The sequence below is a fragment of the Pteropus medius genome, unplaced genomic scaffold, assembly GCF_902729225.1.
Source record: "Pteropus medius unplaced genomic scaffold, Ma_sr-lr_union100, whole genome shotgun sequence".
NCBI lineage: Eukaryota > Metazoa > Chordata > Mammalia > Chiroptera > Pteropodidae > Pteropus > Pteropus medius.
In genome coordinates this window covers 4,288,965-4,350,605 of record NW_024355205.1, presented here as the reverse complement: position 1 = coordinate 4,350,605, position 61,641 = coordinate 4,288,965, and the positions used below count along the sequence as shown (strand labels likewise).

At 38.4% G+C, this 61,641-nt stretch overlaps 1 pseudogene; it reads left to right on the top strand.

Moving 5' to 3' along the window:
• Positions 1 to 23,928: 23,928 nt before the first annotated feature.
• LOC120599119 (uncharacterized) lies at positions 23,929 to 24,047 on the top strand (annotated as a pseudogene).
• The last annotated feature ends 37,594 nt before the right edge of the window (positions 24,048 to 61,641 follow it).

Here is a 61,641-nt window from a genome sequence, read left to right as displayed (position 1 = left end):
ACTAGATAGATACTGACTCTGACTTGCTGCTTATTCTAGGAGATCTAATGTACCACTATGCTCTACAGTTAGAAGTGGGCCTTATAGTGGTAAATGGAGTTTGTGAGCAGGTCCATCTCACTGTGGGCACTGTGGGTCCATGGACCAATCTTGTTGTTATTACTCTAGTTCTTGAATGTTTAATTCAGGGGGTGGTAAACCTGTAAATTCTTGGAGAGTAAATGTTTTAGGCTTTGCAGGCTATATGGTTTCTGTGGCAACTATTCAATTTTGTTGTATTATGAAAGCAGCCATAGACAGTATGTAAATGAATAAGCTTGGCTATGTTCCAATAAAACTACATCTACGGAAGCAGAGAGTTGGCCAGATTTGAATTACAACCACAGTTTGTAAACCCCTAGTTTAATTGATATAGACTTAATCGGCATCTGAAAAAAATTCTACTTTATCTCTGATCCATTAAATGAAGGCTTTTAGGATAGGAAGAACCAAGAGGAAAACCCTGGAATTTTTTCTTTCTGCTAGAATGGTAAATAGAAAAATTGTAAACAGTACTTCATCCTTGGGGAATGATGGTGATTAGTGCCAACATCAAAGATTCAAAAGATGCAGGGTCGATGACTCCTAATGCATTACCATTTAACTTGCCCAGCTGACCCGTATGGAAGGCAGATAGACCTGGGAGAATGATTGTTATTCATTAGAAATGTAATCAGGTGGTGACTCCTGATTATTGGAGTAATTCAACACTGAATATGCAGCTACTGTCTAGAAAATACTATTTTCTGATTACCAGAAAATCACAAAGACCTCCAGAAGCAGTTTGCTTTCACTTAGCAGGCATGATAGTATATTTCCACATTTTGTTATACCAAGGTCATGTCAATTCTCTCCTATGCTCCATAATCTAAGTTGCAGAGATCTTGACAGTCTTGATCTCCCAAAACATCACACTGTTCCACTACCTTAATAAAACATGCCAACTGATGAGCATAAGTGACAAGAATCTTAGATGCCCTAGAGACCTGAGTGCCATAAGGCGGGAGGCAAACCCTATAAAATCCAGTGCCAAACACCTTGAAGTTTCTGGAGGATCAGGATTTTTTGGTGTGTTAAAATATCTCCTCCAAAGTGAATGATAGCTACTGCTAAAAAAGAGAGGCATCACTTGGTGACATTACCAGCATAAGTATTAAGGAGGCTGCAGTGATTTGTCCTCATGAGAAGAGATGTACATTTAGTGATATAAATTTGCTTTTCATACTTACAATACTTCTTATAGCATTGCTCTCCTTGACTTAAAGAATAGTTTACTTACCATCATGGTATTCTTTATAGCTTTGCCTCTGATCAATAAATTAATTTAATAGCAAAAAAAAAAAAAGCAGCAATAGGTTCATACCTATGGAATTCACTGCTTTACCATCAGAAGCCTGATAAAATGGTGGAATGACCTACTAAAAACTCAGTTATGATGCCAGTTGGGAGGCACACACAAAATATAGTAATGGATTCATGCGCATGGAATTCACTGCTTTTATCTCAGAAGATGAGCCCAATGAAATGGTAGAATGGCCTACTGAAGACCTAGTTATGATGCCAGTTGGGAGACAATACATCAAAAAGATAGGGTTCTCTCTTACAGGATATAGTTTATGCTTTAAATTAACAGCCAATTTACGTGCTGTTTCTTCCATAGTCAGGATAAACAGGTTTAGTTATGAAGAAATGGAAGAGACGGCTACTTTGTCTGAGATATCTAATAACCCACTGACAGAAATTTTGTTTTCCACTTCCACAACTTTAGACTCTGCTGATTTGGAGGTCTTAGCTCCCAAGGAAGGAGTCTTCCACCATGGGACAGACAAGGTTCCATCTAATTGGAAATTGAGACTGCTATCTGGTCATTTGGGGCTCCTCATACCATTAAACCATCATAGAAAATAGGAGGTTATTTTACTGGCTGGAGATATTTATCCTGATCACCAAAAAGAAATTGGGTATTCTCACATAATAGCAGAGAGAAAGTCCTGGTTATCTCCAGCTGCACTCAAACTGCCCCCTAATTCGTGGAATAAAACAACCATTTACTTTGCTCACAGGTTCTGTGGGTCAGGAATTCAGAGAGGGCGGAATGGAGATGGTTCATCTCTGTTCTAAGATGTCTCGGGCCTCTGCTGGGAAGTCTTGAATGGCTAAGAATGACTTGAATGACTGGTCTGGGAGTCATCTGTAAGCTTCTTCACTCTGTGTCTGGTAACTGAGCTGGAATGACTCAAAGGCTGAACTCAGATGGGATGGTCAACCAGAGCTCTTATACGTGTTTTCAGTGTGGTTTGGGCTCCTTACGGAATGGTGGCAAATGTCAAGAGGGAGCATCCAAGAAACTAAGACAGAAGTTGTAAGAATAAATAAATAAATAAATAAATAAATAAATAAATAAATAAATAAATAAATAACCTAATGAATATCTTGCTTCTAGCCTAACCACAGAAAGTCACATAGAATTACTTCTGCCTATTTTATTGACTACAAGTGAGTTATTAAGCCCAGCCCAGATCAAGGGGAGGACATTAGACTTCCCCTCTTGGTAGAGGAGTGACAAGGCCACACCAAAGAAAAGAATGTAAGATAGGAGATGTAGCCATGTTTGGAAAATGCGATCTGCCACAGAGGACTGTGTCTAGAACTCAGGAGACTCTAGAATGCCTCTTCATAATTCCACGTCCAATAGAAAAAATTAATAAAAAACTACAGCAACCAAAAAAGGCTAGACCATCAAAGGTTCAAGAATAAATGTTTGAGTCACCCCACTAAACTTTACCAGCTGAGGTGATGGCTGAAGGCAAAGGAGATGTTGAATGACAATGGAAAAAAGATTAAAACTATCAGCTACAACCCATTACCAGTTATGGGGGCTGTAGGTACGTGTTTTGAAGCAGACACTGAGAGAGTTTGTCAAGCAGGATATTCATTAGGATATTTATTTACTTGGGGAAGAATGGGAAGGAAGTGGGATTGGACAGAAGAAGAAGTCAAAGTACTTTGCAGGTCTGAAAAAGCTTCGCCCAATCCCATGGGGAAATCTGGTTCTTACATGACCTTTCAGAGTTGTCTAAGATTTGGCCAAAGTGGTTGGGCTTTTCTGCTCAGGTAGCCATCAGCCACTGGAAGTGAGATGCGTCACAAAGGGCGTGACCTTGGTCAAGGCAGCTTTCTTCAGGAAAACCTGGAGGAGCTGGTGGTTGTGGGCTGTTTGCTCACAGCATTCCCAGTAGCTGAGACAACAAGTCGTTTCTTGAAGGGAATCTTCATGTTCACATCCACCACTGTGCTGCTCAAATCCACTTCTTCGTCTGTTTTTGGGGAGCAGCTATTTCAGTGCACCTCTCTTCCTGGGGAAAACTTAAAAGAAGAAGGTTTAGAAACATGAACTACAATCTCTGTGGCTGCAGGTGGCCTCAGAATCACAAATGATACTCATCATTTCCCTCCTCCACCATTTGTTCCCTTCTCACCTCTGTAGATCTCTGTGGCTTATCTAGTGGTGTGACCCTGATCCTCATTCTTGTGGAATCTGAACTCTGGTCACCATGTCCTTTCAGAAGCGTTGCTGCACTTGTCCGTGTCACATCACAACTGAGCAAGACAGTGCCACAAGTTGCCCAGGTGGATCACAGGTGCCACACATTTCTTTTTCCTGTCCTCATAGTGTAACTGCAATCTTTCTTCTTCTTATGATCAGGATCAATTACCCCCACAAGATGATGACTCCTCTTTTATTGCTGGTCCCTGGTTACAAGAAGCTCTGAGTGCCCAGGCAGCTATCATAGCTTGTAATTCAGTGGCATTCTTGCTGTGTTCCCTGACACAAGTGTGTCCCCTGACACAAATGTGTCCCCTTTTGGGACCAGAATCTCTAGCACTGCAGAAATTACAGTTAAAGGGACAAGAAACACAAAGTTCTCCAGGGGGTTATTAGGAGTGGTCGTAAGTAGAACACACTGGCTCCATTCCTTGCTTCACAGAACAATATATTCTTCCTTTTGGAGAGATAGCTCCATATAAAAGATATTTGATTCAATATAAACACTGCATCTGGGAGGATGGTGACCCATTCTCACAGGGTACTGCCTCTAAGTTGGTGCTTTAAGTGTGCCTTCTAAAAGCTATCCCAATGTCCTATAAGGCTGAATCTTCTGGGTGGTGCAATATATAATACAATCAATTGATATCATATTCATGGGGCCCACCGGTCTGACACGGTGCTGTGTAGAATCCCATACTGGTGAATCAAACACTCCTTTAGCTTCAATTAGTGGTTCTGGAAGAGGCTCTGTGGGCAAGAGATGCAAAGTCGTACTTGGAACATGGGTCTTGTTAGAACAAGTCTCTGCCCTTCCAGAATGGAAGCCAATATAGTTAACTTTCCATCACATCACCAATTAGTCTTCTTGAGGAATGAAGGCGTATCAACAAATCTGCACAGGTCTTCATTGCTGGAAGTTTTGACATTCCACAGAAGCAGTAGCTAAATCAGCACCGGAAGTAGTGTTTCTGCTCACTCATGTGGCTGCTTTCAGTCAGGAGCTCAGCTGGAGCACCTTGGTGCCTCACATGAATACTCTTTTCACAGGGTGCCTCATCCTCCAGGGCCACTACATGGCCTCCCTCTCCAGAATAGCTTTACAGCATAACGAGTAGGTTTGAAAAGAACAAGAGCAATGTGCGAACACTAATCAAGCCACTGCTTGAATAATGATCCTGGTGTCCTATTAGCCAAAGCAAGTCACATGAATAAGAACAAGCTTGTCCTCAAAGTATGAGATATTAACCAGACAAAGACATTACAAAAAAAGAGGAAAAAAGTATGAGATACTGAGCTGGCACAAATAACTGAAATATGCTAGACACTCTCTCTCTCTCTCTTTCTCTCTTTCTCTGTCTCTCTCAGAAATTCTTTCTATTTATTTATCTGATTGAATTATCTGCCAAAACATCAACACAAACAAAAATTTTTATGTTGTGATTTTAGTACATTTTACTTTATTATAAAATTATGAGTAATTCATTGTGTGTCATGCAGGGCTGCTTGGAGCATGGAGGGGGATGTTTCAGGAAATTAAGATTACAAATCCATGTACACTATCATCAGAAAGAATAAAATCTGTAGGAATTAACTTAATTAAGGAGGCAAAAGACTCATATACAAAAAACTATAAAGTGTTGCTGAAAGAAATTAAAGAAGACATAAATAATTGGAAAGACATCTCATGTGCATGGATTGGAAGACTTAATATAGTTAATATTACCCAAAGCCATCTACAGATTTAGTGTAATTTCTATTAAAATTCCAATGGTATTTTTTGCAGAAATAGAAAAATTTATCCTAAAATTCTTTTGGGCACCCAAGGGAACAAAAAGAGCCATGACAAACATGAGAAAGAACAAAATTGGAGGTCTCACACTCCTGATTTCAAAATTTCTTTTCTTTTTTTGAAAATAATTTTTCATTTTTCAATTATAGTTGGCATACAATACTACATTAGTTTCAGGTGTACAACATGGTGATTAGATATTTATATATCTTATGAAGTGATCACTCCGATAAATCTAGTACCCAGCTGACACCACACATGGTTATTACAATGTTATTGACCATATTCCTTATGCTATCCTTTATATTCTCATGACAATTTTGTAACTACCAATTTGTACTTTTTAATCCCTTTCCCCTTTTTATCCACTCCCTCAACCCCCGCTCCCATCTGGCAACCATCAGTTTGCTCTCTGTCTCTGTGAGTTTGTTTCTGTTTTGTTTATTTTGTTCTTTAGATTCACATGCAAGTGAAGTCATATGGTATTTGTCTGACTTACTCCACTCAACACAATACACTTTAGAGTCATCCATGTTGCTGCACATGGCAAGATTTCATTATTTTTTATGGCTGAGTAACATTTCATTGTATATAATGCTGCAATGAACATATGGATTCACATGGCCCTTTGAAGTAATGTTTTGGGTTTGTTTGGATACTCAAAAGTGTGATCACTGGGTCCTTCTTTTTCTCTTGTTATAGCACTTTGTTTTAAAGTCTATTTTGTCTGGTGTAAATATTGCTACCATAGCTTTTGTTTGTTAATTTCATTTTCATAAAATATCTTTTTCCATCCCTTTACTTTCATTCTGTGTGTCTTTCAATCTGAAGTGAGTCTCTTGTAGGCAGAATATGTAAGGGTTTTCTTATCCATTCGGCCACCCTATCTTTTGACAGGAGCATTTAATTCATTTACATTTAAAGTAATTATTGATAGATATGTAGTTATTGCCATTTTACTATTCATATTTTTGATCTTTTTATTTTCTTCTTAAAGAAGGTTCTCTAACATTTCTTGTAATACTGTTTTGATGTTAATGGACTTTTTTAGTTATTTCTTGTCTGGGAAAGTCTTTATCTTTCCTTCCATTCTAAGTGATAGCTTTTCTGGGTAGAGTTATCTTAGTTTTACGCCCTTGCTACCTATCACTTTGAATATTTCATGCCAATCTCTTCTGGCCTGCAAAGTTTCTGTTGAGAAATCAGCTTACAGTCTTATGGAAACTCCGTTGTAGGTAACTAGATGCTTTCCTCTCACTGTTTTTAAGATTCTCTCTGTCTTTAACTTTTGGCATTTTAATTACAATATGTCTTGGTGTGGGCCTCTTTAGGTTCATTTTGTTTGAGACTGTCTGAGCTTCCTGGGCTTGCATGTCTATTTCCTCTACCAGGTTAGGGAAGTTTTCCATCATTATTTCTTCAAATAGGTTTTCAATCCCTTTTTTTCTCTATTTTCCTCTGGTACCACTATGATACAAATGTTGGTATGCTTGATGTTGTCCCAGAAGCCCATTAAAATATTCTCATTTTTTTGGATTTTTTTTTCTTGTTGCTGTTTCTGATTGGGTGTTTTCTGCTATCTTATCTTTGAAGTTGTTGAGTCAATCCTCTGTTTCATCTAATTTAATGTTGATTTCCTCTAAGGTATTCTTTATTTCAATTATTGTATTCTTCATTTCTGACTGGTTATTTTTTATGTTTTCTATCTCTATTTTATGTTTTCTATCTCTTTGTTAAAGTTATCATTGAGTTCATCTATTCTTCTCCTAAGTTCACCGAGCATCCTTATAATCATTGTTTTGAACTCTGCATCTGGTAGATTGCTTTTCTTCATTTTTTTTTTAGTTCTTTTCCTGGAGCTTTGTTCTGTTCTTTTATTTGGCCATCATCAATAAATCAACAACAAGTGTTAGTGAGGATGTAGAGAAAAGGGAACACTTGTACACTGTTATTGGTGGGATTGCAAATTGGTACGGCTGCTCTGAAAACAGTATGGAGGTTTCTCAAAAAATTAAAAATATAACTACTTTATGACCCAGCAATTCCACTACTGCGTATTTATTCAAAGAAATCCAAAACACAAATTTGAAAAGATATGTGCACCCCTATGTTCATTGCAGCAGTATTTACAATAGCCAAAATATGAAGCAATCTAAGTGCCCATCAATAGACTAGTGGATGAAGATGAGAGATGGTACATATTTACAATGGAATATTACTCAACCATAAGAAAGAATGAACTACATGAATGGACCTGGAAGGTATTATGCTAAGTGAAATAAGTCAAACAGAGAAAGACAAATACCATATGACCTCACTGATATGTGGAATCTAAAAAACAAATGAACAAACAAAACAGAAGCAAACTCATAGGTACAGAGAACGTACTGATGTTTGCTGGATAGGAAGGGGGGTGAAAGCCAGGTGAAAAAGGTATGAGGATATAAAGTACAGCATAGGGAATTTAGTCAATAATATTGTAATAACTATGTATAGTTCCAGGTGGATGCTAGACTAATTGAGGGGATCACTTCATAAATGATATAAATGTCTAATTACTATGCTGTATACCTGAAACTAATATAAATAATACTGAATGTCAACTGTAATTGAAAATAAATTTTAAAAAACTGAAAATAGTTGTAATGTACAGCATCGTGACTATAGTTAATAATACTGTTGCATAGTTGAAAGTTGCTTAAAGTCCTCATCACAAGAAGAAAATATTTTTTGTAACTATGTATGGTGATGGATGTTAACTAGACTTAATGTAGTGATCATTTTGCAATCTATACAAATATTGAATCATGTTGTACACTTGAAACTAATATAATGTTATATGTCAATTATACCCCCCCAAAAAATCACCCAGAAAATAACAAATGTTGGTGAGGATGTGTAAAAACTGGAATACTTGTGCACTGCTGGTGAGAATGTAAAATGGTACAGCCATTATAGAAAATAGTATGGTGGCTTCTCAAAAAATTAAACACTGAATCACTAAATGATTCAGTAATTCCACTTCTGGGTATAGACCCAAAAGACTTGAAAGCAAGGTCTGAAATGATATTTCTACGCTGCGTTCATAGCAATATTATTCACAATAGACAAAAGGTGGAAGCAACGCAATCATCCATCGACAGAAGAATGAAAAAACAATGTAGTGTATACATACAATGGAATATCATTCAGCCTCAAAAAGGACAGAAATTCTTCAACGTGGATGAAACTTGAAGGCATTATGCTAACTGAAATAAACCATTTACAGAAAGACAAATACTACTTATATGAGGTACTTAGATGATTGAATTCATTGAAACAGAAAGAAGAATGGTAGTTGCCAGGGACTTAGGGAGAGGAGAATGAGAAGTTATTGTTGTTTAATGAATACATAGCTTTGGCTTTGCAAGATGAAAAAAGTTCCAGAGGTTGGTTACACCACAAAGTGAATGTGCTTAACACTACTGAACTGTACACTTAAAAATGGTTAAGATGGTAAGTTTTATATTATACTTATTTTGCCACAATTTTTAAAAGGACAAAAACTTATTTTAATTCTGTATACCAGCAAGCATAGAGCCTACCTTTCTAAGTTTGTTGTTTTATAAGGGTTGCCAGTTATTTTCATCCTATTCCTTCTCTTCCAGAAAAAAAATGACAAAATAAACCCTGGTCAGTTTAGTGGGTAAATATGTAAAATAGAAACCAAAGAGTCCACTTGAGATCTCATCAAATTCAAAATGTAGATAAGTTATGTCACATTAAACAAATCTAGTTTTAATAAATCATGGACAGTCTGGATTTGGCCATTAGGGCCAAGTAGATCCTAAAGCATAGCTACCCAAATTATGGATTGGATAGAAAAGTTTAGGGAAACACACCTTCCCCAGCCAAATAAACAAAAATCTAAACTTTGAAGATTCCTTCTTTCTCACATTTTCTTTTTTCTTTTCTTTCTGATCTTTATTCTGTTTTTTTTTTTTCCTCCTTAGACTGTACCTTAACTGATTCCTGGTAATGCTCTCTTCCAACGCACAACTAATTTAATGTTTGAAGTCTAGGAAGAAACACAAGTAGATGAAGAAACTTTAAAGGTTTGGCATCTAGGAAATAACTGGAAATGTGAACATAGTTGCAGAAGATTTTGGTAGCTGCATCATGTTTCTGGGCCTACCTTTGATTTCAGCTACAACTATGACAGATGGTTCCATGGCAGCTCAGATTCCTACTGACAGCAGGCTACCTGAAGAGCGTGTACTGGTTGGAAGGACCGTACCAGCTAGTACCATTCATTAGACATTTAAAAAAAACATGGGAGAGATCTCACACCCATTAGAATGGCTAGTGTAAAAAACAGAAACAAAATAACATATGTTGAAAAGGGAATGGAAACATTGGTGAGAAAGCAAAATCATACAACTGCTATGAAAAATAGAGTGGCAGTACCTGAAAAAACTAAAAATAGAATTACTGTGATCCAGCTTTTCTACGTCTGGGTATATATCCACAAGAATTGAAAACAGAGTTTTGAAGAGATATTTGCACACCCATGTATATTACAACATTATTTACAGTAGCTAAAATGTAGAAGCAACCCAAGTGTCCATCAACAGACAAGTAAAAAACAAAAAGTGGTAAATACATACAATGGAATATTATTCAGCCTTGAAAAGGGTGGAAATTCCGACATATGCTACAGCATGGATGAACTTTGAGGATATTATGCAGTCAAATAAGCCCATCACAGAAAGATACATATTGTATGATTCCACTTACATGAGTTATCTAGAGTTACCAAGTTCACATGACAAAAAGTATGGTAGTTAAGGAAGATGGGAATGGAGAATTGTTTGATATAGAGTTTCTGTTTTACAAGATGAAATGCTCTAGAGATCTATTGTACAACATTATGAATATTTTAATACCCCTGAATTATACACTTAAAGGTGGTTAAGATGATAAATCTTATGTTATATGTATTTTACCACAATTTTTTTAAAAGCATGGGAAAAATAATAACTATAAAGACAGTGGGATGGAATGGATATAATTAAGCTTCTTTTGCTCTAGAAAATGATAAAGTGATAACAAAAGGCTGAAAGCAATTACCAGATTGAGATCTAAGTGTGGAAGCCAGAGAGCCTAACAGAGAACGTCTCTTTTGTATTGGAGGCCAGAGAAAGCTGAAGACCAGATTTAGGAATAAATCATCTGAGCCCAAAGAAGATTAAACTCTGAACCAAGGCAGAATGACTGTGCCAAGGTCAAAGCCTTGGTTGGGAAAGCATGGGACTTTGACATATGGGACTGGATATCTGTGTTAATGTCCCCTCCCAATCTTGAATTACTAGTATCCTCTGAACCCTCCAAGCCCACAAAAGAAGCCTATTCCTCTATATTAAGAACTAACACTCCCCTTTCTTGCCTAAAGCTAAGGCAGAGGACCCTTTCCTTTGAGACGACTTGGGTCCCCCACCCCAGGATATGCCCACCTCCCCTTCCCAAGTATATGACTAGATTTTAGCTACCGCATAACCTAGCCAAGATTGTGCTGGGCCTTAGAAGGGAGGAAAGGGTTTAAACTCTCCCCAAACTGTACAACCCAACCAGCATGTACCAGCAGTGTCAGAGCAGTAGGTGAAGGATTGGATTCTGAGAGTGCTTGATCAAGGTGCCAGAACATAAATGTGGAAAAGAGAGAGTTTATTGACTTGAGACTTCTGCTCAGAGATACAGGATTTAACCATTTGTTAAGGATACCAAGAAATGGTGTAAACTCATGACTAGAATGATGTAGTGGGTTAATTGATGACCTGCAAAACATACATCTATGTCTTAATCCCCAGGATCAGTGAATGCGATCTTATTTGAAAAAGGGTCTTTGCAGAAGTAGTTTAATTAAAGACTTCGAGATGAGATCATCCTGGATTAGGTAGGCTAGCCATAAATTTAATGACAAATATCCTTATCAGAGACACATAGAGAAGAGAAGAAGACCTTGTGAAGACCAAGACAGAAATTACAACGATGCACCCACAAGTGAAGGAATGCCTGGAGCACCAGAATGTGGAAGAGGCAAGGAACAGATTCTCCCCTAGAACTTCTAGAGGGAATGTGGCCCTGTCGACACCCTATCTTCAGAATCTGGCCCCCGGAACTGTGAGAGAACAATTTTTGTTGTTTTTAAGCGACCTGGTTTGTGGTAATTTGTTGTAGCAGCCACAGAAAGCTAATACAGATGGCTTCCAGACCATGAAAAAAGGGATGTCCAAGCTAACCAGTGTCAAAATGCCAGCACTGCCACCCCAGACAGTGGACTAAGGAAATAAAAGACAGAAGTGTACATATTGGAGGGACTATGGATATACTATTTAAGGCCAGAAAACTGACCAGATCTTTATGGTCCACAGGAACGCTCAGAGAAAATCTCATTCACCAAGGCTACAGAGCACCATATCACCAGGAAGCCCATGGTGGCTCTCCTCTGCAGACAGTAGGAGAGGTTTTAACAGAACTGGGCTCACTGATAGCAAGAGGGATGATGGGTCTCTGGAACAAGAGTAGCTAGGTGGTGACACAACTTTCAGGAGTCAGGGGAGTGCGATGATCATAATTAGTGAAAAGCTCAGAGTGGCAGCTAAAGAAGGCCGGACCACAAAGAGCTATTGAGATGGTTAATAGAAGACCATGGACCTAGAGGCAAAATACATGTCAACAAAGTCATCAGGCAACTTGTACTACTGGAAGAAACTGAGGATGGATAATCAGGAGGCCGATGGCAGGTACCCCAACAAAAGTCAGGATCGCTTGCCCAATCTCCAAATGTGAGCCAGGGTTAGAAAACCCTGAATGCTCTGACTGGGAGGAGGGCTGGGTCTCCAAGAGGAAGAACCTCGCAAAGCCTGGAAAAATGGGCACAGCCATGATGCCCTGAGTCCTTCTACAAATGGACCTAAAAACTCAGAGACCTGCTCACCAGGGAAGGGAGACTACTCAAGTATTTAGACAGCTATTAGAACTGGCATTGATTCATGGAGACTGGAAGCATTGTCATAGGCTCCTCACTCTTTTGGTGAGGGGCATATGGCAGCCAAGTAGTAAATGGACTCCTCCCCGTGGTCTGGCAGTTCACAGTGGATTCAATACGTCTACAGATCCAATCAGTGGTCATTTCCTCGGTCTCCAAATGTGTATTTGGGTAGATATTTCCAGAAGTTGACATAACCCTCATATTGGGTCTTTGTTCTGTCAGATGAGAGAGTTCAATGGGGAAAAGCCAAGTGGCATTTTCTGAAACTGCCCCGTCCACCTAGTCAAGATAGCAGGCCCTTAAGGATCTGAAAAATGGCAAGTTGGTATTCCCCATTCTATCTCTATTTAATTAACTTGTCTGGCTCCTGTAGAATACAGGTGTGTCCTGGAGGAGAGCAGTAGAACACTGCACCTCAGGTAAATAGCACATCTAAACTGGGCCAGATCTGGTGTATGTTCTAGAGCAGATTCACATAACCTCAGGTATGTGGGATGCAGCTATGGGTTTGGCAAATGTGTCCTTTTCTATCCCTGTCAGAAAAGATCAGAAACAGTTTGCATTTGCATAATACATTTCTTTACAGTTAATGATACACATTCACATTTTTGCCCCAGGGCTATGTGAACTACGCCTGAAGAGATATGAACCCTGTGTGATGTCATACAGAACATCCCATTGAACCACTACACCAATAACCTTTCCTAGAGATCACTGACAGGTTACTGTCATACAATCCAGAGTAACAGCACCCTAGACCAAGAAATTCTCTCAATAATGACCAAAGTGAGCACAAACATGGGATATCCTGGTTCATATGCCACCCGAAATCTACTGTCCTGACTGAAGGTTGAGAAGGATTCCTGGGACTCCAGCGGCGAATGAGATCCTACAGGGGCTAGATATTGTCCTTCAACCTGTAGAATATACACTGGCCTTTCTAGTCTTATAAAGTTTCTCAAATATCTTAAAGCAGAAACAAAAGGCTAGGATTTTCCTCTAATATTTCCAGTTTGTTAGCTTTTGATGGTGATCTGAAATGACAATCCAGTAGAAACACAAAAGTAGAGAACAAATTTAAAACAAACTGTAATTCACAGTTTAACCAGCAGATGGTGTCCTATTACTGCTTTTCACTATTTTCCTTTGCTTTTCCTCATTTTTTTTTAATATTGCCCTGACCACTGTGAATCTATATCCATCTGGTTATTATAAACTTGATGAAGGCCACAGTCACTGATTCTCAAAATATTTGGAGTTGATTTTATATCAATACTGTTTGATGCACAACCTTCCTTCAAAAAAAAAAAATAGATGCTATTACTATGCTCTCACTAATAAAATTAAAACTGATGACAGAATGGTAGGCTGTAATGGAATTTAGGGAGATTTTTGTCTAATTCTATCATCTTCAGATGAGAAAGTTATTTTTCCCAAAATAATATAACCAGTAATTGTCAGAGCCAAGACTCTGCTTCTAACCTTCAGTCCCAAATTGAGTTAATCCCGTTATCCCATTACTGCCTTCTCATGGGTTAGGATAAATATGATTTCGAGAATTTGAAAACATCCTTACTGGAGATATTTTTAAAACCCAGGTTGGCAATAATTATTACTCTTGGATAGGCAGTAGGTTGTACAAACAACACACGGAAATGTCACTTGATTACAGGTGCAATTCTACAGACTCAGATTAAAAATGGAATGACAAATTTAGGAAACCAGAGAGTATATATGACTGAGAAGTGGGAAGGAGGACAATGGGATGTGTAAGGATGGAGGTGGTGGCATGATTCATGTATTTTTGCTTCCTGCAGAGTTGTACACATTTCTGGGAAAAATAACAGATACAATTAATCTCATCCATTGGCAGTGTGGACAGTGAAATAGGAAATGTGGTTTCAGGGCCACCGGGAAGTCTTCCTGAATCATCTGATCTTAAATTGAATTTAAGTTTTTATGCCCGTCATGGTATTGTTAAAGCTTATCAATATGTAGGTTCTTGGGGTACAAAGTGGGGGCTAGTGAGATATGAATCTTAGGCACAGATTCTCATACTTTTTGTTTATAAGAACATTTATGCTCCTAAAAATTATTAAGCATGTCCAAAGAGCTTTTGTTTATTTGGGTTATATTTATTGATATCAATCATATTAGACATTAAAACTGAGAAGTTTTGAAACACAAGAACACACAAGTACAGAAACTAATATAAAATAATATCAAATATCAACTATAACTGAAAAATCAAAAAAGAACACACAAGTACATACCGCCTTTGTTGTTGGACAATGATATCATGTCCAGTAGCTTTGGAGAAATTCCATCATATATACATGAGAGAATAAGAGTCTAATAGCAAATAAAGTCAAAGTATTATTATGAGAAAAGTTAGACCTCATGATCCTACTTAAGGATCTTGGAGACTCCCTGGGTGTCAGAAATTTCTTTAATGTTGTTTAAGCTAGCTGGTATGGAGCAAGTCTGACAGTCAAAAGGTGTTGGGTAGGCCTAAAAACTTATTAATTTTGTTTTAAATTATTACATTACAAACAAAAGAAAGCATCTTATAATGGATTGATCTGGGGATGATATGATCAGTTAGTTCATGTGAAAAAAATATAAACATCCCTTAAACATGTGAAAAAGATGATTGGTATCACCCATAAGAAGAGAAATGTAAATTAAAATGACGCAATCTCTGCATCTATTGATATAATCATATAATTCTTATTTTTTAATTTATTTATGTGGTTTATCACATTAATCGATTTGCATATGTTGAACTACCCCTGTGCCTCTGGGATGATGCCCACTCGACCGTGGTGTATAATCTTTTTAATATGCTGCTATATTCGGTTTGCTAATATCTTATTTAGGATTTTTGCATCTGTGTTCATGAGAGATATTGGTCTGTAGTTTTCTTTTTTGTGTTATCTTTACCAGGTTTTGGTATAAGGGTAATATTGGCCTCATAAAATGAGTTGGGAAGTACCGCCTCCTCTTTGATTTTTTTAAAGAGTTTCAAGAGAATAGATATTAAATCTTTGAATGTTTGGTAGAATTCACTGGTGAAGCCATCTGATCCTGGACTTTTACTTTTTGGTAGGTTTTTGATAATTGTTTTAATTTCCATACTGCTGATTGGTCTAGTTAGATTTTCTAGTTCTTCCAGATTCAGACTAGGAAGGTGGTGTTTTTCTAAGTACTGGTCCATTTCTTCTAGGTTATTAAATTTGACGTGATACACTTTTTCATAGTACTCTTGTATGATCCTTTGTATTTCTGCAATGTCTGTCATAATTTCCCCTCTTTCATCCCTGATTTCGTTTATTTGTGTCCTTTCTCTTTCTTCTTTAGTGAGTGTAGCCAGGGGTTTGTCAATTTTATTAACCTTCTCAAAGAACCAGCTCTTTGCTGCATTTATTTTTTTCTATTGTTTTTTTGTTTGTTTGTTTTCAGTTTTATTTATTTCTGTAAGACACAGCATCCATTTATGATCCAAACACTTAACAATATCAGTATAGAAGGTAAGTATCTTAACATAATAAAGGTCATCTATGACTAACCCTCAGCCAACATTATATTTAATGGTGAAAAACTAAAAACATTCCCTCTAAGATCAAGAACAAGGCGAGGCTTTCCACTATCACTACTGTTATTCAATATAACATTGGAAGTCCTAGCGAGTGCAATCAGGCAAGAGAAAAATATAAAAGGCATCCAAATAGGAAACGAAGAAGTCAAACTGTCACTATTTGCGGATGACATGATTCTCTCTATAGAAAACCCTGAAGACTCCACAAGAACACTACTAGAAACAATAAGCAAATACAGTAAAGTTTCTGGATACAAAATCAATGTTCAAAAATCCATAGTGTTCCTGTACTCTAATTATGAAGTGTCAGAAAAAGAAATGGAAAAAATGCCTTTTGCAATTACGACAAAAAGAATGAAATACCTAGGAATAAATTTAACGAAACAGGTGAAGGACCTATATAATGAAAACTATAAAACCCTATTAAAAAAAATCGAAGAAGGTACAAAGAAATGAAAAGAGATTCCGTGTTCTTGGATTGGAAGAACCAATATGGTTTAAATGACCATGTTACCTAAAGCATTATACAGATTTAATGCAATTCCCATCAAAATCCCATAGGCATGTTTTAAAGAAATGGAACAAAAAATCATCAGACTTGTATGGAAGCACAGAAGACCCCAAACTGCCAAAGCCACCCCAAGAAAAAAGAACGAGGCTGGAGGTATCACTCTGCCCGACTTCAAATTATACTACAAAGCAACAGTAATCAAAACGGCATGGTATTGGCAGCAAAACAGACACACGGACCAGTGGGACAGAATCGAGAGTCCAGAAGTAAACCCGTGTTTATACAGGCAAATAATTTTCAACAGTGGAGAAAGGAAAGCCTCTTCAATAAATGGTGCTGGGAAAGCTGGAAAGCCACTTGCAAAAGAATGAAACTAGACTGTTGTCTATCACCACACACCAAAATTAACTCGAAATGGATTAAGGACAGGAATATAAGACCTGAAACAATAAAATGCATAGAAGAAAACATAGGAACTAAACTCGAGGACCTTGGACTTGAAGAGGATTTTATGAATTTGACCTCAAAGGCAAGGGAAGTAAAAGCTAAAATAAATGAATGGGACTACATCAAACTAAAAGGCTTCTGCTCAGCAAAAGAAATCGTCAACAAGGTAAAGAGGCAACCATCCAAATGGGAAAATACATCTGCAAGCAACTCTTCCGATAAGGGCCTAATATCCAAAATATACAAAGAACTCGTACAACTCAATAACAACAAAAAAACTAATGATCCAATCAAAAAATGGACAGAGGACCTGAATAGACACTTCTCCCTAGAGGACATACAAATGGCCAACAAATATTTGAAAAATGCTCAACATTGCTAGTTATTAGGGAAATGCAAATCAAAACCACAGTGAGTTACCATCTCGCACCTGTTAGAAAAGCTATAATCAACAGGACAAATAATAACATGTTGGAGAAGATGTGGAGAAAAAGAACCCTCATACACTACTGGTGGGACTATAAATTGGTATAGCCATTATGAAAAACAGTATGGAGGTTCCTCAAAAAACTAAGAATTGATCTACCATATAATCCAGCAATCCCTCTACTAAGTATTTACCCCAAAGACTTGAAAACCGATATCCAAAAAGATATTTGCACATCGATGTTCATAGCAGCATTATTCACAGTGGCCAGGACATGGAAGCAACCGAAGTGTCTTATGATAGATGATTGGCTAAAGTAGCTGTGGTACATATATACAATGGAACATTACTCAGCCATAAGCAGAGATGAAATACTGCCATTTGCGACGACATGGATGGACCTCGAGATAATCATGCTAAGCGAAATAAGCCAGACAGTAAAAGTAGAAAATCACATGATATCACTTATATGTGGGACATAAACCTAAAAGCAACAAAGGAACAGGACAAACAAACAGAGACTCATGGACATGGACTATAGACTAGTGGTTACCAGAGGTAGGAGGGGGGTGAGGGGAGGTGGAGGGGAGGCAAAGGGGGTGAAATATGTGGGGACGGAAAGAAATCTAACTATGGGAAGTGAACACACAGTGTAAATATATATATGCCTTACTGTGAAAGTGTACAGCTGAAACTTATTGAATTTCGTTAACCATTGTCTCTATAAAAAATAAATAAATAAATTTAAAAACAAAGAAGAAAAAAAAGAAAAAACGGTCTTTCGAATGACTCATAATTGGTTTACTATACATTATCTTATAAAAAGAAATGTTATAAAACTTAAAGTAAGCATTGTAGCTAAAACCTAAGATGTTACTCATATATATATATTTTTTACTTTATAATTCAATATTATTTAATTGCATGCATCTATACCACCTGAAATTATAGCATATGTTACTGTGTCCTATATTTTGGGAACCACTGCATTAGTGAAATAGATTTATTGAAAGAACCATCTTTCCTGAACGTTAATTTTCTTTTATGAGCAGGGAAATCAGTTACTGTAATTCTTTTTCTCATCTGTTCCAGGAGAAGAAATCTGATTTATTTGATCAGTAATTAGATATAATAATCTAAGTGTACTTTGCTCAGCCCCTCTCTTTTTCCACTTGGAGGCAAATCTATTCTTAAAGTGCATTAGTTCTCTTCTGCTCCATTCCTTCAGGCTTCCTTGACTAAACCCCTTGCCCTGGTCAGACATTGTTTGTTCACTTAATTTAAGAATTCAGTTAGCAGGCTCATTTGGTTCTCACACAAAGCTAAATACTGTTAATAGATTTTTTTTAAAAAAAGGTAAACTTGTATAGATATAAAAATGAACACAAGTTAAAGATTTTATTTACTTCATTGAGGAACCTACTAAAGTATTGCAACCAATTCAAAAGAAAATGAAAAAAGAGACACATTTAGAGGTCAGGAATATTTCAATGAATGTGCAAATGGGAGTAAAACTGGTTTTCTACAAGGGGGCACTGGAAAAAATTTATTTTCATGTCTATAGGCAAGAGCAATAATTATTCTATTATTCTGTTTATAGAAGGAAATTATTTTGCTTTGCTATTAGTTAACTACAACTTAATAGAACTGTTAAATGGCTCCCATAAAATCCAGATCAGATAACTGGGAAGGAATTTTATCAATAAATAACCAGATCTGGTATTTTCATTAGACTTTTGTCCAGTTATTCAAATGGTTGATACTTCAGGTGAGAAAAAGAGTTACTTATTGAACCTCCTTAAATTCCCAACAAGATTTATTTGTTTCTCTTTGTTAAAAGCCCTTAGCCTTTAATTTTCTCATTCCTTAATCCTTTAGTTTAAAAAATTATCTATTTTTTTCTATGGTAAAATATACATAATATAAATTTACCATTTTAATCACTTTTTGGTATACATACAGTTCAGTGACACTAAGAACATTCACATTGTCATGCGACCATCACCACTATCCATCTTCAGGATTTTTTCATCATTTCACTAGAAACTCTGTGCCCATTAAATTATAACTCCTCTCGCTTTCTTCTCTCCCCAGCCTCTGGCCATCACAATTCTAGTTTCTGCCTTTATGAATTTGAAGCCTTTGCTTTTAACATCTCCCTGTCACATCCACCTCCTCCGGCCTGGATCACCTCCTTTATTCCTGAAATTCAATCCTACCCTTCCTTCTTGTCCATTTGAAGACCTACCTGCACCCTTACAACCTCCCCATCAACATGACCCCCAGGAAACTGCAGTGCCTTCTTCAGCTCCTAGTGACTCTACCTTGTGGGGTAGCTTTTCTCGGTTTTACTTCTGTTAATTATCTTTGTAAAGAGACTCGATATCCTCAAGTAGATTTGAGGCTTTTTTTTTTTTTAAATCAAACAAAACTGAATTTATTTTAAGTGCAGCAGCCATGATTTATATCCATTAGCCTTCTCCATTGCTTGGGAGAATAGAATCCATTGTTTTAACCTTTGAGAAATGCTTGCTGATATTCAGAATGACAATGAGGACAGAGATGATAAAGACTGTATTGTTGGCACACTTCAAAATGCTAAAGCGGAAAAGTTAATCAAGTAATCCTTGTGAAAAGATACATTGGACCAGGGCAAACCAAACGTTCTTCTTGAGAGAATCCCATTGTTTTTAAGCAACCCAATGTTAAATTAATTGGACGAACGCCGTTAGACTGAGGTGGTTCTTATACCTTAGCAGCCTGTGTAGCAACCCCAAACTCAAGCCTATAAATGCCTCAAGAAGTTGAAACCTAGAGACAACCTACCACAATCAGAAAACTAGCCTTTTCCAAATAAGGCAAACTTTTAAGCTACAGCCAATCAAATAATTTCCTTGCTTTGCTTCTGCTTCTTTTCTATAACCACTTCTAGTTTGGCACTGCCGGATTGCAATCGCTTTTTGTTCAAATAAACTTTAAAAGGTTTTATATGCCTCAGTTTATCTTTTAACATGAAGAATAAAATCAAGATAAGCAAAGGAAACATTGCATCAAGAATAGGCCATGGGATATCAGTTTAGAGCACTTAAAACTAACCAGGCACTTGTAAAAGGCATAGGGGTTAAAGACGTTGTCCAGAGAAAGGGCATGCATACCGTACAGGAGAAGGACATTTCAAAAAGCATCAGCAGTGCTTCTCTAAGTGCCAATGCAAAACTTTAACAATAGTATCAATCTTATCCTTGAGTTTTGGGTTTTCAGATGACTCATAAAAAAATTTGGATTACCCTGTCTCCCCCCGCACCGCACCTCTATTCTGTGTCTTTTAAAAGACCTCTATTTCAAGGTAACCAGGTAGTTAACTTCTCTTATTTGTCTGAAGAGAAGTGGGTTTTTTAGGGTAAAAGCAATAGCTGCATAAAGCACTCGGTTTGCTTTTTTGGTGTAATGACTTAGAAACATGAAAACTATTTTGTCCTTGTGGTATTTCAAAGTATTGGTGTGTATAAGGCCTTCTCTTGCTTAGTGATAAAGGTTTTCCAGTATTTTACCACCATCATGAAAAGAATAGTGATTGATTACATTTTATTTTCTAGACATGGACAAAGTGAAATGAAATTCTGAAGGCTTGGGAGAAAGCTGGACAAGCTTTTCTTCCCTGCTCTTTTATCTTTAAGAGATGCAAAATGTGAATTATATGCTCATAGCCATGATAATGATAACCCATCTGTATCACATTCATGAGCTTTTATAAAAACTGGATCCATTTCAAAGGCAATTTCTTGCAAAGTTATGAACTAGAAAAATTATGAAATTATGAAATTTCATAAATTCCAAAAATTATGAAAACTGACTTTTGGGTTCCCTCATTCAACTTTTATCCTTCGATTTTCTTTTTTTTTTTGTACCATGCCAAGTTTTATCATTCTTTTATTAAAAATTTGCTCTCTCTCACACACACAATCACTCACACACACACACACATCTGACAAACTCACATTTAGGAACAACTGGGTGATAATCTCCTATATTTTAACAGGAATCAAGTTATTCAAGCTTGTGTTTTTGTAAAGATCTGGCTAAATGGAGAGACGTACCATGCTCCACAGAGAGAATATTCAGCTTTCTTTCTGAATTAAATTATACATTCAATGTAATTCCAAATTTTAAAAGACCCACTTGAGATTTTTAAGGAACATGCAAGTTAATCACAAAGTTTATCTAGAAGAGCAAATGCATACAAAAGAAACAAGAAATATTCAAAAAAGAACAAGGAAGAAAGATTTTCCCTAGCAGATGTTAAAACATGCTACAAATTTACAACTCAAAAAAAAATTATATTAGCTCAAGAATATGAAAGAACAGATGACAGAGCTTAAGAACAGATCCATATCTATATGAGGTAATATAAGAAAGAATAAGCTGGTTAGTAAAAGGTAGAAATACACTTGTTAATTGATTTGGAGGGAAAAATATAAGACAGCTGTGGTTTTTACCCAGCATCCAGTTTCTCCCATTTTTATGGTACTAGCAGAAAAAAAGAGTGGAACGTTAAGGTGTGTCCCTGCCTTTCCCTGATCCTCTCCTTAGCCCAAAGGTTTTTGATGAGATGCTTTTCGCCTGGGGTCTGAGTCTTGAGCAAGGGACTAATTTAGCTGAGAGGTAGCCTCCCTCTTATTTCTGTTCTTTTCAAGCTCATTTCTTCTTTTTATCTGTATGAACTCCCTTCTGTCCTTCCAATGTCTTTTAAAAAATGATCAAGTTAAAAAGAGTAAGAACACTAACTGATACAGATTGCTACCTAACATTATAAAAAAAACTGAGTTCTAGGTAGTGACAGAGTTCAGAGCATGTTACCCCAAAGATGCCAGTTTGGCATACTGAATACTTTGAGTTAAAGGCACTTGAAAAACAGCAAATACAAGAGAAACACCGATTTTCCTTCTTTTTCTTAAAAGTAGATGAAATTCCTATATAAAAGATGTCTGTCCTGCCTATACCAGAAGGAAAGTCACATTCTTACCATCAAGGATGAGAAGTTGAGACAGAATTCTACACAAACGGACCTTGTTAAAATAATTTTTATCTTCCTTTAGCATACCCACGTAGTTTAGTCACTTCCATAATTGCCTTTCTTTGCTCAACCTGATATAAAAGCAACTAGGTTTTGTCATTTCTTTGGGTCTTCATTTTCTTATGAGAGCTTCTGTGTCACATAAAACTTATATTAAACACATTCATATGCTTTTCTTTTGTTAATCTTGTCAGTTCAATTTTCAGACTCAGTTAGGGACCCTAAAAGGGTGGAGGAAAACTTTTTCTCCTCTACGGTAGCTAAACACTTTCTTTTTAAAGTATTGAAACACTTTTAAAATCTTGGTTTGGATTAGGTTTTCCTAAGTAGAAAAGACTCACAATGGCCATAAGAGATTAACTTGACTCAAATAAAATCCTATACAATGAAAGGCACAATAAACAGTTTTGAGAGATGAGGGACTGATAAGATAGAATATTTGTGACACATAAAACAGATAAAAGATTAATACCCATAATATAAAAACACTCATACAAATCTGTAAGAAAACAACAACCCAATAGAAACACATACTTATAAGTAAGCTATTTTTTGAAGAAATGTAAATGTTGATAAACGCATAAACATGTGGAAAGATCCTCAAGTTCACTAGAACTAGGAAAATGCAAAAGTGACATAATAGTAAAGTAAATATTTTGCAAATAAAATTAAGATTATAAAGTCTGTTGATATCTGGGTTGGCTGATTTGGGGGGAAATGTGCTCATATACCATTGATGGGAATATAAATTAATGCAACATTTTTGGAGCAGTATGGCAATTTCTATCCAAATATTACAAGCTTATACTATTTGTCCAGTAAATCCACTTCTACAAATTTTTCCTATAGAAGTATTTTCAGGTGCACAAAGATATCCATGATCTAAACATTTCCCAAGTATATCACATTTATTAACTTACTGAATCCTGTTGTGGAAATAAGACCATGAAATTTTTTAAAATTCTACTTTTTACTAAAAAGTTTGTTAGCAGGAAGAAATGAGGCAAGTGCATATCAATTTATCTCAATTCTCAATATGTAAAACAAAAAGAATATGAACAATATTTTTGTATTCTCTTTGTTTTATATAAATGAATCCAAGATTGGGCCTTTGCTCCCATCTTCTAGAAATTGTTTTAAATCCACAGAAGAGGAGCCCATGCACTTATAGGTAAATAAATTTATAGGACACATTTTGTTCAGAGTTTCTAACTTTAAAAATATAGCTTTTTCCTATGGAGACATAATTGATAAATATTTACCAGAACACTAATGAATACATAAAAGTATTTTGACTATAGGTGGGCTGATTTTATTCATCCATTCTTACAACTCAGTGAAGAAGATACTTTTTATTTTGCCCATTTCACAGATGAGAAAACAAAGACTCAGAGAGTGACTTGTTCAAGGCCACACAACTAGCAGGAGATGGTATCATTATCACGATTTAAAGGTAGGCAGTCTCCTACAGCCATGCCACCCTGAACAAGCTTGATCTCATCTGATCTTGGAAGCTAAGCAGTGTCTGGCCTGGTTAATATTTGGATGGGAGACCACCTAGGAAGACCAGGTGCTGTAGGCGTAAAAAATAAAAAATAAGGGACTATAAACTGACAAGATTCTTGCAATCTGTGAGGTCAACCAAGGGTTGCCTCGCCTGAAAAAAAAAAAAAAGAGGTAGGCAATCTTGACTCCAACACTGTAGAGCTAACCATAACACTGCCACAGATAATCATTTGCAAAAGTAGAGATCAAAACAAAAGCCACAAACCTAAGTGTTCGTTGATAGGGCAAACATTAAATAAGTTATGGCATTTCCATTCTGTAGAATACCATGCAGCCAAATTAAAAAGAATAAGGTAGATTTATATACATTGACACAGAAGAGCTCAACAAGCAAGTTCTGAAAATTATCTATGTCTATACAGCTATATTTGTTTATATTTATATGTTTTGTTCGTAAAAACCTCTTTTCTTTCTTTTCTCCTTACGGTCAGTGTGTATGTGTTTGTAGCAGGACGGGTGGGAATTGGGGGTGCTGGTATCAACATCATTAGTCTGGAATCATACCCACCCAAACTACTCAGAGTAGTTCTCTATAACTTTATATATTTTGATACTTGAGGGTTTTTTTTCAAAGAGTATGTGTTAATTTTAAAATCATTTAAATTTTTTTGTAGGTAATACAGTCACATGTTTTTAAAAAAACAAATTAAAAGATATACCGTGAAAAAATTTCCTTCCATCTCTACTTCTCATCTATTCAACCTCCCTCACCATAAACATAGGTATCCTTTCTAAATTAGATATAAGCAAATATTTTTATAGAAGTAGCATATTACATACAGAATTCTGTACTTTGCCTTGTCCACTAACATTATCTCTTAAAGATATTTCTATATCAGTATAAAGAGAACATCTTTATTCCCATTTCTGTCATAAGAATGAATCTATCTTTGGATGTAGCAGACATTACATTACCAATGTACTATCCTGTTGATGGATGTTTGGGTTATTTCTAGTCTTTAGCTAATGCACATAATGATAAAATAAACTGCTTGTTACACATATCATTTTCCCAGTGTACAGACAATTTGAGGGTGTACACATCTGGAATTTTGATAGCCGTGGCCTAATTACACCCCCTTGGAGTCGCACCAACATGAATTTCCCCACCAAGGTTGAAGAGTGGCGATTCCCCACAGGGTCATGCAGCAGACATTACAATATCATCAAAAGTCATCACACTTTTGGATTTTTGTTAGTCTCATAAATGAGAAATGAGATCGTATAGTTTTCAAAAAAATTTTATTTATTTATGTATTTATTTTTAATTAACTATTGTTTATGGTGACATTAGTTAATGAAATCCAATAAGTTTCAGCTGTACACTTTCAAAGTAAGGCATATATATATTTACACTGTGTGTTCATCTCCCATAGTTAGATTTCTTTCTGTCACCGCATATTTCACCCCCTTTACCCCGTCTACCTCCCCCCTCCCCCCAATCCCTACCTCTGGTAATCACTAGTCTATAGTCCATGTCCATGAGTCTCTGTTTGTTTGTCCTGTTCCTTTGTTGCTTTTAGGTTTATGTCCCACATATAAGTGATATCATGTGATTTTCTACTTTTACTGTCTGGCTTATTTCGCTTAGCATGATTATCTCGAGGTCCATCCATGTCGTCGCAAATGGCAGTATTTCATCTCTGCTTATGGCTGAGTAATGTTCCATTGTATATATGTACCACAGCTACTTTAGCCAATCATCTATCATAAGACACTTCGGTTGCTTCCATGTCCTGGCCACTGTGAATAATGCTGCTATGAACATCGATGTGCAAATATCTTTTTGGATATCGGTTTTCAAGTCTTTGGGGTAAATACTTAGTAGAGGGATTGCTGGAATATATGGTAGATCAATTCTTAGTTTTTTGAGGAACCTCCATACTGTTTTTCATAATGGCTATACCAATTTATAGTCCCACCAGTAGTGTATGAGGGTTCTTTTTCTCCACATCTTCTCCAACATGCTATTATTTGTCCTGTTGATTATAGCTTTTCTAACAGGTGCGAGATGGTAACTCACTGTGGTTTTGATTTGCATTTCCCTAATAACTAGCAATGTTGAGCATTTTTCAAATATTTGTTGGCCATTTGTATGTCCGCTAGGGAGAAGTGTCTATTCAGGTCCTCTGTCCATTTTTTGATTGGATCATTAGTTTTTTTGTTGTTATTGAGTTGTACGAGTTCTTTGTATATTTTGGATATTAGGCCCTTATCGGAAGAGTTGCTTGCAGATGTATTTTCCCATTTGGATGGTTGCCTCTTTACCTTGTTGACGATTTCTTTTGCTGAGCAGAAGCCTTTTAGTTTGATGTAGTCCCATTCATTTATTTTAGCTTTTACTTCCCTTGCCTTTGAGGTCAAATTCATAAAATCCTCTTCAAGTCCAAGGTCCTCGAGTTTAGTTCCTATGTTTTCTTCTATGCATTTTATTGTTTCAGGTCTTATATTCCTGTCCTTAATCCATTTCGAGTTAATTTTGGTGTGTGGTGATAGACAACAGTCTAGTTTCATTCTTTTGCAAGTGGCTTTCCAGCTTTCCCAGCACCATTTATTGAAGAGGCTTTCCTTTCTCCACTGTTGAAAATTATTTGCCTGTATAAACACGGGTTTACTTCTGGACTCTCGATTCTGTCCCACTGGTCCGTGTGTCTGTTTTGCTGCCAATACCATGCCGTTTTGATTACTGTTGCTTTGTAGTATAATTTGAAGTCGGGCAGAGTGATACCTCCAGCCTCGTTCTTTTTTCTTGGGGTGGCTTTGGCAGTTTGGGGTCTTCTGTGCTTCCATACAAGTCTGATGATTTTTTGTTCCATTTCTTTAAAACATGCCTATGGGATTTTGATGGGAATTGCATTAAATCTGTATAATGCTTTAGGTAACATGGTCATTTAAACCATATTGGTTCTTCCAATCCAAGAACACGGAATCTCTTTTCATTTCTTTGTACCTTCTTCGATTTTTTTTAATAGGGTTTTATAGTTTTCATTATATAGGTCCTTCACCTGTTTCGTTAAATTTATTCCTAGGTATTTCATTCTTTTTGTCGTAATTGCAAAAGGCATTTTTTCCATTTCTTTTTCTGACACTTCATAATTAGAGTACAGGAACACTATGGATTTTTGAACATTGATTTTGTATCCAGAAACTTTACTGTATTTGCTTATTGTTTCTAGTAGTGTTCTTGTGGAGTCTTTAGGGTTTTCTATAGAGAGAATCATGTCATCCGCAAATAGTGACAGTTTGACTTCTTCGTTTTCTATTTGGATGCCTGTTATATCTTTCTCTTGCCTATTGCACTTGCTAGGACCTCCAATGTTGTAGTGATAGTGGAAAGCTTCGCCTTGTTCGTGATCTTAGAGGGAAGGTTTTTAGTTTTTCACCATTAAATATAATGTTGGCTGAGGGTTAGTCATAGATGACCTTTATTATGTTAAGATACTTACTTTCTATACTGATTTTGTTAAGTGTTTGGATCATAAATGGATGCTATACCTTGTCAAAGACTTTTTCTGCATCTATCAATATTTTCATACGATTCTTATTTTTTAATTTGTTTATGTGGTATATTATATTAATTGATTTGTGTATGTTGAACCATCTCTGTGTCTATGGGATGAAGCCCACTTGATTGTAATGTCTAATCCTTTTAATATGCTGCAGTATTTGGTTTGCTAGTATCTTATTTAGGATTTTTGCATCTGTGTTCATGAGAGATATTGGTCTGTAGTTTTCTTTTTCCATGTTATCTTTACCAGATTTTGGTATCAGAGTAATATTGCCCTCATAAAATGAGTTAGGAAGTATTGTCTCCTCTTCAATTTTTTGGAAGAGTTTGAGGAGAATAGGTATTAAATCTTTGAATGTTTGGTAGAATTCACTGGTGAAGCCATCCGGTCCTGAATTTTTACTTTTTGGTAGGTTTTTGATGATTGTTTCAATTTCCATACTGCTAATTGGTCTGTTTAGATTTTCTAGTTCTTCTTGATTCAGTCTAGGAAGATTGTGTTTTTCTAAGCACTGGCCCATTTCTTCTAGGTTATTAAATTTGTTATATACTTTTTCATAGTACTCTTGTATGATCCTTTGTATTTCTGTGGTGTCTGTCATAATTTCCCCCTTTCATCCCTGATTTTGTTTATTTTTGTCCTTTCTCTTTTTTCTTTAGTGAGTCTAGCCAAGGCTTTGTCAATTTTATTAAACTTCTCAAAGGACCATCTCTTTGCTATATTTTTTTTCTATTTATTTTGTTTTCAATTTCATCTATTTCTGCTCTAATTTTGATTGTGTCTTTCCTTCTGCCAACTTGAGGTTTCATTTGTTCTTCCTTTTCTAGTTTTTTAAGATGAAGCATTAGGATGTTTATTTGGGCTTGTTCTTGTTTTTGGAGATAGGCCTGTAATGATATAAACTTTCCTCTTATGACCACTTTTGCTGTGTCCCAAAAGTTTTGATATACTGTACTATCATTATCATTCTTTCTATGTATCTCTTGATCTCTCTTTTTTATTTCTTCTGTGACACAGTTATTCTTCAGTAGCATGTTGTTTAATCTCCATATATTTGTGGTTCTTCATGATTTCTTTTTGCAGCTGATCTCTAGTTTCAAAGCACCATTATCAGAGAATATGGTTGGTATGATTTCAACCCTTTTATATTTGTCGAGTCTATCTCTGTGTCACAGTATGTGGTCAATCCTTGAGAATGTTTCATGTGCACTAGAGAAGAATGTATAATCAGCTGTTTTGGGATGGAAGGCTCTGTAAATGTCAATTATGTCCAGTTGGTCTAATGTATCATTTAAGGATATTATTTCCTTATTGATTTTCTGTTTGGATGATCAGTCCATATCCAACAGTGGGGTATTTAGGTTCCCTATATGATAGTGTTTTGGTTTGTTTCCTCCTTTAGTTCTGTTAGTAATTGCTTTATATATTTCGGGGCTCCCTGATTGGGAGCATAGATATTAATAAGTGTTACATCTTCTTGGTGCATGGTTCCCTTTATTATTATGAAGTGTCCTTCAGTATCTTTCTTTACCTTTTTTATTTTGAAGTCTATTTCGTCTGATACTAGCACTGCTACTCCTGCTTTTCTCTGAATGCCACTTCTTTGAAAGTATCATTTTCTACCCTTTCACTTTGAGTCTATATTTGTCTTTCGAGCTAAGATGTGTCTCCTGGAGGCAGCATATGTGGCTTTTTATTGGTGAGTTCAGTCCATTAACATTTAGGGTGATTATTGAAGTATGAGGTCTTCGTATAGCCATTTTAGCTTTTGCTTTTTGGTAGCTCGGTGTTTCCATTGCTTCCCTGTTCTTGTGTTTCTGTTTTCTTTATTTTGATTGGCTTTTGTGGGTTTCCCCTCTGATCTCTCTTGTTTTATGTTATATACTTCAGTTCTGAATCTTTTGTGTGTGGTTATCTTTATGAATATGAAAAGGATAATGTGTATGTGTGTGTGTGTGTATATAAATATATATATATATATATTACAGTCATCCATTTTCTTCTACGCATGCCTTATCCCCATTCCTCTTTGTGAATTTGAATCTTTGAATCCTCTCCTTTTCAGTCATTGTTGTCTTGATTTATCCCTATGTATGCTGAATGTTCATCACTGTCTTGCTATAGCAATTCTCTCTTAATGTTTAAGCTTATAATGCCCTGTTCTTACTAAGGGTTGCACTCCTCTGCTTCTATTTGCCTGATAGTCACTTTACTCCTAATTATGTGAGGTGTTTTTTTTGTCATTTTGTTTTAGGTGAGCTGACCCCTTTCAGTATTTCCTGTAGTGCAGGTCTTGTAGTAGAGAATTCCCTCAATTTTTGTATGTCTGAAAAGATCTTAATTTCTCCTTCATATCTAAAGGAGAGTTTAGCTGGATACATTATTCTAGGCTGGTAGTTCCTTTCACTTAATAGTTTAAATATTTGATTCACTCCCTTCTGGTTTGTAAGATTTGTGCTGAGAAGTTGGATAATAATCTAATGGTTTTTCCTTTACAAGTTACCATTTTTTCTCCCTGGCTGCCCTGAATATTCTATCTTTGTCATTGATTTTTGATAACTTTAAAACAATGTGTCTTGGTGAAGGCCTTTTTTGGTTGAGATAACTGGCTGTTCTGTTGACTTCTTGAATTCCAAGCTCCAGCTCATTCCTTAGATTTGGGAAATTCTCGTCCACTATTTGTCTGAAAATGCTTTCTAGTCCCTGTTCCTCTTCCTCACCTTCGATAATGCCCATTATTCTTATGTTTCCTCTCATGTTTTTAGCTAATTCTTGTATTTGTCTTTCATTATTTTTTATTCTTCGGTTTCTCTCTTCTTCCTTCTGATTTATTTCTAGATTTCTATCTTCAATATCACTGATCCTTTTCTCCATTTGTTTCACTCTATTTCCCATCCTTGCTGTTTCATTTTTCAACTCTTGCAGTGTGTTTTTTATCTCCAGAAGTTCTATTTGGTTCTTTTTGAGGGTTTCAATCTCCTTGCTCTGCTCATCTAGTTGTTTTTTCAATTCCTGAAACTGTTGATATGACTCGTTTCAGAACTCACTGAGTTTTTTCAGAAGTACCATCCTGAATTCCATGTCATTTAAGTCACATATTTCTATGTGTCTGTAAGCTTATTTTCTAGAGATTTTTCTCTTTCTTTCTGAGCTGCCCCATCATCTTGGTTGTTCATGGTGTTTAATGAACTATTTATCCGCCTGGGCATTAATGGAAGTGTATTCGGCCTTTTTTCCAGAAAGCTGATTTATTTATTTATTTGTTTGTTTGTTTTCCAGAAAGAATGTCTCTTTTTAGCCTGTTGCAAAGAAGGCGCTTTTCTTTTGGTTTCCAGTAGGTGGTATCTAAGCCTCTTGGATCCCTGCTTTATATGAAGCCTTAATAGTGCCTTTTTTTCTTATAGATGTTTAAGCACACTCACTACTCTCAGTTTCAGTCCCTGTCAGTGTTAGCAACAGTTTCGGTAGCATTTGCTTAGATTTTCCTGGGGTTCTGCAGAAGATATGGGGGGAGGGGTCCTCTGGGTTGGGAGTTGAGGGCTGTGGCTCAGCCTTGGTTTTGCTACTGCAGCTGGTAAAAATCAACTATTGGTTCTCTGCTGTCCCGCTTCTCTGTCTTCTGCCCTGATCATTGGGCACTGCCGCTGGCCGCATGGAGCTCACAGCACTCCCAGGCAGAGCTGTTCAAGGAACTCTCTTCACCTTCACCCCTCCCCTTCCCCCTAAATGGAGCTCTGGCAGCTGTGAGAGGCAGCTTTGTTATTTCTCCCAGTCCACCACCTGACACCCGGGTTCTGACCTGTGTGGTAGCTCTTAGGCGCAGATCCCATGCTGGTGTGCAGTTTGGGTGTTTTTTTGTTGAGTTTTAGATGTTCAGCTTATTGTTGTTTCAAGGGGAGATATCTGGGGACGTCTCTCACTCCATCATGTTTCTCTGAACTCCGCAAGACATTTTTTTATTTATGAACTTATGGATTTTCTTTACAGCTTTATTGAAATATAATAGATAATTGGTCGCTCATATTTATAGTGTACAATTCAATGAGATTTTTTTCAATTATAGTTGGCATACAATAATATGTTACTTTCATTTGTACAGCATAGTGATTAGAGATCCATATAACTCACAGTGATCACCCCAATAAATCTAATACCCTTCTTCCTCCTTACATATTTATTACAATATTATTGACTATATTCCTTACGCTATACTTTATATCTCTATGACTATTTCATAACTATCCATTTGTACTTCTTAATCTCTTTGCCCTTTTTCACCTATCCTCTCCACCTCCCTCCCATCTAGTAGCCCTGAAAATATTCTCTGTATCTATGAGTTTGTTTCCATTGTTGTTGTTGTTATTTTGTTCTTTAAATTACACATGTATTTGAAATATTTTGGCATTTGTCTTTATCTGACTTATTCCATTCAGCACAATACACTTTATGTCCATCATGGAATATCTTTTTCCATCCCCTTACTTTTAGTCTGTATATGTCTTTAACTCTGTAATGAGTCTCTTTTAGGTAGCTTGTGTAGGGGTCTTGTTTTCTCATCCATTCAGCCACCCTTTCTTTTGGTTGGAGCACTTAATTCTTTTTTTATTTGAAGTACTTATTGATAGATATGTAGTTATTGCCATTCTTCGTTCATATTTTTGATACACATTTTTTCTTTTTCTTAAAGAAGTTCCTCCAACATTCCCTGTAATACTGGCTTGGTGGGGATGAACTCCTTTAGTTTTTTCTTGTCTGAGAAGCTCTTTATCTGTCCTTTGACACTAAATGATAGCTTTACTGGATAAAGTAATCATGGTTGTAGATCCTGGGTTTTCATCATTTTGAGCCAAGCCCTTCTGTCCTGCGGTTTCTTCTGAGAAATCAGCTGCTAGTCTTATGAGTGCTCCCTTGTTGGTAACTAACTGCTTTTCTCTTGTTGCTTTTAAGGCCCTCTCTTTGTATTTAACCTTTGGCATTTTAATTATAATGTTACTTGGTGTGGGCCTCTCTGGGTTCATCTTTTTGGGAGATTCTGAGCTTCCTGGGATTGTGTGTCTATTTCCTTTACCAGGTGAGGGAAGTTTTACATCATTATTTCTTCAGGTAGGTTTTCAACTTCTTGCTCTCTCTCTTCTTCTGTTACCCCTATGATGCAAATATTGTTATGCTTACTGTTGTCCCATAGGCTCCTTAGACTATCTTCATTTGGGGGGATTCTCTTTTCTTGTTGCTTTTTTGATTGGGTGTCCTCCACTGCTCCATCTTCTATATCAGTGATTCAATTCTCTGCTTCATCCACTCTGTTGATTCCCTCTAATGTCCTCTTCATCTCATATAACATGTTCTTTATTTATGACTGGTTCCCTTTTATAATTTCCATCTCCATCTTTATGTTTTTTTATCTCTTTGTTAAAGCTCTTGCTGAGTTCATCTACACTTCCCCTAAGATCACAGAGCATCCTTATAACCAGTGTTTTGAACTCTACATCTGGTAGATTTCTTGACTCCACTTTGTTGAGTTCTTTTTCTGGAGCTTTGTTCTGTTCTTTCATGTAGGACATGCTTCTTTGTCTCCCCATTTTGGCTGCCTTTCTGTGTCTATTTTCATGTACTAACCAAAGCTCCTAAGTCTCCTGGTCTTATTAGCATGGCTTTGTGTAGTAGGTGTCCAATGGCACAGACCTGAGAGGAGTTCAGCTGCAGGCCAAGTTTAGCTCCAGCCTGGGCCCCTTTGGGGGCACCTGGTAAGATTCAGCAAGTAATTTACAGACGGCTGACACCATGCTGTGCTATTAGTTGCCTCAAGAGGCCACGTCGGAAACCAATGCCAGCTGCCACCTGTGGAGGGCTTGGAGCTACTCACTAAGGGGCACGTGGCATGCCGAGGACACTACTCGATGTGGCTTGGGTAAGGCTGCGAGTTGAGAGGGGCAGAGTTTCAGGGAATTCTCTGGAGAGAGTGACCTCTGTTATCCAGTTTGATGATATCTCAGCTATGGTGCAGCCTGTGACCACAAGCTGAGAGTGGAGAGGGCTCAAAAGAGGAACAATGGATACTGCCAATACTTCCGTCCTGGAGAAAGCCTCGCTTCTGGCCCACACTCCAAAGCCCAACAACTCAGTGTCCCCCTGTATGTCCCTGGTGCTCCTTGAGCAGCCCACTTGTCACTGGAGCTCAGAGTAAATTTGGCACCTCAAAAGTCTGGTCACGGCTGTTATCCCTTTAAGAGGAACATCTGCACCTGTGGCTGCAGCTGCTGTTGTCTCTTTCTCGCTCAGCTGAGTGGGATTGGACAGCCTTGCTTCTCCACCTCCTCCTATCTTTACAGGGTGATTTCTTATTGCTCTCTCTAGTTGTAGTGCCTCTCTTCATCCCGACCCCAGGTGACTCTGCTTGCTATTTGCTTTGTGGTTTTATCACAACTCTGGTGTGGTTGCAAGAAGAGATGTACAACGCTTCTACCCTCTATGTCATCTTGCCCCCACCTGCTTCAATGCTTTTAAGTCTTCTTGTGTGAATTTCCTTTTTTTAACAAAGAGAAAGTTGGCCTCAGATTCAAAGCTTTTGGCAGGCAACCAAACCTAGCCTGAGTTGTAAAATATTTACTTTGTTTTTCTTGTGTTTATTTTTCATTGTCTGCTGTACTTGACAAATTATATTGAATTTTTCATTTTAGTCATAAATGTAAGGTTTCCTTTTGAATTCATTTACTTTAATATGTGAGTAAATGTTTTAAAAGTTATGAAGCCAGAAGCAGGTGGAATATAACTATGGCAAGAAAATATATGAAGGTAGCATGCGAATGGTAAGAACTATTGGACTGGAACCCATGATTAATGAGAGACAGTAATGGGGGATCCTCTCGTCAGCCAGAGGGATCTTGAGAACACAAATTATTGAGGACCATAAAAACCCAATAAAGAAGTTTGTTTTATCACAAGGCCATGAGGTTTTGTTGAAGATTTTCAAGCATGACCATGATATTGATGAATATTAATTTGGCTGCAGAACATAAGACAAGTCTTTATGCTGACAGTTCCCTCTAGTAGAAATGCTCTTCTCCACGTATTTGCATGGCTAACTCACTGCTCTCCTTTGTGACTTTGTTGAAATCTTGCCTTCTTAGGGAGGTCTACCTCAACCACCCTTTTAAAACTGTAGCCTCCTCCTTCTACCGGTAAGCCGTATCCTGCTCACATATTTCTTGTCCATAGCTTTTAGCATCTTTTAACATACTATAACTTATCTTGCTTATTATGTGTACTGCTTATGTTTTGTCTCTTTTCTCCTCACAAGGAAACTCCACGAAGACAAGAACCTACTATGTGCCCTGCACATAGTAGCTTTTTAATAAACATTTGCTGCATGAATAAGGAAACACATGACAAGAATAAAAAGAAGATGAGGGGGACTCTTGTTTGGGAAGCAGCAGTGGAAAGTGACAATAAGAGATAAATGTGAGCTAGCTGTGAAGGAAGCGTGCTTAGAACTTGGTGACTGACTAGAAGGGGATGTGGGTAGAACTATGGATGACTTCAAGGACTGGAGCCTCCAATAGCTGGTGAAAGATGCTACAAGTGAGAACTTGAGCCAGTCTGACAAGAGGGCTGACCCGAGGCAGATTGCAGTTTTACTCCTTTTAAGTTTGAAGGGGTAACTGGCAACCCCAGTGAAAACATCCTGTGTTGGGAAAATTTAATTAAAAACAAAATCTCCCAATCCAGAAAATGTTTTCACCAAGATAGTAGGAAAAGAAAACACTTTCATTACTGAATTAGCAATAAGTCAGAATGTGATGTGCATGAAAGGCAACCTACTAAGACGGGAGTCCCTGATGCCCAGACCATGGGCCAGTACCAGTCTGTAGCCTATTAGGACCAGGCTGCACAGCAAGAGGTGAGTGGCAGGCCAGAGAGTGAAGCTTCATCTGTATTTGCAGTGGCTCCCCAGTGTGAGCATCACTGCCTCAGCTCCACCTCAGATCATCAGGCAGTAGATTCTCATAAGAGCACTGGTCCTTAGCACCAAAAAGGTTGGAGACCACTGCACTAAGAGATTACGAAGACTGAAAGAAATTTTACCCTTTTACTGTATATAGCCAAGCAAATACATGTTCTCAAGGTAAATAATAATTCGCTCCCCAGTTAGAGGACGGAATAGCACCATTTGTTACACATGGTTTATTCTAAATTCACCTGGTAGTAAGGGTGGCCATCTGTTAGTTAACTGGCATTATACAAAGAGAAAACAAACTTCTCTTATCTTTATGACAGGAGGCAGTTTTGTAACTTGGAGCCAGGCATCTGCTGAAATTAGACTCCTAACATCCCACAGAAACTAGGAGGTAAAGAGTGGGGAAAAAAAAAAAAGGTGAGCCAAGGTCTCTACACTCCAGTACCTCTCTGCTTAGTTATGCTTCATGGATGAGTTACCATGACAGACTACTGTCATGGAAATTGGAGACCACAGGCTCAAACTTTTCAATTAAGTCTCTACCATCTACTGCTAATTTACATAGAGGAAGAAAAATTGGGAGAAGCACATATACAATGAGGTTTAACTTCCCAATTCTCTTAGTATCTTGATGTTGCAAATATTCATTATTTGGCTTTATGAGGACTAGCTTAGTCACTTGAGCAGGCTCTTATGATAACCGTCTTTCTTGGATCAGCGATCTGTGTTTCCAAGAGCTTCCTGCTCTATTTCATTTAGTGCCCAGGAGTTTCTTGTGACACTGGAAAGCTGTATGTGTGTCGAGGTGGAAAGGTGTTTTGGAGGAAGAGATATCTTTGTGACACGAGTACTGACAGAGAGTATCCGGTGACACAGGGAAGATTTGGATTGGGATATCTTGTGACAGAGGCAGGCTGCAGAGACACCTGGAAGGGACAGAAGTTGATAAAGCACAGCCAGCTGGATATCTTCCTAGAGTTCCAAACAGGATAGGGGCAAGACCCTTGGCCCTTGTTTACTGTTACTTATCATAGTAGCAGCCATAGTATCCAATGTACCTCTCACCCTCTATGCCCAAGGCCAGAGAAGGGAAGTCTGGGACACCCGCCAATCTGATTTGCTCACCTCCTCTCTCTTCTCTTTCTCATCATTCTGGAGCCAGAAGGGCAGGCTTCTGCCTGCATGAGGTCTTCCTCTTTCCTAATTCCAATGTCAAAGCTATTTTTGCTACACATTGAGAGTTTGTTACACTAAATGGGAACTAAAGGGATTTGGAAAATTTTTTCTCACATAAAACCTGACTTTCAAGTTTATCCCATTTTGCGTGTCAGAAGCTGGCAAATATCTCATTATTCCTTTTTCCAATTCCTCAATAACAAATGCTAGTCTAATTCCAAAAAATGAGTGCTTTGGGTTGACAAGAGGAAATCATCTACATGGAAAGACAAAAAACAAATCCATTTATTATTTTCTAAAGAATGTAAAATTCTTGTTTTAAGAATACAAGGATTATTAAATCAACTGGTTTTTCAGTGAATTGTTTTTAGAGAAATTAGCGTTATTCATGTTGACATAGGCTGTTCTGTCTTCCCTGCCTTTAATCTGGATTCTTTTTGTTATGTGTGTGTGTTGTGGGGGTGGGGAAGGTGGCGGGGAAATTTTAATGCCTCATTTTTAAAAGTATGAGTGGACAACCAAGAGTCACTAGACATTGAGGAAAACCTCTAATGCAAAGACTAATATGAAAGCAAATAAACCAACCCAGAGGATGAAGAGAAAAAAAAATAGGCAGCAGAATAATTAATATCCTTAGAAAATTGTGAAAAGAATAATGCATCCATGAAATAAGAATGAATGGCTCTAAAAGCAGAATGCCCTGAGAACAAAAAAAGAACTTTTGAAAATTAAAATGAAGAATTCAAGAATAAAAATTCAATAGACAGTTTAGAGGGTAAATTGAGAAAATATCTCAGAAATTAGAAGAGCAAATCAAGACTAATAACCAAAACCCCAATGAAATGGAGAATAAAAGAGAAAAAAAGAGAATCTGAAGGTAAGCAGAAAATAATAAGTATTCCAGAACGATAAAATAAAGAAAAAGAGACAGAAAATTGTCAAAGAACTAACAGAAGACATTTTCAGAACTAAACGATCTGAGTTTCTAGAATTAAAAAAAAAAAAATCATATCCCCAATATGTTGGATAAAATAACCAATCCTGGGCTGCATCATTATGAAATTTCAGAACCTCGAGGACAAAAAAAAAGATCATAAAATCTTCAAGAGAGAAATACAGCTCACTTACAAATACAGCCTGATGTGATCCATCCTCAGGTGTCAGGCTCATTAGAGAATTTCTGACTTAATCTAAGTGCTCCCAGACTTTCAAAGAGTGCAGTTGAAATTATCCAACTCATAATCCTTCCACACAGTCCCTGAATACCCTCAACTGTGAATTGTGCCCCTCCCCAAATTTATATGTTAAAGTCCTAACTCCCCATGTGACTGACTATATTTGGAGACAAGACCTTTAGGAGGTAAAGATTAAATGAGGTCATGTGGGTGGGGCCTTCATCCAGTAGAAGTAGTGGCCTTAAAAGAAGAGAATCCAAGATGATTATTGGGTACCAAAAACTCTTATTTCAGCAACCGACCTTGGGAGAGCTCTTGGAGAACCCCTTGTCCTTACTCTTTTTTCCAAAGATTTGTAGGACTGCCAATACTTTATTTGTTAGATGCATTCTTACTGACACTAGAAGTCAAGACTGTGACTGATATCCTCATCAAGGCCCCTTCCAGGGAGTGTGCTTTAACCACTTACGTTGACAACTACTGCCTTCCCCTCCTAGGGTTGCCAGACTTTTTTTTAGTATAAGTATATCCCCCGCACGCATTGCTTGGAATATACTTATGCTAAATGTTTTTAATTTAAAAACTAAAAATTAAAATAAAAAAATTAGTCTTTGTTTACTTGAAATTCAAATAAACTGGGATCCTATATTTTTATCTGCTAAATATGGCAACCATATCCTCTTTCCGACTTTGCCCAGCTTTAATAACTGAAAGACGTTGGGAATGTAAGCCTATGATTCCTTCCAAAACTGGGAATGAAGCTTTTTATTAGAGCAGCCCCAACTTAAATTTGATTGGTGTGATTTTTGTGTAGATTTCTATAACCCAATATCTTTCCAGCCACAGCTTTCTGAACTCGTGTTTTCAACATCAGCACAGGAGCACATTTTTTAGGTCCCTGTCTTCTGGTAAGTGTGTAGTGAATCAACTAGCTTTGCCATTGAACCCTTTACTATCTGGAAAAATAATATGCCCAATGGAAGTATTGAAGCCTTAAGGATGCTCAAACTTCAAGCAAGCAATAACTTGATTGGCTATGGATCAAAAGCCAACTCACTAGGTATTGTTTGTTATACTGCATCTCTTGAGAATACTCTTAACTGTTGACAAGTTTTCCTCAGTATTGTGAGAAATAATTTCCTCAACGAGTTCATCTTAGTGATGAGATTTGCTCTTCAAGATTTTTGACCCTGAGCATAGCTCCCAACTAAACTGGGTTGATCAGCCATGATCAGGTCATCTTTAAGAAGGAAAAAAGCCATTGTTTTTTCAAATAGCTTCATTATAAATGAAGAATTTATAGATCACTTTCCAGGATACATTCTCTTCTACTTCTGTGATGCGGGAAACTACCTTGTTGCAATAGCAGCCCCCAAGTACTCTTTAAAGACAAGCTGTCCCAGAGGTCTCCACAGAAAGGCTCACGAACAAATTAAAATGCTCAAATCATACTATTTATTATTAAACGTCACATGCACATCGGCATTCTCACTTGATTCTATATAGAATCATCTTGTCCTTCTTGTATTCTCACACAAAATATTCAGATATTTCTTCCTCTGCTCAGAAGCTTATGTTGTCCAGGATGGCTGAATGTGGCTTGTTCACCAGTGATGAATCAGAGAACTTAGCTAGCACTGCATCCACTCAACTCTACCTCTTGGTTCTAGCATAGAAATTTTCTTCCTGCACCTGACTGCCGAGGTTATTTCTTATTTCTTGTTTCTCCTGTCTATCCTTCTCCCTCAGGTTAAGTTTCTATATGGCTTACTAGCCTCCCTCTTTTCCGCTCAACTCATTTAATATCTGGGAGAGGAAAAGCTGGTGATAATAGAACAAATAAAATAAAATGGAATAACCATTTCTGAGAGTGATTTAAAATAGAGTCAGGAGGCTGTTAAAGAAGTGGCCCTAAGTACATCTCGTGCCTCAGGATTCAGAGCTATTAACTTGTTAAACCTCTTGCTAAACTCAACTCAAGGCCAAGCCATAAACATCCTGGGGCTATAAACATCCTGGAACAACTGCTGCATGGACATACATGGACCTTCCTCTCTTCCTTGTAGTTTTTGCCCCCCTTGTTCACGTAGTGGAACTAAGCAATCTCTGTTAATATAGCCAGCAATTCTTAAGTTCAGTTATTCTTTCTTCTAATTGGTCGGGTTTGTTGAATTCTTCAGTTCAGTCATTGTTTTCTTCAGCTCCAAAATGTTTGGTTCTTTTTTATGCTTTTTTTTACCTCTTTGCTGAACTTTTCATTTTGTTCTTGGATTGTTTCCTTGGTATTGTTAAATGGTTTATCTGTGTTCTCTTCTACCTCCCTGAGCTTCTTCAGAATGATTATTTTGAATTTGTTGTGAGGCAATTAATTCCTGGATCTCCATTTCTTTGAGGCCCGTTGGAGGTTTACTGTATTCCTTTGTAGAGTCTTGTTTCTCTAATTCTTTAGCTTTGAAGAAATTCTGTAGCTTTGAAGAAATAGTCACATCTTCCAGACTTTACAGACTGACTTCAGTAAGAGACAACTTTCACCTGCAAGTGGGTACACCTGCAGATGAAAATCTTGCTTGTTATTATCCAAGATCTAGTGGTACAAGAAGTCAAGTGCATAGGTGTGTAATGGGGCTGGGTCTAGTGGAGCATGATGTCTATTTAGTTCAGGTCACTGGGTCCACAGCATTGACAACTATGTGATATTTATCAAGAGCTGTGGGGTGGAGGACATCCACAGTGGCTTCAATGGCTGTTAAGATCCTCAGCAGTCCCTCCAGGTCCAGAAGCTAGGGACCAGGGTAGACGAAGATGGTAGCTGGAGCCAGTAATGTGCACATACTCAGCTGCAGGGGCCAATTGCAAATGCTTGTGTAGTGGGAGAAGCTGGTTTCAGACACACACACACACAGGAGTAGGTACCAGGGCAGGCAGGAAACAAGGGCTTAATCAACTGCAGGTACACTGGTAACTGTGGGGGCCCTGGCCACTTATTGTGGCTGCTGAGTCTTGCCACGGTTGCACAATAGTGGAGGCTAGTGACAGAGGTTGGGCTGATCACATGCTTAGCTGGAGGGCCTAGATGCATATGAGCACAGTGGGGCAGAAAAGAAACAAAAAACAGGGCCTGATTTGGGCCTACATATAGCTGCAGGGGCCCTGGGTGTCAGGCAGGCTCTCCCATAGCTGTACAATCTTTCTTGAGGAAAGTACATGCAGCTGCAGTCAGTGACAAATGTCAGTTTAGTGGCATGCAAGTGCCTAGCTGGAGGTGCTATCCCCAGTGTGAGGGGTTCAGCTATGGACATCTAGGCTGGCATCTCACACTCACACAGCCACAGAGGCCTGAGCTGGCTGCTAGATGGGGTTCCCAGGCTCCAGCGGGTTGGGGAGGGAGTGTGGAGGGACTCAGACAGCTGGCATCAGTGAATTTGAATACTGCAGGGAGGGGGATAAGGAAGCTGCTGAAATCTGCAGGAGGTCCACAGGCAGTTGTGCTGTCCTTTAGTTTCTTCTTCAGTGGTGAATGCTGCTGGGTTTGCCCGTGTAACAGGTAATCATGAACTGCAATTGATTCCACTTTGTGGCTGCCATTGGTAGCCCCTGCTTTTCTTCTTTGTTTCTAGCCATTTCTATATATCTCAGTTTTGCCATTCTGAATGGGATGAAATTGAGCGGGACCTTCACGTGGTACCCAAAAGGGCTGGAGAAGCTGTTTGTCACCCTGTTCTTCCTTTTCAGCAAGGAGAACTCTATTTGGCTGGGGAATTCCGTCTTGGTGCTGAGCAGTGCCAGCGATGTGGGTAGAATGATTCAGGCAAAATTAAGCTGTCTATCTTTCTGTGTGGTTATTTTCAGTTTTGTTGTCGTTGTTCTACTCTGTTGCTGACATTTCTTAAGTGGACTTAAATGGCCTCCAGAGTTCTCTGTTTTTGTTCATGGATAACTATCTCTGGCAGCTGGGAGCGTCTATGCTGCCATCTAGGTGACATCACTCTAAGGGACACATTAAATAAAACATGTCACTGGCTAAGCTCATAAGGCAATTAGAACCGAGTGGACCTTTTGGAATACTCTCTGAGGTAAGCACCTGGATCCATGAAATGAGTAGCCATGAGTTGTGCTGCAGCAATGCAAGGATGGACTGTATTTGGATATATTCCTCTTGCACCCTCTGAGTCACAAAATAACTACAAGAACTGTTCTGTCTGTCAACAAGAGAGACAGAGACCACAGATAGCTATGGGGAAAATTCCCAAGGTGGAAGGCCCTGCATATAGTTGGCAAGTGAATGACACTGGCCTAAAATCAGTAGCGGGGGCTGGGTTGCTGTAAATGGGTCCTAAGAGGAATAGACACTTACTGTAGACTGGGCTTTGCATACTCAGTGGTGGATGCAAATGCTCAAAATACTATTAAAGAATTGGAACAGAAAATACCTACTAATTTGGGGGCTGCCAAGTTACCTTTCTTCAGACCAAGAGCTATACTTCACAGTCCATAATATCCACCAGTGTTCATTATCAAATGGACAAATTATATTGCATATTCTCATTAGAGTAATGGTTTAATAGAGAAGTGGAACAAGTAGTTGACATGTTTACTGTTTAAGTGGGTACTAGACTTATGGGGGCATCACTTTTTTAGTATAGAAATGTCTAACTATTATGCTATATACCTAAAACTAATAAAATATTGAATGTCAACTGTAATTAAAATTTTTTTAATAATAAAAAATAAAAATTAAAAAAGTATTTTTTTAAAAAAGAAACACTTATTGTCTATAATGGGAGGAGATAAAGGTATGTGTGTGCTTATATTCAGTATGAAGAGAACTAAGGGAGGGTCACCATTGGATAGATTCCTCTGCTTTACTGGAGGATCTGGGAAAGAGGAACTGAGAGAGATGTTGGTGCAACTATATAATTCTTCCTCCCCTTTCACTTCAGTTTTCTTTTTTCCTACCTGATTAAGTGGTCCCAGGACTAGGGACGCAACTATAGGTGCTGGAAGCACGGATGATTCTTAAGCAAGAAACCATAACAATACCTTTAAATCTTTATATCCGAATTCCTAAGGACATGATAAAGTGAACTGTGCCTTCATCCCATCTGACAAAGTTGGGGCTGACAGTGAATGCTGCTGCGTTGCCTAGTGGTGGGGACAGCCCGTGATTTGGCATCTGTGTAACCCTACTCTATATCAATGGGCTTGGAGTGGAGGGGAGACACTTGCTAGATTAGTATTGCTGCCAGCAATCTGGACCAATACGGTGGCCAAACCTAATGTCTCTTCCAAAGGTGGAAAAGTTTGGGTAAAAGTAGATGACAAATGGAGAGAAGGAGAAATAATAGATGAGTGTAAAAGAATGAGTAAGTGGATTATGCAAAGAGGGGAATCCAACATTAATACCTCAAGAAAGGCTCAGAGCAAGAGAATAATATTACTTCTTAGCACAATTATAGCTGATGCCCAAAAGGATGAATTATGTTTGCCAAGTCTAGCCCTTTTTCTGGAACTTGACAAGATCTAACGAAAGCCTGAAATTTGAGTGGCATTACTCTGGGAGACACCCTGGTCATACAATATGATGGACTGGACCAAATGGTTAAGACTAAATGGAACTATAGCAATGTGCCACTATCTATTGATTCTGATTTTTCAGGCTACATTTACTACAAGGGATTTGGGAAGGAATTTGGGAGTACTGCTTCCTTCTGGGACATCAAACCATGTGGTATATGGCACTCAGCAGACTGATCACTTAGAAAATTTCCTGGTTATAGTGGAAAAAATATAATAGAAGCATGCTACAGTTTACTATGCACAAACACATATCACCCTTGTTTTCATGGATGGAAAACTATGAAGAAAAAAAGAGGAAAACGATAGATCTCTGATGAGATTAAAACAGTGGGCATCACGCGGTAGATCCAAGTTCCCCCTAAAAACAGCCCCACCCTGAGACTATGGGTCCACAAGACAGGAAGGGTCGTAAGGAAGACAGGTGCCAGTCTAGGTATTCTGGGTCAAGCAGAGTTTATTTTTTTAATAAGGTGCGGCATTGAGAGGAAAAAGATTTATTAGCTAAGATAGGCCAAGTTCTCTTCTAGAAGGAAGGTAAAAGATGACAGTCAGCTTGGAAAGATAATGAAGTGAAGAAGGTAGATTCAATACATAATGCTGGATAATGCTAGAATCCAGCTTTGGGAAAGGTTTTATACCCTGACCCAATAGGGCCTCTTGACTATTTCAATACAAATGGAGGCTATAGTGACAATGACTGTTGAACTTAACTACTGCAACACAAGAGGCACACCTGTGGGAATCTTATGGCCCTCCAAATTTATGGAAGTTCTCTGAGGGCACTTGTAATTTACATTGATGTACTGTGACTACCCTTACCCTCAGAACAGGTCAAAATAAAACATTTCTTTTTATACAGTTAGTAGGGATAGGAATTATTCTAAATACTACTCATGTCTTCCCCATAAGAAGGAGGTGGACCCTGCTATATAACAACACACAACGGAAACCAGTCTCAGCACAAGCCTGTGAGATGAGATGGGGTGACTGACTGTCCCCAGTTAAGCTGGAACCCAGAAGTAACTGAATTATGACCAATTGTAATGACACTTATCTTTAATAATATCTGGGTAGATTCTGTTGGGAAGCAAACACCTTTGTAACTCTTACTGATTTGTTCTGTACTGACACTGAATTGTACCATGACCACACTGAAATCTGGTATAATACTGGTATTCTTGGTAAGCTTTAACTATCTTATGTAAATAAGTCTTATGATGGTACTGATATCGATGATCAAATGTATCCACTGCAAATGTTGCTCTTTTACAGTGCTATTCTAGCTTTATTCTTTAAAAAACATTTTTATAAAAATTAAGTTGGGTAGGAAGAAAGGTGAGTACTTTTTTAAGACTTTATTTTCTTAGAGCAGTTTCAGGTTTACAATGCAACTGAGAGGAAGGTGCAGAGATTTCCCACATATCCCCCTGCTCCCACACAGGCATAGCTTCCCCCGTTATCAACATAGCTCACCAAAGTGATACATTTTTACCAAGGATGAATCTACTTTAACACATGATAATCACCAAAAGTTCATTGTTTACCTTGAGGATCACTCTTGGTGTATATTCTGTGGATTTGGACAAATGTATAATGACATATATCCAACATTATAACATCATAGACAGTCTTTTCATTGCCTTAAAAAGGTTGCTTATTCTTACCCAAACATTTTCATCCAAACTTATGCATCACCTAATAGTGAACTCCTCTTGGAATATGAATAATAGTATTCTATTTGTCCATGGAGCATTTAAATAAATAGATTTTATTCAGTAATATTTCTAAATAACATAATTATTATTTCTATATTCTTTGTAAAAATCCTAGAAATCTTATATCCGACCAACTGTTTTTTTTAGCTCTCTAAGTGAAACATATTTATTTACTAAAGAAACATTTAAATAAAGAAACATTTATTAAATGTTTCTACCTTTAACTATGTGCTTGACATTGTGCTAAAGGTATAACCCCTGAGGAGGTCATGTGATGGATGTTCTCTTGATTATTAGCTTAACAATAATGTAATAACATGTCATGTGTATAATAATGAGAGTTTAAAGTGCTTTTGGAAAAGAGTGTTGAGCAACTGACCACGGAGGAATCAGAAAAGGCTTCACAGAGGCCGAAACCATGCTGCCCTTCAAAGGTGTGTAGGAATAAAGATGAAGAGATGGAAGAGAGGGTAACTTAGGAGGAGCACAGAACAGGAGCCTGTTTGGCAAGTGACAAGACAAAGACAGAACAGTTAGCCTGTTAATAGCTGTGGAACAGCTCTGACAAACAGCTGCTCACATTCCTGTGTATCTGTAGGAATTTAGGATTAATTTCCATGTGCCTATTTCTGAGATTATCCAAAAGAGAGAAGAGCTAGGTGTCATCCAACCCCAGGAGCCTCTACTTCTTGTGAACTTTCCATGAACTTTCCAATCTGCTGCCCACAGGAGGGGATATTTCTTCCTTGTGTTCTCTGTGCCTATCCCAGAACTAGCTGCTTTCACCTTTTCCCATCCCCTTTGTCTATAGCTAATGCGAATCCTTTCAGAACAACTCACATGTTTCTCCCCTCTATCTGATGTACAAAAATGCTTGCAAAACTCTGGGATGATGGACATGTTGTCTTTTCTACCTAGCCATGCTGCTGGTCGTTTAGACCCCATACCCCAAGACTGGTCTTTCTCTTCCCTTCCTCCTTTCTTTTCCTTTCCTGTCCTTTCTCCTCTTCTTCTCCTCCCTCTTCTCCTTCTTTTTCTCCCTTCTTCTCCTTCTCCTTTTTTTTTTGCTAGTTATGGCCTAATTAACTCTTTGTTTTAAAAAGACTTTCGACCATGGAAGTTAAAATTTTTTTATTTAACAGCAGGTTTGGGGAACAATAAGAAATTTCAATGTGTCTGTACTTGGTGGTTTAAGTGCATTTGGGGAAGAGGGGGGCAGGGAGTGATTTTTAGTACATAGTTCCTTCCCTCAAAACTTGTGATCGTTTTCTAGAACTTCCAGTGGAGGAGAGAAATTCAGTCCACTTAAAAGATTCACTAGCATCATGAGTGTCAGCCAGGCAGACTCCTCAGGCCCCAGCCCCAGCCTTCTCTCCTTCTTGCCCCACAGGACTTCCAGTCCCGACACAAGGCCAACTGAATGTGCCACTCAGAAAAGGGTTGTTGTTGTCCTACGCTGGTCTCCTGATTGTGGGAGTAACTATTTCATGATCGCTGGTGGTTGCAAAAACTGGTTTTTCAGCTAAGACCTTTCCAGGCCTGAGGTGGTGTGAGGATGAGTTGGGCACTGGAATTGTGTAATAGGGATTGGGGGGTTGGTGAATTTCCCCAAGGTTTCTGGCTGACAAACCAGGGAGCCAGTCACTTCCTTCTGTAGTGCACTTAACTAGGTAAACGCTTTAACAAGTGTTTAAAGTGTGAAGTAATAGTCTAACTCTCACTTTAGAAATGAGGAAACTGAAACTCAGGTAGTAAATAACCCACTGAATACCTAAAAGCAAGAAAGTGGTACCACCACCTTATGCAGTCAGGTCTTCTGTGAATGCAGAGTGGAAGGGCAGCTCCAATAGGCGCCTAACTAGACTATTAAATGGTACATTATCAGTCGATAGTTCTAAGGAAGGACAAGTTCTGTCCTCTATTAGACACTCTGAAAACATGGTTATCGATACTACTGCGGGAGCTTAAAAAATGCATACTTTTCCTCCCATCTTTTAAGTTATTCAAGCGGGGCTAATAATCAAATTAACAGAGACAGATTAACAGGATAAAATCAAGTTTTTAATACATGCACATGGGGAACTCACAAAGGCATAAAAATTCTAAAGACGGTGAGGCAACATTGGGTGTATATGACACTTTTGGACAAAGGAGAAAGAGGGTGGGATAAGGTATTAGATTTCAGAAGTGAGAATGGGCAATTTACCAGTAGTTGAGGAAGAACCAACACACACGACAGGCAAATTCTTGCCGGGCAACTCAGAAACAATGGGACACAGTATCTGCCTAACAGGCTTGGAGTCTTCCTGACCAATGCTAGAGAGAAGATTCTTAAGGCGATTAAGCTAAGGCAATGGTCTGAAGGCAGGTTTTTCTGTCTGAATCTTTGGGGCAGGAAAGCAAGGAGGATAAAAGGTTTTTTTCTGAGTCTTTTTTTTTCCCCCTCTTAATAAAAAACTTAAAATCAATATTCCAAATGGCAGCTTCGGGATGGCAAAATTTTGGTTTTCTTCATACTTGTGGTAAAGATTGAGTGAATTAAGTGGGAATCACCTATGGAGAGGCAATTCTTCTCCAAACTTCTACGAAGTAGTTCCTTATTTCTATTTTGCCAAAAAGAAGGCTGAGGCTCAGAAAAGTTAAGGAACTTGTCTGAGGGCACAGAGCCAAGAAGCGTTAGAGTCTGAATTTTAACTCAGTCTATGGGACTCCAAGCCTTTAGTGCATAACCACTCTATAAGAATGCCAGTGTGGAAACTAGGTTCTCCTGCTACCAGCTGGCCAGGCACAGCTCCTGATAAATCAGGAGGTGAGCAGAGTGTGCTTTGTTTGCCCTCCTACCTTCTATTAATCTCCACACCCCTATTTCCATCCCCTGTTCCTGAGCACCCAGGACTCTTATGTCACTTTTCAGCTGGCCCAAGAAGGAAGCCTTGTTCCTGACTGAGTATATCAAACAGCCTATGATGTTTTGAAACGATCCTCTTCATCTTCCAATCAAAATTGCCAATCTCTGCTCTTGTACTCTGTAACCAATTCATCAGAAAATTCTCTTGTATCTATTTTAAAAATATATTCAGTTTCTTTTACCACCTTCATCTCTACCACTTTGGTACAAGCTGCCACCACCTCGCACCTGGATTAATGCAAGTGTCTCTAAATAGTCTCTCTGTCTCTTCTCTCACAATGTCCATGGTCAAGATTAGCAGTATTTCAAGTGCTCAATGGCCATGTGTGGCTAGTGGCTTTCTTATTATCTATTATCAATACAGCAGACAGACTGATTCTTTTAAAATCAAAATCAAAATCTGCTCAAGTTTTCTCATGTCTCATCTCAAAGTACAAGCAAAATTATTAAAATGATCTATAAATTTCTGCTGGTCTGGCCTTGGCTACCTCTCCTCATTGCTCTTCCCTCTCCTTTTCATCTCCTCTATTTCTTCTCTTCACTAACGTGGCTCCAAGTTGCTGTGTGCTGTTACTTTGCATGTGCTATTGTCTCTTCTGCACTGCTTTTGTGCCACAGATCTTCAGGGCTCACTTCTTTACCACATTTGACTCTTAGCTCAATGGTCACTTTAACTGAAAAGCCCCTCCAACCACTCATTTTAAATAGCATATGTTCCCCCAGTCCCCCCATTAAGCCCTCACTCTTCCCATTCCTCTACTCTGCTTTGGTTTTCTCCATAGCGACCAAAGTGTTACATACGTGTTTGTTTATGTGTGTTTTTAGCTCTATGAGTACATAAACTCTGTTTTAGATTCTGAAGTATCCCCAGGACAAAGAACAGGCTGCATTCTCAGCATCTTGGCATGCACTAGGTGCTCAACAATATTTGCTAAGTGAATAATAAAGTAGCCAATAAAACTAAGGTATTAATGACTGTACTGTACTGCTAAAATATTTGCATTTTAGTTGAGACTTACAAAGAGATGCACTTGCATCTGAAAAAGTGAATGATGAGTACTCAGAGAATTATCCTTGTGAGTAAGGGAAATATTTTTGGTGGAGAAGCCTCTCAAATGATAGCATTCTAGAGAAATCCTGCTCTTGCTGCCTGCCAGCTGGTCTCTGGGTGTGGATAGAGGATAGCACCCTAGAGATAAAGCACTGTCTGATAGAACTTTCTGCAGTGATGGCAACGTTTTATACTTGTAATTTTCAATAGGGTGGTCACAGCAATGTTTGTCTGTTGAGCACTTGAAATGCTGCTAGTGTGACCAAGAAAGTGAATTTTCAATTTTATTTAATTTTAGCAACTCAGGGGGCTGAGTCCAGATGACCAGGAGTGAACTCTGAAGAGGAGAGCTAGGGAGCTCCCTACAAGCTTTGTGACAACCCCCCAACCCCACCTTGTTGGTACAGACCAGGCCAATAACGTTTCACTTTGCAGCTTCCACCAAGGTCTAAGAGGATCTGAGACAACATGATTCCTTATCTGACTAGTTCCCTAATGTCCAAATCAATTTCTGTACACTCAGTATATACTGTCCTAGAGTCCCATGACTCCATGAGATAGCATCCCTGTTTCTTACTAAGAGGAAACTGATTCACAGTATGACAGTCATGAGCTGAAGCCGCAACATGATTCATAAAAGATGCAAAGCTAGGCTCAGCTAGATACCAACCCTCACTCCTTTCGCAAGTAGGTGAGTCTGAAACTCAATAACAAAGCTATTAGAACCTGGAGGTGATAATAATAGCACTGATGGTGTGCCAGATACTATTCTAAATAGTTTACATGATAGATACTGGCATTATCCTATTTCACAATTTAAGAAACTGAGATACAGAAAGCTCGAGTTTGCCAAGGATTATACAAATTTTGTGAAGTACTAAATGTTTTAAGCTGCTACATTTTGGAGAGGTTTGGTATGGAGAGGTTTGGTTATTTTACACAAAAAGCTAACTGATATCAACATTTCTAGGAGAAGACTTTGGCATCCTGGATACGGCAGGGTGGCACATTTGCTGAAGGAGGCACAGTAGGTAATTGGCAAAGTGAAGATTCAAACCTGACAGTCTGATGGTGGAGCCAGTGTGCCTAACCAGTGTGCTCTACTTTATCTGATGTGGCATGGTCTATGTGTACGTACGTGGTCTCCACTCCTCTGTCTTTTTGCCTACCACACACTGTTTCAACCACATTCTCATTCTCATTCCCAGTCCCATTATGTGTCACACACACAGAGCCCATCCTCTCTCCCTTCTCTGTCATCAATACTTGCCCCTCTTCTTGTCATTAACTGACCAAGAAGAAAGAGGAATCACAGAATGTCATAATGTGCCAGGGCCATGAAGATACAAAAAAAAAAAAAAAAAGCCCTGATTTTTCTCAATGGGAAAATCTCCACTAGACCAGGATGATGGGTATTGCAGGGAAGTTGGAAGCAGTGGAATCTGAAGGTCTATCAAATGGCCACTAGATCATGAGGTAGGAGATTCTTTGAGGACTGGGACCCTAACATTGGAGCCTATAATACGGGAGCTCCAGGCCAGGAACTTGCACTTGGGCTTTTGATTTTCAACAAACAAACAAACAAACAAACAAACAAACACCAGGAGGACCAGAGAAGCAGGACATGTCATTTATCACTCATAAGGCAGGGGAGCTCTGATGGCAGCTGGTCAGAGCTGAAAAAAAGCTGCACCTGGCTAAGAACAAGCAATGTTTTACACACACAAGAGGAAGGAGGGGTTATTGCATTGGGGCAGCAAGGCAGATGGGAGCAAGATGTGCTGCTTGGTTACAGGAGCAGATAACGTCCATGGGAACAGCAGAAAACATCCTTGGGTGCAGGCACTGCTGAGAGCTCTTTGCGCACTGCCTTCCTGATAGCTGCAGGCCAGGCAGCCATCTGTCTTGTGGTAAATGGTCAGGCGATGTTCTGAGTTAACCCCACAAAGCCAAAGTGTTGGAAGAGAAGCAGAATGCTAAAGAGTCCTCCTAGAAGGCTCCTCATTAAACCACCCCAAACTTAGCAGCTTTGTTATTTTACACAAAATAAGCTTTGTTATTTCTGTGGGTTGACTGGGTGGTTCTTGTCTAGGCCTGCATGGACTAGCATGATCTCACTCACATGTCCGGGGCCTCAACTAGGACAATTGAGAGCCTTTCTCCATGTGGTCTTACATCTTCAAGGAAGCTAGCCCAGACTCCTTCATATGGCAACAGAAGGGTTCTCAGCAACAAGAGAAGGCGAACCTCAGTGCACAAGCACTTTCTCAAACCTCTGCTTGGATCTCGTGTGCTAATGTCCCATTGGCCAAATCAAGTCACAAGGCCAAGGCCAGATTTCACGGGTGGAGAAATAGACTCTATTTCCTGATGGAAGGGTGGAACTGCAAAGCCACAGTGCAAATGGGCGTGCAATGTCCCCATAGGGAAGAATTTGCAGGCACCTTGCAACCTATCGACTTCTGAGCTATACAAACAGTCATTTCCAAATACTACCCAGAACTTATTGGCAACATTGTCACATTTTGATTTCTTAAGTGGAATCATTTTCATTTAAAGGGGAAAGTAGAAATCAAACCTCAAACCTAAAAATATAGCAACTCTAGAATGATAGCTCAACTTGATGAGAGGTGGTTTTAGTGGTAGTAGAGAGGGAGGTGCTACACAGTAGCAGCCTTAGGAAAAATCTCAAAGAATTCCAAATTTAGTAAATATGGTAGTACAGCCAGAAGTGTCTTTATGAATTACAAAAGTTCAGTCCTCCACGTCAAAAGAGAGCATGAAACCCCTGAGAGTGAGCCTGCTAATTGAGTTATTATGAAACAGTTAATTTGCCTTAGAGGCCAAACTCCCTCATCTTATTTATCTTCTCCTAACCACACAGCCCCTGTAAGGAGCAGCCCTGAGATATATGTGACCCTATCTACCTTTCCATAGCTGATTGGATCACAAGTAGATGCCTGACACACATCCTGGTCCATAAGCAGCTGAGCTGGACCAAAAGGAGTGACAAAGAATCTGAACCAAGACACACAAAAATTTTAGCAAATGACAGAGACATTTGAATGAAGATGGTGAAGAGTTTGGTCAGCACTATAGCAAGGAAAACTATAGGCAAACTCAAATGCCGTGGGACCAGAAACCATGATCAAGCATGGAATGTGGGTATTTAGAGAGGAAAATGCAGTGGATATGCTGTAACAAATGTGTTTGTTTTCTGTTATGCCGTATCTCCTAGCCATCTCCTCTTATCTTTACCTTGAACATGGTTTTAATAATTCTGGTTTCAGATCCATAAGTCCCCCCAACTCTAGTACCTGAGTTATTGATTTGGTGTCTCAATACTTCTGTTCCAAAATTTCAGAAGGCTTTGTTCCAGTTCATCTTTCAAGCCAGACCACACAACACCTACTTGTGCAGCCAGCGTGCCTCCTCTCAGCTATGATTGTGAGGGAGGCATGGCCCCGCCTCAGAGATACTGGGACTGAACAGACAATGGCGGCCTTGTCTGGTATCTAACCAATTCATAATTTTATAGTTATTTGTGTATTCACCCATATATTCATTTCTATAATACACATTTATTGAAAGCCTCCTCCAGATCCTTCTATAAATTTCCAAGACCCCCATAACTTCACAATCCACTTGAACTTTTGTATTACGAGGTATGAGTTATTTTCATGGAGGTAGTCTCCATGAAATGTCTCACTTTTCCACAAGCAAAGATAGAAGAGGGGCATTAATGCTTCCCCAAATTCTTAGTAGCTCTCTCTGACATACTTCCCTTCTGCAGGCAGGGAGTATGTTCTATAAGCTGGCTGCAGGTCTTGGTTTCCTCATTCTCCAAGTCATGGTGTCTTAGCCTGTGTCCCAGGCTCCTACATTAACAACCAACTAGCACACGTGCCCATGTGGTGGGGTTCCATGGTCCTTTCCCTCTGGCAGGCAGCCTTTGGGAGGGAACCTGCATCTGGCTTCCCTGAAGCTGGTAAGGAGGACCCAGAGACTTCAGCTGCTATGCTAAGTCTGTCTTCATCCAAACTATCAGCATCAGTGTTTTTGTAATCATTTCATGGGTGTCTGCTTTCCTTTGCTCATTAGTGTAACGATTTCCCCTACGAACTTTAGCGGTTAAAACAAGTCAAGAGGGGAAATAAGTTCGGTCCGGCTGGGATTGGAGCGCTGCACATCACATGATGTCACACTTTGTTACTCTGTTCTAAACATGCCCAGTCAGCACAGCTTGGAGCTAAAGCTTCCTGAGCACTCTGCGGGAGGTAGAATAATAATCCCCCTCAGAACATCCACATCCTGGAACCTCTGAATATGCTACCTTACGTGGCAAAAGGGACTTTTCAGCTATGGTTAAGTTAAAAAACTTCAGATAGGGAGATTATGGTGTCCGCTGTAATCAAAGGTTCTTACAAGAGGGAGGCAGGAGGGCCAGAGCCAGAAAAGAAATGTGATGATGGAAGCAGACATTGCAGTGATGCTCTTACAATACAGAGGAAGGAGCCATGAGCCAAGAAATACAGGCACCATTAGACATTAGAAAAGGCAAGGAAACGAATCCTCCTCTAGAGGCTCGGAAAAAAGCTGACACTGATTTTAACCTGTAAGACCCATTCCAGACATCTGAGCTCCAGATAGTAAAGTGGTGTGGGTTTAGGTCACTAAGGTTGTGGTGGCTGGTTACAGCAGCAACAGGAAATTAATTCAACAACATGACGTCTAGCCAAAGCATATATGTACAATCTTTTTTCTAGTTGTGTCAGCTGAAGTTCTTGGTGGCCAGCAACAGAAAACGATACTTGCGAATATACACAGAGAAGGAATTAATTGGTAGACTACTGAGAAGCTCAGATTTGATGGGAAATCCGACGATCCAAGCTTAAAAATGGACAGAACCCCAGGGAGACCAGGCAAAAGAGGTCATAGCCAAAGTCACACCAGAGAGATGAATAGGCAAGTGCTTTGGCTCAGGATGTTACCGCTGCTGCTGTGAATAATTTTAACTATCATTGTACCTTTTCATTCCTCCCTCAGGAGTGATCTGTTAATTAATGATCATGTCTCCATGCCGAAGGCAGGATTCTTGTGTGTATGACCAACCCCCTCTCCAACAAGGTTTGTTCTCTCCCCTGCACTACTTTCCGAGTCTCAAATCTATCTCTTTGAACTCTATGTTTTCTGTTTTCCCTTGGGAGAACAGCTACAAGGTTTAGGATTTATCCAGGTGGCCCCAGTGTTTGGTCTAAGACATTCCTTTCAGGCAGACATTCTGTTTATCTTCATGTCATTTTCTTTCTGTTATGGTAAAACTATGCGTGACACATAGTTTAGCATTTTAACTATTTTAAGTGCACAAGTCAGTCACATTAGGTACATTCATATTGTTCGGGAAATACTGTGCATCTCCAGATCCTATGTGACTATTCTCTTTCAGCTAGAACATGACAGAAATGAATATCTCCATAGACAGTAGTACCACACAGGGTATTCCACAACCACTGATATTCCTGTAGAAACCTCCAGTGGGAATTCGAAGCAAAGCCAATGACCATGCCAAGAAAATATCTCCCAAGGGATTTAGCAAGAGAGTCTGCTCCTGTGATCCAGAAGCTGCTGCTCAGAATCTAATTTGTTGAAAGTCAAGAACAAATCCGTCTCTCAGGAAATAGGCATTTATCAAACTTCAGAGACAGATATGAGATCAGAACACCATTTACATACACAAATGAGAACTGTAAATGTTTTCCTGGCCAGCGCATGTAGTCCGATGGCATGCCACATGGAAAATGAAATGTAATCAGAAGTGGTTGGATGAGACCGCAATCAGAACAAGAGGCATCATTTCATCAGAATATCTGAATATCTGATGTCTGAGTCTGCCCCTCAGTCTCCTCACACTGACTCCAGCCCTTGGCCAGAGCACCGGCTTTCTGGAACAATTTTCAGATGGACATGACAATGCCTTTTCCAAGACTCACCACCCTCTTCTCTCTCCTTGGGTATATTGCTATCAACAGTCACAGTCAGGTCCTGTCTCTTGCCATCTATTCTGAGTTGATTTCAGTCGATCTCTCTCAGGAAAATATTTTATTTCCAAATTCTTGGGAGAAGACTCACAGAAACTAACACCACCCCTGTTACTCGATGGCTTTTTTCCTTTTCATGGTTTTTCCTTTCCGTTCCTGGGTCCATTAGAGCCTCTGCTGCGGCTTTCATTATTAATGTACGTTTGCTATGAATGGATTTGCTGGGAGGTGCACTTTCAGCATCACTCAACCTTTGCTCTTTTGCACTGAGGCTGCTTTTTAGAGCTTTATAAATATCTCTGCCTCCCACACTAGAGTTTAGAGCAATCTTTGCCATAACCACTTATTCCTCAAGGCACTATGCTCGTTATTCCATGTTTATTGATTTTCAAGTGGGGTAACATTTTTCAAGTTTGGGTTCTGTTTCATGTTTTGTTTGACAGCGTTCTGCTGCCTCCTCCATCACAGACTTAGCTCATGTCCTTCACCTGGTCCTCAGAGTTCTTTCTCCTAATGCCCCAGCTCTCAGTTCTCGTTGCACCTGAGAAACACTGGTGGCGAGGTGGCAGGTCCAAATACCCAGACTGCACCCAGACCAATTTGTTTAGACTTTCTGGGGTGGGATCCAGCATCTGTTCTTTGCAAAGTTTCCAGATGATTCCAGTGTGCAACCAAGGTTGAGAAACACGGTGACTTAAGGGGCTTTCTCCTCCAGCTACCTCCAGTCTCATTCAAGCAGGGGTCCTTTTTTAAAAAAGTTGAAATATATTTAACAGATAACACTGTGTATGTTTAAGGTATACAACATGATGATTTGATACATTTACATACTGCAATGTGATTGCCATTGTAGCATTGGCCAGCACCTTATCCAGTCACATAATTATTATTTCTTTTTGTGTGGTGGGAATAAGAGCTTCTTAACCTGAGTGTCCACAGATAGACTATGACGGGTTTGTGAAACCCTAAATTTGTTACGGTTTGTATATTTTTCAAGAGAGGGCTTATAGCTTTCACCTGATTCTTAAAGGGGTCCATGTCTCAAAAAAAGGAGGACTTTACACCCTACACTCTTTATTCCCACACAAGATCTTACACCAGAGATTGTCATCTTTTCTACTGTGGAAGCCCCTTTTTTCTTTCCTTTAAGCATGGTATATAGCAAGTGGCAGGGCCAGTGATAGCAAACGCTCTTTCTACGTGTCCCCTTAATGCTTTTAATTCTTTAGAATTTGTCATTAGTAATTTGTTTATCTCATGTTTGCTGCTGAATGTCCCGGCATTTCTGAAACACTCACCGTAGCGTGTTCTTTGTTTATCTGATGGCTTGAACTTCCCCTTCAGTGTCAAAATACTTTCTTAGTTCTACCTGGATGGGTGGGGTTTTTTTTATTGTTATTATTTTCTATTCCTTATTATTTATAAATTTATCTTTCTAGGTTTGGTCCTTTTCATTGTTTCTGACATGTATATTTTATGGGGTGGATTTTTATAAGAGGCAATACCTTGAACTTTCTTACGAAAGAGGAAATTCCTCAGTGCTTTTTCTCTCTGTTGTCTTCCCAGAAGTAGAGGAAAGGAGGGTCAAGGATATTTACTGAGCGCTTAGATGTACCAGGAGCTGAGTTTCAACTACTTCATTATGTTTAATTCCTGAAACAACCCTCTGAAGCAGCCACTATAATCATCAGTGTGGAAGCTCTCCCTTTTAAAAATGTTTTCTTTATGTTGGTAAATTATTTTCAAGAGAAGGTAAACTCCATTCTCTCCTGCCCCCTAACACACACAATCACGTGCAGACTTTTCACCTGCTCTTCTATCAGAAAGTGATGCTATCTGAGCTAAGGCTCTCAGCCCACAGTATGTTGTTAAATATTACCCTCTTTCTTATTCAGCCTTTTCCCTGTAGTATCTGGTACAGAGCCTGTATGTCACAGGTGCTCAATATTTGTTGAATGAATATTAACTTCCAAGTATTTGTTGGATGAATGCTAACCCCTAAGTATTTGTCGAATGAATGCTAACCTCCAAGTATTACATCTTTAAAAACAAAAAAGATACACTCATGGAACAAGAACTCTGGGGTTTCAAGAGTCCTGGAAAACCAGAGCTTTGCTAGCACTGCTGGTACAGCCTCCTCATCTCCTTGCTTTTTTCTTCTCGACTCAGTTTCAAATGCCTCTAAGGTTCTGGATCTTTCTTTTACCTGTCCTAGACTTGGTGACCTCTTTGCTTATCCTCATTGCTTAATCTCAGAAAATCCCAGGGTTAGTTATCTTCTATAAAGAGATTATATCTCATAAAAACAAGAGTTAACCCAACACATCAGCTTAACGCTTCTGAACCCTTTTTCCTCTTTTGTAAAATAAAGAAAATAGAATTTACCAGGATGGGTTATTTTTAGGATTTAAGATTATAATCCATGTGAGATATATATGTCATATATCATATCATATATTCTTATATATCTCATATGCCCTTCTATATATTTATTTCCCCCAGGAGCAATGGTTCAGTATTACGTAATTCAGAGTTTGTGGAGACTTTATAGAAATAATTACTTCAAAAAATGAGCATCTATTGAACCTAGGAGTGGGACGGGTGAGTCATATGGAAGGTGTATATTTAACATTTTAAGAAACTACCAAACTATTTTCCAAAGTGGTTTATGGTTTTACATTTGCAGCAGTATACAGAAGTTCCATTTGATTCACATCCTCACCTTGGTGTGGTCAGTCTTCTTAATTTTAGCTGTTTTAGTAGGAACTTAATGCTAGCTCATCGTGATTTTAATTTGTATTAAGTTGCAATGAATAATAATTTTGAACATCTTTTTATGTAATATACCTTCTTTGGTAAATTGTTTAACTTTTTTGCCAGTTTTTAAATATCGGTCTGTCTAGAGGTTTATCAGTTTTATTGATCCTTTAAGAACATGTCTCTGACTTCATTGATTTTATTTTTTTATTTTCTGTTCTATCAATTTCTGCTCTTATCTTTATTTTGCATGTTTTGAGTTTAATATGACTCTTTTTCTTAGGTTGTTAAAGTTGAAGCTGAAGACATTGATTTTAGACCTTTCTTTATTTTTTTAAATGTCATTGTTTTATGCTATAAAATTTTCTCTAAGCACTTCTTTAGGTGAACCCCATAAATTTTTATGTGTTTTTATTTTCAGTAAGTTCAAAGTACCTTCTAATTTCCCATTTGATTTTTCTTTTAGACTATGCACTATTTAGAAATATGTTCTTAAATTCCAAATATTTTGATTTGTTTCTTTTTTTATTATTTTATTTTCAGGGTCTGATATCTTCCTTGTGAATGCCAAAAGTTTTGGGATTTTCCAAATATCTTTCTGTTACTGATTTCCAACTTAATTCAACATGGTCAGAGAACATTTGTTGTGGGACTTAAATCTATTATATTTATTGAGATCTATTTTATGGCCCGGAACATGACCTATTTTGGTAAATGATCTTTGTGCACATGAAAATATCTATTCTGATCATGTTGAGTGAAGTGTTCTTTCAATGCCAGTTAAATCAAGTATTGCTCAAGTCTTACTTGAACAAACCTTACAAATCTCTACTAATTTTGTGGCAGTCTTTAGTTTAATGTTGCTGTACTAATGAGGAAACCGTTTTCTGAGTACTCTTCCCGGTGTGCCTTAATTGACATAGTTCTACTCTGGCTAGTAGAACTATTGTCAGCCCTTTGTAAACTTTAATCCTTTAATCTTTTCAGGTCATTCTTTCCCTGGCATTGAATAGTTTCCTGACCAGCATTCAGCCGGAGACTTGAGAGGAACCCTCTGCATGTGTCCAGCGTTCTCTTTCTCTGTGCTCTCTCCTTTTCAGTACTGTCTCCTGTGAACCTCAGCTTCTTGGCCTCCTTACTGTCCCAAATCCCTCTGCTCAACTCAGAAACACAGTCAGGCTCTGCCTGGGTTCTCCCTCCCTACTATGTGGTTGGGAAACTCTCCCTACTCAGTAAGCTGGAGCAATCACAGGACTCGCTTCTGTATTTCTCCTCTCCCAAGGTTTGCTGTCCTGCACTGTCTGATGGCCTAAGTTTGAAAATTGTTGCCAATAGTAATAATAAATGGTAAGTGTGTCCTGATTACTGAATTGCTATCTAATTGAGATTCCATTTTGGTTTAATAACTTATTTGAATTATTTCTGATATGACATAACTAGAGTATTTCTTGATTCTGAACTTAGACATTTTAATAGTGTGAGAAAGGAAGTCTACGGTGAATTGTAACCTCAGTAGAACTACATTGTGTGGGAGACAATAAAAAAAACCACAACCTCCTCCTCCAGGGGATATTGTAAATGACTCAATAGCTTCTTCTGAGAATAATGGGTTTTCATTTTTTTTTTGTCTTTATTGAAATATAGTAGACAATTAGTTACTTGTATTTACTTTGTACAATTCAATGAGGTTTTTTTTTTTCACTTATAGTTGGGATACAATAATATACCAGTTTCAGTTGTATAACATAGTAATCAGAGATCCACATAACTCGCAAAGTGATCGCCCCACAAAATCTAGTATCCCTCTTCCCCCTTACATATTTATTATATTATTAACCATCTTCCCCATGCTACACTCTACATCTCCATGTCTATTCTGCAATTATCCATTTGGACCTCTTAATCTCTTTGCCTTTTTGTCCCCCCAACTCCCCTCTCAGCTAGTAGCCCTCAAAATATTCTCTGTATCTATGAGTTATTTTTGCTTTTGTTGTTGATGATGATGATTTTGTTCTTTAGATTCCACATGAGGTGAAATCATGCGATATTTGTCTTTCTCTAACCAACCCATTTCATTCAGGGCAATATCTTCTAGGTCTATCAAGGCAATATCTTTTTCCATCCCCTTCCTTTTAGTCTGTGTGTGTCTTTTAATCTGAAGTGAGTTTCTTGTAGGCAGCATATGAAGGGGTCTTGTTTTCTTTTTTTGTTTGTTTGTTTTCTTATCTATTCAACCATTCTACCTTTTGGTTGGAGCACTTATTTTTTTTCCATTTGAGGTACTTGTTGATAGGAATGTAGTTATTACCATTCTTTATTCCTGTTTTTGATATATGTTTTTCTTCTTAAAGAAGTCCTTCCAACATTTCCTGTAATACTGGCTTGGTGGTAATAAATTCCTTTTAGCTTATTTTTGTCTGGGTAGCTCTTTATCTGTCCTTCAACTCTAAATGATAGCTTTGCTGGATATAGTATTCTTGGTTGTAGATCCTGGGTCTTCATCACATTGAATATTTCGTGCCAAGCCCTTTTATCCGGCATAGTTTCTTTTGAGAAATCAGCTGCCAGTTTTATGGGTGCTCCCTTGTAGCTAACTGCTTTTCTCTTGCTGATTTTAAGATTCTCTCTTTGTATTTAATCTTTGGCATTTTAATTATGAGGTATCTTGGTGTGGGCCTCTTTGGATTCCTGAATTTGGGGTTTCTCTGAGCTTCCTGGGGTTATATGTCTATTTCTTTCACCAGGTTAGAGAAGTTTTCAATCATTATTTCTTCAAATATATAGCCAACTTCTTGTTCTCCCTCTTCAGGTACCCCTATGACAGGGATATTTTTACCTTTAATAGTGTTCCATAGGCTCTTTAAATTATTATTATAGTCTTGGCTTCTTTTTCTTTTTTCCATTCTGATTAAGTGTCTTTGGCTTTCGTATCCTCTATATAGGTCGTTTGATCCTCTTCTTTATTCACTTTGTTTTTTCCATTTAATATACTTCTCATCTCAGATAATGTGTTCTTCATTTCTGACTGCTTCCCTTTTATAATTTCCATTTCCATTTTTATGTTTTCTTTTTAATCTCTTTGCTGAATTTATCTACACTTCCCAAAAGTCCATTGAACATCTTTATAACCAGTGTTTTGAACTCTGCATCTGTTGGATTGCTTGACTCCATTATTTTTGGATCTCTGTTCTGTTCTCTCATATGGTTTCTGCTTCTTTGTCTTCACATTTTGGCTGCCTTTCTGTGTCTGTTTCTATGTACTAAGCAAAACTCCTAAGTCTCCTGGTCTTAAATAATGAGACTGTGTGGTGTAGGTGTCCAGGGGCACAGTCTTAATCGGGGTTCAGCTGCAGGCCAAACTTAATCCAAGCCTCTACCCCTCTGGGGCCACCTGTTGAGATTCAGCAAGCAATTCACAGATGCTGTGCTTATAGTTGCCTCAAAAGGCCACACCAGAAACCGAGGTCAGTTGCCTCCAGTGTGAGTCTAGGTGCTGCTCTGCAAGGAGCATCTGACTTGCTGAAGATATACCTGAATGTGGCTTGGGTGGAGCTGCGAGTTGGGGGGGGTTCAGGGAATCCTCTGGGCAGAGCGATCTCTGTTATCCGGTTTGATGACATCACGGCTATGGCAGTGCTGTGTCCGCGCACTGGGAAAGGGGAGGGCTCAACAGGGAACAATGGATACTGCTGGCACTTCTGTACAGAGCAAATCTCTCCTGGACCCTCACTCCAACAGTGTCTCTCTGTA